Genomic DNA, 71,510 nt, shown 5'->3' with positions numbered 1-71,510 from the left:
AATATTAGTACGAAAAGTATTATTAATAAAATATTGGGTGAGTATTATTTTTACAAAGTAATGTTTATAATAAACTGAAGACATATCTGCTCGTGCTCTGTGGCATTTTATAGTCGCTAAGTATACTTAGATATATATAGATAGATAAAATCCTTGTTCGCATAAACTAAAACATTTTATAATACAAGCAAAAGGTATTTATTGTACCTGTATCCACCACTCCACAATTCCTCTCAGTAACTCAAAGGTTGTCTCGAAGAAATCCCTCTTTTGGGATAAGTCCGTATTGTAGGCATTTATTTTTAAGTCAATTGTGTCATTTTATTTATAATATTATTGTACAATAAAGAATTACAAACAAACATAGGTATAAAAATAGTTGTGTGTTCATAAAAGTCTAATAACAAAACAACAATTCGTGGAATACGATATTGTAAATACACAGAGAAGCCTGCGATTGCATAAATGAAAAGAAAATTAAATTATTTTTTGTAACAGACTTTTTTATTCTTTCATTTTAAACACTATCCGAGGAGAGACGACATCTGCAGGTACCTAAATCTCATTTATATCGCTAACAACCTATATCTCAGTACAATTCACACAGCGCCATCTAGTCCCAAGCTAAACAAAGCTTGTGTTATATGTACTAGACAACTGATATATATATATACATACTTTTTAGGGGAAGGGGATTGTAAGTAATGTGGACTCATGACCTATTACTAACAATGTACCATGTCAGGTCGACCTCCACGCGGTTCCCCCTGGAAACCATCGTGACAAATTCCTGGCGAATTTGTCGCGATGGACTAACTGACCTGACCTCATGCTCATCTTATCATCCTCCACTGGTGCCCCGCCAGCGTAAACCGTTAGCGCAGGCGGGTGCACCATACAATTTTCAAAAGTGTGTATGTACTTTTGAAAAATGTATTTTATTTGTACCTATTAATACTAATAATTATTTATTTATTTTAAACAGAAACATGTACATATTTACTGAAAATACGATAACATTCACAGAAGTATAAAACTGTTTCGAATATCGACGCCCTCCTCCGGTTTTGTACATACAGACACCCAGACAGACACAATCTTATTTATAAACTAGATACGTTAAGTAAAAAAATAAATTTATTTTTCTAAAATATAAGTAGCCTAAGTTATTTATTACATCAGCTACCTGCCAAAAAATGTCCCGTCAAAATCGGTCCAACCATTTCAGGGATTAACTGCAACAAACAGACCGACAGACAGACAGACAAAAATAGTAAAAAGTGTTTTTTTGGTGTATGTATTTATATATATGCATGTAGTAAAAAACGACTATTTCAATATTACAAACAGACACTCCAATTTTATTTATATATATGTATATAGATACAAATGTTTGTACCGTGCGAGGAATCGAACCTGCAACCTTCGATAGCAAGGCGGCGTGCTAAACCAATAGACAACGAAAGCCGTTATTTAATATTATCCGCATGCATGTTCATTCTAAGTAATTAAAAAAACCATTCACACCTGTTAATTAAAATGATATCACCGACCCTCAACCTATATACCATTTGCTACAGAATTTATTAAATAGCTCCACACACAGGTGGTCATGTAAGGTCAAAGTAATTAAAACAAGCTCCAACCCTGGCCAGCTGTCTGCCGGAGGGTAAAAACACCGTAATATTAACAAGGGAGTTACAGAATATATTCCGCATTATATGACCGTGCCACTTCAATAATCTTATGGGATATCGCCACCCCTGTATTTCCCACGATTGTCATCCCTTTCTACTAATACATTTGAACGTGTGCTGTCTCGCTCGCGTGCGGTACTTCCGTAGGAAGCGGCTCCGGGTGCAAAAACTTGGTTTTTGTGTAATCGTGTGTGAGCCGTGTGGCGGTCTACGAAATAATAATCTCAGGACTATTCACACAGCGCCATCTAGGACCCAAGTAAAGTAACTAAAGGTTGTTTATGAGCACTAGATAACTAATACAAATACACAGATATATTTTTTTTCGTAAATACCTACATATTATGCATAGAAAACACTCAGACCGATACAAACAATTATGAATACAAATGTTTATGCCGTGCGAGGAATCGAACCCGCGACCATCGGAAGTGAGGCGGTGTGCTAAACCGCTAGACCACCGAGTCAATTGTTGGGAAGTGTGTTGGATCTATTTAACGGGGACGAAATATTGTTACGACGACTTCCGATACCCTTCCGGAACGTGCAGGTATAAAAAAGAAAGAAAATATTTATTCATACCGGTCGATGTAAACTTGTTGATTGTTTGTTCTAAATTTTCACCAGTTTGCTAATTCTTGTTGTCTAAACAGTCTGTTAAACAGCTGTAGCACGTAATCAGCAGTATTGGATCACTGATGACATGATGACGATGATTTGACTGATCAATCATTCAACCATCATCAATGACACCTCGGCTCTTATTGAAGAGTAACGTGGAATGAAAGCTACTGGTGCAAATATTACTAATATAAATCATTAATTGACGGCCTCTGTGATCCAGCGGTTTAGCACACCTCCTTACTTCCTATAGTCGCGGGTCCAATCCTTTGTATGGCAAAAACTTTGTATTCATGAGCATGATTGTTTGTATCGGTTGTTTTCTATGTATAATATGTATGTATTTACGAAAAATATATCTATATATTTGTATCAGTTATCTAGTACCCATAATACAAGCTTTAGCCAGCTTAACTTGGGTCTAGATGGCGCTGTGTGCATTGTCCTGAGATTATTATTATAAACATATTATCTGAAAAGATCCAGACAAGGTGCAGGAGTGATCATAATGCGTATCTTAAAAAATGCGGGTGCACCATTCAATATTCAAAATATCTTTATTCATGTAGGTCTATTACAGACTCTTATGATATGTCAAATCTACCGTCAGTTCGGAAGGATTTTGAGACGAGAAAGACTGACAAGAAACTCAGCTCGTAATCTTTTCAAATATTCCATTATCATCCATTGAAAAAACATTATATACAAAAAAAATATCTATGTATATGTACCAGTTATATAGTACCCATAACACAAGCTCTAGCTAGCTTAACTTTCACATTCACACAGAGCCATCTAGACCCACTAGATGGCTCTGTGTGAATTGTCCTGAGATTATTATTATTATTATTATTATGTATTATCAACAAATGGACATTTTTAAATTCAAAACTAAGAACAAACTAGTAAATGGACGCGCAAAACACAATAAAGTAAACAGAAACATTGTTTTGTCACTGACACGTGCGTAAACGCAAAACAAACAATTCCAATAGCATTTCGGTGACATTGTGCGTTATCTTGCCAAATATAATCCGCAATTTAACAAACCAACGTCTGTTTGTCTGCGCCGCGCCAACTGGGAAACTAGAAATACTCGTTTTCAATTTTAGCTTAATGCTATTGAACTGGGCTTGAATATCGAGAGGGTATCGACAATGCAGATGGGGTTATGAATCATATTCATCCCAACGTTATCAGGGTGACATCCCGAGCAGGAAAATAAAAAAAATATTTTACAGTCTCCAAATATATACTTTTATTTGTATAGATACGATATGGCTCGTTCTTCTTGTGATGAGACAGCTTTCCGATTGAGCGGTAGATTAAAAGAATGATAACTATGACTATTCAAAAGAAGTTAAATTAAGTTTGATATCATTAAAATATTTGAATAAATGAATTTCTATTCTATTCTATTTTTTCCTAATCAGTTCTATTCTGTTCTGTTCTGTTTTGTCCTGTCCTGTCCTATCCTATTCTATTCTATTGTGTAACTGTCTGTTTTTTACCTATTCTCAATTAAACTGTAAAACAAACCTTATTGTTTAAAGTTATTTAGAAGGTATGTAGATTGTATTTCGTAGACGGACACAAACGATGTTTTGATACATCAAAATAATAATAATGTCTAGTAAGACAAATCCAATATTGCGTACTAAGTACTGCCGTGTCTAAACTGTGTCACCCCACCTTACATTTTCCTATTGTCATTTAGTATATAAGATCAATATTTCTATGTACATATTGTCAGTCTATTACATCTGTAATATACATAGTCTCAACCAACAATATAGTGTCATTTTCCTGCAACAAACATTATATTATTTCCTTGCTTTGTATTTAATTAAATAGAAATAATCTTTATTTAAATAAACTTAACGTACTTATTAGATCCGCAAATAAAGAAATTTTTATCCGCGAATATTGCAAATGGGTGGCGACTGCGGATCGGAAGACGCAGCGTGGGAAGGCCTCCAGCAAGGTGGACCGACGATCTGGTCAAGATCGCTGGAAGGCATTGGATGCGAGCAGCGCAGGACCGACCGTCGTGAATATCTTTGGGGGGGGCTTATGTCCAGCAGTGGCAGTCTTCCAGGCTGAGATGATGATGATGATTGCAATTAGGTCGCATTTTTTAATCCGTGAATAGTGAAGGAAGCGCGGATAAAAAGCGTTTAATTTATATAAATTCCTCATTACTAGTCGTGATGAATTTCTGGTGAATTTGCCACGTTGTGCTGAAATTGACCTCACGCTTATCATCCTCCACTGGTTTTATTTTCTCTAAGGCTTTTGGCCGCAGCTGGCCTTTACAGCTTCACCGGACGATAGGGGGCGAGTACAGATGGCACTGACGGGGACCGATGTTACGACGGCCTGAGCCGAGGTTCGAACCCCTAGCGATGCCCTCAGCCTTCAGCCGCTCCATAAGACCTTCCTTTGGTTTGGCAACTCCCGCCGGATACGACTTTAGTCTGAGGGCATCGCTAGGGGTTCGAACCTCGGCTCAGGCCGTCGTCCTGTCTCGGCTCAAGACATCGGTCCCGGTTTGAATTGGACAGGGGATCGATTGGAGGGCCCTCCACTGGTGCCCCAGGCGGGTGCACCAGTCCATGAAAACCATGAAATAATCCGTTCCCTCGTAAAATATCCCAGTTCGTATTTAATTGACGAATTCTATTTGTTTCTATAGAAATAATATATGATTACACAACTCCAAATGTTGGAATTTCAATTACGTACCCTCACGGCTGACTAAATCCAGTGATAGATCAATCGCCTTATTGTATTCGGTTGACCAATAAATTAATTTTGAACTTGACAACCTACTTCAATACAATACAATACAATACAAAACACAATAATAATACGGCCTCGGTGGTCTAGCGGGTAGGCCACCGCTTTATTTGCGATGGTCGCGGATACGATGCCACAGTACACACTTATGTTCATGAGTAATATTGGTCTGTGTATATTGATATTAACTATTCGTCCTGGCTTCGAACGACTGTACATGTATTATACATAAGAACCTTCCTATTGAATCTATCTGTTGCTAAAAACTGCATTAAAATCAGTTGCATAGTTTAAAAGATTTAAGCGTACAAACAGCGGTAGCAAATTCATTTTATACTATACTAGCTACTCGCCCCGGCTTCGCACGGGTGTACATGTATCTATATATATACATATATAACTCAATGGTGCCTGACATAGTGATTTATCAACGCACAGCCCAAACTACTGGACGGGCCGGGCTGAAATTTAGCATGCAGATAGATGTTATGACGTAGGCATCCGCTAAGAAAGGATTTTGATTAATTCTACCCCCACGGGGATAAAATAGGGGATGAAAGTTTATGAAAATTTGGCAATTTTAAACCTGACTGAGACTTTGCGTGCATAAATCTACTAAGACGCAGGCATCCCCTAAGAAAGAATTTTGATAAATTCTTTCTTAGGGGTTGCCTGCCTGGGGACACCCCTAAGGGGATAAATTAACGCGAGCGAAGCCGCGGGCAAAAGCTAGTCATACATATAAACCTTCCTCTTGAATCATCTATTGCTAAAAACTGCATTAAAATCCGTTGCGTAGTTTAAAAGATTTAAGCATACATAAGGACGGACAGACAGCGACAGCGACTTTCTTTTATACTATGTAATGATGAAGATATCCACTCGCAAAAATAAATAGAGGCGTGACCTTTAAATAAGAATATCCGAAAATAAATAGACTGCTACTCTCATACATACATAGTGAAACCTATCAAAGGGAACCTGTTTGGTGTCACATCATTATCGGGAACACAATAGTCTCTTCCTTTGTCCGTCGCCCATTATCCCGAAAAATGTGAACAAAAATACAATAATTCTGAACTGGTACATACCGGTTCCGACCAGATATTGTAAAGAAGCGTCTAGATTGTACGTGAATTGCAAACAAACTGGATCGTCTGAAAGAAAGTGTTAACAGACGCAATTTTTTTCTGGATTACTTGTCACGTTGTAAAGTCAGTCAGTTGTTAAATATACCTATATGTTTTTTTCTGATATGTTAAACGTGCATGACACTGTTTATGCACGGGTGATAGGGGGCTGTATTTATATGCAGGTTTTTTTTGTATAAAAGTAGTAAATTCAGGTAAAAGTAAGTTGCAGTTATATATAGAGTTATGTAGAAGAGTATAATATAATTAGCAATCAGATGTACAACAGTTTATAAGAATATCTGCAGAAGAGCCCTTTTATAGTTAGTTTTCCCGCGCAAAAGGCAATGCGCCACAGATTCACAATATTGCATGGCGCGCAGCCGCAGTAGGATGACGAGCGCGTCATGCATGGCAGTATGTGCGATGTGTATTGCGGGCAATGAGGCAGTGGATGTTGCTGCCAGGGAGGCGAGTCGGCTGCATAAAGCACCTGAGTACGCCAAATTTCCTTTGACCTACGGTAAGTCTTTATATAAAAAGGACACTCGCATTTCGTGGCAGATATATATCCGCTGAACAGGGAGCTCATACTCGCAAGCTCCTTCCTCGCCTTGAAGGCATTCGAGATTGTTAGATTGAGCAGTCGTTCCATCTTACACAATGTTAACAGGACACGGATACAATAAGATATACCTTAAGCGTTTCCAAATCGTAGACCGCATTGTCTAGTGGTAATTCACCAGGAATTTATCACGATGATTACCAGAAGGAACCACGTGGAGGTCAGCCTGATATGGTATATTGCTAGCAATGGGGTTTTTAGTCCACATTACTAACAATATGCTACCCCCAAATACATCTTATTGAGTTTTTACGCGATTTCGATTGATAGATATTGTAAAAAAAATCGCGTAATAGCCATCTTTGCACGTTCTTTCACGCGCTATTAAGAGCCTGTCCTGAGGAAGACTCTGTCAAGAGTGAACGACTGAAGAAGAAAGATTTGTAATATATACATTAAGCGTTTCCAAATCGTAGACAATGCGTTAATTTATCCCCTTGACGGAATTCATCAAAACATTTGAGAGGATGCCTACGAAATATTAGCTTTATGCATGCAAAGTCTCAGCGCGATCGGTTTCACCTTCCCAAAGTTTCATACAAACTTTCATCCCCTATTTTATCCCCTGTAGTGTGTAATTAATCAAAATCCTTTCTTAGCGGATGCCTACGTCATTTTAATTGTTTTCATTGTCTTGGATCTGATCATTATGGACAAAAATTAAAAAACTAATCCAAAGGATAAACAATTACATGCAGACAAATAACACAAAAGAATTAATATAAACGTTTTAAAAATAAAATTGAACACAAAATACTATTCATAGTTTCTCCTTTTGACAGACATTCAGTGAACATATTTTTTTAATTTAATTGAACATGAAGGCTAAACAAAAACCTTTTCAACTAGTAAAATCAAAGTTTTGTGACTGGGCTATATGCAAGTCTAGGGCTAATCTTTAGAAAAGAAAAACGAAATATATCCGATCCCTATTTAAACGTAAATCTTATTCGAAAATATTTAAAAAGGTATTGTCATACTTCTCTCTATTTAAAAAAAACAAAAAATAAAAGGGTTGTACGAGTTTTTCAAAGTAGTAAAATAGTTTAAATATTAATAACAAATTGGAATACAAGAGGTTACCGATTCTTTTATCCTATTCCATTAATTGACACTGGCAATACATCTTATTTGTTTATTAACAACCAGACAGTTAGGTTCCTATTTAACTTATCCGTACATAATATTATGAAAATACAAAATAAATAAAAAAACTATAATAGAAATAAATAGATAATGTACCTCTTCTTTTATTTCTGTTTGTTTTCCTAACATAATGAAAATTAGACATACCGTAAACGGCTGAATATATCTTATTCTTATTGAAAATTTTTGAAAAAATAATCTAGCTTGTCAGTTATTTCTTTAAATAATTTAATCCACAATAGTCAATCCCAAAGGTCTTCAACTACAGACGCAGGTGTACATGTATTATACATATAAACCGATTCTTTTTGAATCTAAGGCTTTTGATTGCTATCTATAAAAAAAAAAACTGCTTCAAAATCCGTTGCGTAGTTTTAAAGATTTATGAATACATAGGGACAGACAGCGACAGCGGCTTTGTTTTATACTACGTAATGATAATGGAATGGTACACTCGCCTGCGGTAACGAAAAAAGATGATAAAATTGTGACGATGTAAACAGTGCAGTTAGGTCATCGCACTGGTAATTCACTTATGATTAAACGCTAAAAAAACAAAATGTGTTAATTTCTCTCTGGAAAAGTTTTAATACTAATTGCAATATTAAATTAAATGACGAATATTGCTATAGAATGGGGTTTTTATTCACATTAATAAAACAATATGCTTCAAAGCCTTGCAAATACATCTTATTGAGTTTTTACGCGATTTCGATTGATAGATATTGTAAAAAAAAAAGCGGCGATATTAAAAATATATTCATATTACAAAAACGTGCACGTTCTTTCAAGAGTCGCTCATTAAGAGAGAAATTCAAAGAGGAAATACTCTGTCAATTTATATATTCAAATATCGATAAAAATCTGAAGAAAAAGAATATTCATAATATATACAAGATTTAAAGACAAACTTGCTGTCCCGGCTATCGTTTAGAAAAAGTTAATAGGTCTTTTATGGGAATAGGTATAAAAAATTACAATAAGATACCAAAGGATATGTTGGAAACCTTTAAATAAATTCAAAACATTTGTTAAATCATATTTACTGAGCAAAGACTATTACTCACTAAACGATTACTTGAATGACGAGCGTGCATGGCAATAGTCTCATGCACGAATTTTCATTTAAAACATGACACCTATATAAATATACATTGTAAATAACATGGTTTTAAAAAAAAGTAATTCAATTGAGTTTCCCAGTTCTTCTCAATTTTATATACCGAACTTGACGGTAGGGAAAAAAATAAAATTATAATCAAAAATCCTTTTCTTAGCGGATGCCTACGAATAAATGATTTTTGAATTTGAATTTGAATTTGAATAACATTTACCTGCATGCCAAATTTCAGCCCAGTGGTTTGGACTGTGCATTGATAGATCACTATATCAGTTTGAGTTATTTATATTTATTAATTTACTAAGATCCGCTCAGTTGTTTAGGTTATAAAATGTAATAAATAGACAGAGAAAAACATATTTTCGCATTTGTAATACCACAGACTACTACATATCAATACCACAATAACAGCGGGCAGGTGAAGCGATGTGGCGGGGCACGAGGTCGATCGCCATTTCGCCAACGATCAGACTGCAAGTGAAACCGGAAAATTCATCCCCACACGCTAGAACCTAGTGGTATGGACAGTGCGGTTTCAGAGGAGCTTCCTCCCGCGTGTATTTAGACTATGGAATTATTATGGAATTTATTCTCTAGAGAGCATGGGGTTTTTCAAGAAGGGTATATTAAGGTTTCTTGAAGGTCGGCAACGCGCATCTTACACCCTTGGTGTCTCACATGTCCACAGGCTATGGTAACAATTTTTTTTATACTACTATGGTGGCAAACAAGCATACGGCCCATCTGATGATAAATGGTTACCGTAGCCTATGGACGCCTGAAACACCAGGGGTGTCACGTGCGCGTTGCCGACCCTTAAGAAACCTTAATATACCCTTCTTGAAAACCCCATGCTGTAGTCTCATGAGAAAACCTCGGCAGGTGATTTACCAACAGATGTGCCGTATGCTTGTCAGCCAACATCGTATTATAAAAAAAACCGCGGGGCACGTCTAGTTGTTTTGTAAATATAAAATTCAGCAAAATTCTAGATACCAAGTGAATTTCCCAGGGGATGTATTCTTATATGTATTCTCGGCGCGGCTGTATTCTCTCTTCTAGAATTATTAAACGATCTCTAAATCTGTTTTATTGAGGTGTGAGCGTTCACGTATTTTTTTTATACGCGCAGTCTGCGAGTGTGTAATATTTTCTGCGCGTTATTTGTACAACACTAGTGATGCGCCTTGACTTTTCTCGGTTTTAAGTATTTTAAATAATCCCTAATTGAGATATTATGACCATGTTACATCCAGATAATTTAAATGAGTTTCAAATGAGTTTCTATTTCACTGAGTAGGTAGGAACCTTTTTATAAAATCATTAATATAATATTAAAATCTATTTTGCAGTGCAAAATAAAAGTCATAGTATAGTATATATATAGTAGTATAATAATTAGACTAGATTTTAATATTTTTAATCTTCCTATTAAACGCGAATGTTTGTCTGTATGAGTGGTTAGATGGATGAGTGGGTGTTTGTTACTCTTTCACGCAAAAACTACTGAACAGATTTTGATGAAACTTTACAGTAAAATAACTTATACATCAGAATACCTAAGCTATAAATTTCATGAGAATTTGTTAGGTAGCTGTTAGCTTGATCTCATTTCAATTACATAAAAACATCAGTTTAATTAAAATGAAACATGTATAATGTACATGAACATAGAAATAAAAAAACCAGGTCACTGGGGCGTGTAAATTGTATAGTATGTATACTAAAATGTATGGTTCTATATCCACTGAAATTATACCCTAATAACTTACAAATAGGAATCAATTTTAAACACTAGAGCCTAGTAGTTTAATATTTAGACCTATAAACAATTCCTGATCCAACAAAGTTCGAATCTTATTTATTTAAACTTTAGTGCAAATCTAAATATATATAACTCAAAGGTGACTGACATAGTGATCTATCAACGTATAGCCCAAACCACTGGACGGTTCGGGCTGAAATTTGGCATGCAGGTAGATTTTATAAAGTAGGCATCCGCTAAGAAAGGATTTTGATTAATTCAACCCCCAAAGGGATAAAATAGGGGATGAAAATTTGTATGAAACTTTGTCAATTTTTAAACCGATCGGGCTGAGACTTTGCATGCATAAAGCTAATATTACGTAGGCATCCCCTAAGAAAGGATTTTGATAAATTCCATCCCTAAGGGGATAAATTAACGCGAGCGAAGCCGCGGGCAAAAGCTAGTATACTATAAATGTGCATTTGACGGCCGCGGTGGTCTAGCGTGTTAGCATACCGTATTACTTTGCAATGGTCTTGGGTTCGATTCCTCGCATATTACTTACAAAATTTTCATAAATATGATTGTTTGTATTGATCTGGGTATTACCTATGTATATTATACCTATATGTATTTAAAAAACATTGTATTTATGTATTTATATTAATTGTCCAGTATCCATAACACAAACTCTGCTTAGCTCGGAACTAGATGGCGCTGTGTGAATGTCCAGTTTTGCTAATGTTATTAACTTTACATCAAAGTTCTCTACAGTCAGTAAGGCCAACTGAGTAATTACTAAGCGATGCATTATATTTAAAATAATAATGTGTGACAATTTTGTATTTGGCCAATAAAAATATTTGTTGAAAACAGAGTATGTAATATCGTTTTATTAATTTCTCTCGCCGTCAATACATATGTATATATGTATATATATATAATTGAAAGACCGCACAATTTCAATCATCATCATCATCATCATCAAAAAAAACTTATATCATATTTTTTTGTAAAAAAATATTTTTATACGTTTTATTCCAAAATACTCGGCTATATTTGGGCATGTCAAATCTTAGGATTAAGGACTAAGGTGTTCGCAACAGTATTTTGAAAATTAACTGCCATTTCTCACCTTTTGAACAGGAATCACAACTTACGAAGTGAGCTTCTTAGTGGCTGAAATAGGAATTCAATATATCATTTATTCATGTAGGACATTTTAGGCGCTTATCGTCAATGTTATACATTATAATTTTAATTTTTTCCCTACCGTCCAGTTCATTATATAGATCCAATTGAGAAGAACTGGCAAGAAACACAATTGAATTACTTTTTTTTTAAAAGCATTATAATTTTATGTGTTTTTATATATAAAACATTAAAAACACACCTATTACCAACAAAAACTACCGTAATATTCAAGTTCATTATTTTTCATATGGCTATAATTATTATTTTTTTTACACAATTATATTCCTGAGTATTCATATATATCAAATTAAATTGAACTACTTTCCAAGTTCTTTTATTACTTATTTATTTCACATTATTTCGTTTAGTTCATTTTATTAAAAAAATATACAATTTATTCAACCTCGAACATAGCTGAAAATCAGTGTTTTTTTTGAATTCTCCACACTGAGCTATGTTTATTTACTGTTATATTGTATATTATGTTGTAATTAAGCCTGTATGTGTGTAATAAGATACAAATAAAAACTATTATCTATCTTATCTATCTATATTTATATAGGTGTCCATGTCTTACATACATTAAATGAAAATCCAGTGCATGAACAACTATTGCTATGCACGTTCGTCATTCAAGTAATCGTTTAAATATGATTTAACAGATGTTTTAAATTTATTTAAAAGTCATTCCAACATATCCTTTGGTATCTTATTGTGAATTATTTATACCTATTCCCATAAAAGACCATTATTGACTATATTGACCATATATTTATACCTATTCCCATAAAAGGCCTATTGACTATTTCTAAACGATACTTGGGGATAGCAAGTTTGTCTTTAAATCTAGTATTAATATTATGAATATTGCTGTTCTTTGGAAATTAGTCAAGATTTTTATGAACATATGGGATATGTAATAATATTAGGAAAGAAAACATTTTCTTTTCCATGGATTGACCGTGCAGGTGCCGGGTCCATAATATGGCACTCCGGAATATGGAAATTCCGAGCAGTTCCCGATACTTGTGACCCGGGTGTAGGTTTACGGGGCGTCTTACTTTCAGTGCTGGTGTTTCTCCCCTGCCTAGCCAGATCTAGTAGGAGCCTGCTAGCGTAGTTTTAGATACACATTCTAGTATAGTTTTAGACAAGGTAAGATCTCTTAGAACAGGGGCGGATTGTGCATTTATGGGACCCTGTACTAAATCTACTTAAGGGCCTACCACCATACCTAATTATATATTATTACTCAATTAAAAAAATACACCGACCAAAATCGAGCGACCAGAAATTCCCCGTTCCTTTCGATAGACGCGCATTTACATGTGTTGATTGATCTCAGGGTGGCCAACCTTATGATAGGATTTTTAACATTCTATATTTTTTATATTCTAAATATCGTTAAGTGGGAACTGGGGCCCTTTGTATCCTCGGAGCTCTGGGCTGCAGCCCAAAAAGACCTTAGGTAGATCCGCCCCTGTCTTAGAAGGTTGTAGAGTGCAGGTTTTCGCTGGTATACCTTTCATTTCCACTTCGACCCCATATGAAGTAACCACATAAGTAATTTTAGTTATTTCGTTTATTAAATAATATAGTTAACAAAATGTAATAATACAACATGATAAATTTGATAATATTATATTTAAATTCATTAACTTAGCTATCTAATACATATTATAACAATAGAATTATAAATAAAATGAAACGTTGCTACACAATGTAGAATGTATAATATTTTCAGTTAAATTCGAGCATTTTTCAATACATAATTATAATGAATATTATTTACAAATAGGTTATTTGTTTATTGGCAACATCCAAATAAAACTAGTAATGGTTTATTTGAATTATGATTGAAAGTGTTCAAGTAATAAAACACAGTTAAATTCTTTGTTCTTTTTACATAAAACTGGCTGCTACCCGCAACTACGTCTGCACGCAACTTCATCCCTTATTTCTCTCCCTTTGGGTTATTTTTTAAGGTAAAATATAACGTATATCCGTATGATATAGTCTATATTCGTGTCTTGAATTAAGATTAGTTTCCGCACAGATTACAGGCAAACAGGCAGACAGACTATCGTATATATAATTTTAGTATGGATTAGTTTTTGAACTATCATAATCTGGTGGTCACACTATTCTCCCAAGTTTGAATTTAAAAATTAATCAGTATTATTGTAAACATGTATAATATTAATTTGAAAAGAATACGAGCTGAGTTTCTTTTCAGTTCTTCTCATCTCGAAATCATTCCGAACTGACGGTAGATTTGACATATCATAAGAGTCTGTAATAGACCTACATGAATAAAGAGATTTTAAATATGAATTATTTATTTGGTATTATAGCATCTGTATTTTTATAGGCACAAATGTTGTATATATAACTGTATTCATGAAAATTATAGATGCATCTAATATGTAGTTATTTTTCTTTATAATTAATATTATAAAAATAATAATTTAAAACATAAAAATGTGTGTGTTTGTTGTCTATTAGAGCATCAAGCGATTGTCATGAAATTTTACATTTTAGAATTGGAGCAGAAAATAATAATATGCTTTTTACCGGTTAATCAAACGAGCGAAACTGCGGGTAAAAACTAGTTGTTCATAGAGGAAAGAAAAAGTAGAAATATTTTATACATAACTAGCTTTTGCCCGCGGCTTCGCTCGCGTTAATTTATCCCCTTAGGGGTGGAATTTCTTAGCGGATGCGTACGTCATAATATCTACCTGCATGCCAAATTTCAGCCCGATCCGTCCAGTGGACTTGATATTCAAGACTTTATATAAATTCATTGCCAACACTGTGAAGAAATTATTATTGTTTTTAAGTTACGTTCCTTTTTTTTCCATATTCGTCCATCTCCTTTTCAGTGATGGAACAGGCAAAGATCCTTAGACCGTACAGCCTAGTCTACGTTTCAACTTCTTCATATTTGAACAAGTGATGAGGCCAGTTACGTTCCTTTTTAATAAGTTCGTTAGAACAGAGAGACAACATTTGACATTTATTATTATTTGACATTGGACATTGACTTCAATTTTTGTAATTTATATTGTAAAACTTTAAGTTGGGCTGAAAAGGACTTGTATCCAGAGCCGTAGAACATATAATATTAATAAAAAAAAAATATACTTGATTATCGAAATTAAACCTTCCGGACAGTGTCCATTAGGATTTAATTACTCTAACACCATATACTAGTAAATATAAACATAATATTGAAGAAATTCAATGTAAGAAACGTGGAGAGAATGGTTGATACAACAGCCTACCGAAATCCTTAATGCTAATAAAATTTACATATTTGAGATCAACATCAACAGACGTAGACACATTTAAATATAAATACGCTTATAATATCACATTTACTTTGGTACACAATCCATTTGTAAGTGCCGTTAAATGTTTCTTTTCAATGGCTGGAAGCTAACGCCTGAAAAAATTGGCAATTATTTCACTTACTCTGTATATTACAGAAATATATATATATATATATATATCTATGAATATAAAATTTCTATAACGCCATAAAAAGGTAATATAGCATTACGCTTTGATCTGGACACTTTCCTTTAAATAGTTTTGCATTTTTAATAAGAAATATAACTCACAATTGTACGGTATGTGGAAAAATTGAAGATTTTTTTCTTATTGCTATGGAATCTGCACGGAACGAGGCCAAAAGACGCGAATTGGTACCTTCTATTCCAAATGGCATCGGGCTCTGCATTAGTACTCTCAATAACCCATCGACTGAAGAGGCCATCAAAATTATTAATATACTCAAAGTTGGTATTAAAGAAACAAATGTACCATGATTTAGATATAACTACTCGCCCCGATTTCGCCCGGGTATGTATGGCATGTATTATATATATAAACCTTCCTCTTGAATCACTCTATCTATAAAAGAAACCGCTTCAAAATCCGTTGCGTAGTTTAAACGTAGGGACAGATAGCGACAGCCGCGCAAAGCCGGGGCGAGTAGTTTTACCATAAGATATTCTGCCGCTGTTATCCGTATTAGTCCCCATATAAATATACTCTGTTATGAAATCTTATGATACATAGTGCGTGTTGCATCTGAATGATGCGCAATACACCTCATATACCACTGAATATCTACTTCAACATTTTAGTTTCCTGTTTATAAGCTTTCACATATCATCAACATTAAAACGTAGTATTATTAGTGTTATCTATAACAAGTTCGCAGGTGATAGCGGCTGAAAATACATCAGCTGGTATTACCTATGTGTTTATTGATAGCGATCAATGAAACCTACAGGACATTGTATCAACAAATGACAAACTTAATCATAATAGGTTTATCGACTCTTGTCCAACTTGCGACCTTGTCCAAGTAAAAATATTAAAAATTTCCTATGTTTATAAAGGCCAGAGATATTCTAGATTCTATGACATGGTACATTAAATCACCAAATTTGTTCCAATTCGTAAGACCGTATGTTGAATAGAAATTACAAACGTATCTTAAGTCTTATTCAGAGGAATATTTCCACGCAAAAAATTGCCATGTAGATATTATGCAGCACTCGTTCTATCTCTATTTAGAGACCTTGCGTCTCCCCTCACCTAAACGCAATAGCAATGTTTTCCGAAATTTTGCCGTAAATATTTACGTTCCGTTCTATTATGTTTAGTACTCTATTATGCAATAAATTTAAATGTGTTTTTTAATTTTTATGAAAAGACATTCTACTTCCAAATTAATCTTCCAAAAAATTTAAATAAATTTTAAAAAATCTTGCTCACTTTTTCAAATTTGTTTTAATTCTGTTATGGATAGAGTGGCGAACTATTCTCAAACGGGGCGTACTATAGTGGTTACAATATAACCATCATCAACCCCACTCTGTCCTGGATCTTAATCAATTTGCCACGGTGGAATAACTGACTTGACTTTCTTATCATATCCTTCAGTAATGCTATCTACATCCTCATCACGCATTAAAAAACCTTTAACAGCACTCACAACTATTTCTACATTCCAAATACGCAAGTCTTTAATATTCTATTCATAATGAGCTGACTAATTCAATATTCTCATTTATTATGTTCTGCGTCCTCTCGTCATCACTGTCTCCATCTCTTTCTGTTTCTCCTTCATAGTCTAAGAGAGTGAATTCTGTGCGGATGCTACTGCTATCTTCGCTATCGTTAACATTGAAATATGTAACTGTAGCATAGCAGACTGGTGCTCTAACATGAGCAGCAGGGCTGCTCCTAGCTGAATCGTAGGCAGAATCCGACCTTGTGCCGTCGAAATTAGAGTCATTATAGTTATCTATACTCTCGTTCCTGGAGCCGTAGCTATTGAAGCTGTTGTTGTAAGAAGTGGTCTCGTAGGAGTCGCTGGCGAGTCTGAGAGGTGGTAAGGAGATTCTGCAAGCGCAGAAGCGTTGCAGATCAATTTCAGAGCGAGCGTCAACTGTCCCGCTGTAGGATGGAGAGCGCATGAGAGCTGGTGATATCCGGTTGCGAGGAGTCTTCCTGTTCTTGTTTCTTTTGAACAGTTTAAAGGCCTGCAACAAAACAATAATATTGTTCATATATTTTATTATAAATAGGAGTTTCATTGTATTTGATGGATATTGTATTGAAAATGTAATGCAAGGTTTCGAGTACGATATTTGAATGTTGCAATGAGTGTTAGTGTTATCCTTACTAGTGTTATAAATGCGAAAGTAACTCTGTCTGTCTGTCTGTCTCGTTTCGCGCCAAAACTACTGAACCGATTTACATGAAATTTGGTACACAGATAGTCTAGACCCTGAGAAAGGACATAGGCTACATTTTAATGCGAATAATTGAATTGGTGCTAATCGGTGGTTTGTATTCACACACTTAAACTTAAATTGTAAGTAAGGGTTTCTTGCTTGTTCTTCTTGTGATGAGACAGCATACCGAATGAGCGGTAGATTAAAAAAAAAAAAAATGTTATGACTATTCAAAAGTGTCTAAATAAAGGGTTGTAAGGGGTTAAAAGGGGAAATAAAGGGCTCTATGGAAGTATCGTCATTTTTAAAACTAGAATCTTGGACTTATTTTTAGGTTGTTCGTTAAATATAAATAAAAAAGGATTAAGTTTGTAAAATTGTTACCCTTGAGGGGTTAAAAAATAGGAGATGAAAGTTTGTATAGAAAATCGTCATTTTTGAAACTACAACGAGGAATCTTTTTTCTTTGCCTTTTTTGGGTTAGATTATTAAATATTTTTTCTATATTTGGTCAAAGTCACTATAACACGCGGACGAAGCCGTGGGCACAGCTAGTTTTATATATATTACTTTTTATTAATATTATAAACGAGAAAGTTTGTGAGAATGGATAGATAATAGGATTTTAACGCAAATTTACAATAACATAGCTTATACACCAGAATAACATATAAGCTATAAAACTCACGCGTGTAAAACCGACTGACAACTAGTATTTTTCAAAATACAAATTATTTTCTGTTTGTAAAGAACATCCTGTGGTTAACAGTAATCCATATAAACACTTTTAAATATTTTTTTTTATAACCATTTTTTATTTATTGAATTTATGATTTTTTTATATTTTTAGGAATATCATTATCATTACATAGCATAAAACAAATTCACTGTCACTGTCCGTCCCTATGTATGCTTAACTCTTAAAAACTACGCAACGGATTTTGAAGCAGTTTTTTTTTAATAGATAGAGTTATTCAAGAGGAAGGTTTATGAAGGTGTACATATATTATACCAGTATAATATACCCGTGCGGAGCCGGGCGAATAGCTAGTTCTTCATAAAAGGAAAAACATGTAAGAGGTATTAGTTAAATTAATACATCGATGACCTTGGTGGTATAGCGGTCCAGCACGCCGCTTTATGTCCAATGGTCGCGGGTTCGATTCCTCGCACGGCACAAACATTTGTATTCACGAGTATGATTGTTTGTATCGGTCTGGGTATTTTCTATGTATGATATGTATGTATTTACGAAAAAGAAAATATCTATGTATCTGTATCAGTTATCTAGTACCCATAACACAAGCTTTAGCTAGCTTAACTTGGGACTAGATGGCGCTGTGTGTATTGTCAAAAAAAAATACAGGTATAAATTGTTTAAGTAATACCTGTCTGGAATTTATGTATATATATACCTATATATTTTATATTTTTTAATAAGTAATACTAATAATAATCTCAGGATAATTCACACAACGCCATCTAGACCCAAGTTAAGCTAGCTAAATCTTGTGTTATGGGTACTAGACAACTGATCATTTAGATCATGGATGCATTTTTTTATAAATAAATACATTTTATACATAAAAAAACACCATATTATATAAACTTCATATTTGACAAATAGTAAAGTGAACAATTTTAATACCAATTTCATAATTTGACGTGACATTTCAGAATTATTATTCAGTTAATGGGTCGCATGGGTGATGTATATTATAAAAACAATGGTAGCCATTTCACTCAAGGTTACAATTAAATGGAGTACAGGTGTCCTTGAGGACTTCATGTTTTTGTGTGAAAGTACAACGCAATTGGCTTCGTTATCGCAACTCCTAAACCTTATCAGTAATAATCTGGATGTATAATTTTTATAACAAAATAACAACTTTGTTATGAGCAGCTGTATGTTAACATAATTTATAAGGAATCTTATTAATATTATAAACGCGGACGTTTGTGAGTATGTATGGATAGTTGGATGGATGGATGTTACTCTTTTACGCAAAAACTACTGAACTGATTTTAATGAAACTTTACAATAATATCCTTACTAATATTATATACGTGTAAGTAGGGATGTTTGTTACCCTTTCACGCAAAAACTACTGAACCGGTCATCATGAAATTTTGTACACACTTGTTAATCTGGGGCTAATTCAGAAAGCTGTCTCATCATAAGAAGAACGAGCAAGATACTTGGGTGATGTTTTTTAAACTATTGTTGTAATTTTACATTTTTAAGTTAAATATTGTGAATACAAACTACCATCATCATCTGCTTCTTCCTTATCCCATTTATTTGGGGTCGGCGTAACCCTCCGATCGTTCCCCCGTTTGAATTGGATGGGGCCTGGACGGCCTGAGCCGAGGTTCGAACCCCTAGTGGTGCCCTCAGACTAAAGTCGTATCCGTCAGGCGGGAGTTGGCCTTCAGCCGCTCAATAAGTCCTTCCGCGGGTTTGGAGTGTCATCTGCACTCGCTCCCTATGGTCCGGTGAAGCTGTAAAGGCCAGCTGCGGCCAACAGCATTAGAGTAGTCCGAAAAAAAAAGGGTCGGCGTATGTTATTCTCTTCCATTCATCTCTGTTCGCAGTCATCTCGTTATTTACTTCCTTTGTTACCATATCATCTTTCACACAGTCCATCCATCTCTTTTTCGGCCTTCCTCTGCCCTTATAACCATCCACATTCATATGTAATACCTTTCTTAAAATATTATCCTCATTCCTACGCATTACATGTCCATACCATGATAGACGATTACTCTTCAACCTCTCTGACACCGGTGCCACTTTCATACATCCTCTAATGTATTCATTCCTTATCTTATCCATTCTTGTCACACTACACATGCCTCAACATTCGCATTTCAGTTGCATGCACTCGACGTACAATACAAACTACCAATTAGCAGTAGAGACAAAATATTATTCAGAGACCAATAATAGTCGACGCCTGACATTTATTGCTATTATTCAAATGGCCACTGCTATATAAGTCATTTGTATCTTATAAAGTTATCAGTTTTGATGGCCAATCAACCTACTTCCATAACATAAAATCACATTCCATAAAGTGTGAATTAATTGTCATTGAGAATCGCGCGCCCAATTGTTCATGTCACATAACTCGAGATAACAATATGTCATATAGTACTTACGATTGGGACAACAATTTTATATACATATATATACATTATATTAAAAAAAAATATTAAATATTCTCTGTAGTTGACACACTAACACACTTAGTCAGCGTGGAATTTAACTTTATTTTTCTAAAATAAAAGTAGCCCACGTACTTATTATATTAGCTACCTGCCAATGAAAGTCCCGTCAAAATCGGTCCAGCCATTCCAGAGATTAGCCGGAATAAACAGAGACAGACAAAAATTATAAAAAATTGTATTTTGGTGTATATACCGTATTTATATTCATATGTATGTAGTAAAAAATGGTTATTTCAATATTACAAACAGACAGATTTTATTTATATATATAGACGTATAGATATTTCATAAATTTTATTATCTAATAATTCTAAATATAACTCCTAGCTTTTAGCGAAAAATTCATTTATTGTATAAAAATAATTGAACAAAGTGAACTTTATTACAGTGTAACAACATGATTATTATTGATAATTTAATAATAATAATAATCATCTCAGGACAATTCACACAGCGCCATCTAGACCCAAGTTAAGTTAGCTAAAGCGTAAATACATACATAATACACATAGAAAACACCCGAACCGATACCAACAGTTATATTTATGAATACAAAGATTTGTGCCGTGCGAGGAATCGAACCCGCGACCATCGGACGTAAAGCGGTGTGCTAGGCACTAGACCACCGAGGTCGTCAGTAATTTGGTAAGAAGGTTGCGCGATTAGGGCCAATAAAGTTGGTCCTAATAATTGACAACCAAACTGATAACGGGGTCGTGGCCTTAGCTCAATGTCGTACGCCAATACCGAATTTATTATATATATATATGTACGTATGTACTACATCGAACCACAGAGTAAATATTAATAAATAGAGACTAGACACTCCATCTGCCGAACATAGATCTCAGAACTATTTAGAAAGTTTATTGTATTTACAAAAAAAATGGGTTTAGGAGGTCCTCTCAATTACAAATACCAACCAGCACAAATTTTTTGGGTCAAATATAAATTCACACGTTTCGACTTGTAAAATGTGAACTTATAAGGATTGTTTAAAAGAGCAACACACAAGTTTCTTGCTTATTCTTCTTGTGATGAGACAGCTTTCCGAATAAGCGGTAGATATAAAAAAATGTTGACTATTCAAAAGTGCTTAAATTAAGTTTATTTGAATAAATGATTTTCTATTCTATTCTATATACAATAAGATTAAATCAGTCGTAGTGATAAGAGCAGACCAGTCCCTACAAACAGCACTCGTTCACGAGTATGACGGATGAGCCAGTTTGAAGTGCACATATATACATAAATAACATTAAATCATCTGTAAATCAGAGTACTTCCTCGATACGTAATGTTTATTACATTATGAGTACTTTTCACATCAAACGACCTCCGCACGAAATAATATTTGGATGTGTGTATAATCATATATTGCTTCTACGAAATTTGTAACGAGAAATTTGCAATGCCCACTCATATTCGCGGATTAAACACAAAAATTATTAACTAGTTTACTATTTATTACAGCATACAGTATAGAGCACCAAGAGCGTGTTGCATTATTACAGTTTTGCACTCAAAAAGAAACTGGAAATAATTTTAGGTCACTGTAAGACCACTTCTTAAAATAATTTAAATTAAATATTAGTTGACGATAAATTCTTATCTTGCCATAATCGAAGCTGTTAATTATATAATATATAAAGTTCTCGTGTAAAAACACTGTGGTTTTAACAAAACTCCCTCGAAATAGTAAGAAAGATTCTTATGAAGTTTTGTGTATAATCAGTAGGTCTGAGAATAAGACGTAAATTATTTTTCGTATCTGTAAGTGATAAGGTTAGTCCACCCATATATTTAATTTTTAGATAATTTTTTCTATTTTTCTATAAATTTTTATTTTTTACGATTAGTCATTCTACCATCATCCCCTATTTTTGAATAACCATAAATACTCTAATAATTTTTTACTCTTACTTAATTACTTAATATTGGTAGCTCACTGTTTTATGGAAAACAATATATATATATAAATATTACGAACTATATAACAAATAAATTAACGAAAAATCGGACTACTCTATTGCTGTTGGTCGTAACTGGCCTTTACAGCTTCACCGGACGATATGAATGCAGATGGCACTCCAAACTAAAGGAAGGACTGGAGCAGCAGAAGGCCAACTCCTGACGGATACGTCTTTAGTCTGAGGGCACCGCTAGGATTCGAACCTCGGCTCGGATAGTCGTAATTTTGATCCCCGTTTGAATTAGGGGCTCGATGGGAAAGGTAAAACAGCTTGTCTCAGTGGTTCGTACGCCAACTTATCACATAGAAAAATGAATTTGTGGTTAATATATATGCAGTCGAAATGAGAGCGAGAGGCATTGAAAACTCAATATTCTAAAGAACTTGGCCTACCTAGAACTGCTGTAAGTTCTACACTAGAACGTGTATCTAAAGCTACACTAACAGGTTCCTACCAGATTTGACTGCACAGACAAAGAAATCCAAGCACTGAAGGTAAGTGTTTTAAGACGCACGTTGGCAAAGGGGGCCCTTAAACCTACATTCGAATCTTAGCCTATCTAGAGCTGCTGTAAGTTCTATATGTATATATAAAGCTGCAGTAGCGCGCCCAGCTCACAAGTTCCAGGTGCTCGGAGATTCCCTCTCTGCTACACTATGGACCAGGCACCAGCAGACGAATTCTTCGAAGCATTACACGCTAAGGAATTCGTTGATTGTCGCATGCCTAATCCTCGTTAACGTAAATCTACTTAAAACAACATTTATTTAAAAGAGCAACACACAAGTTTCTTGCTCATTCTTCTCGTGATGAGTCTGCGTTCCGAATGAGTGGTAGAATCAAAAATATGACTATTCAAATGTGTTTATATTAAGTTTAATTGCATAATGATTATTTCAATTTCATTTAGATAGATAGATAAATGCTTTATTCAACAATTACAAACACTTAGCATACATGAGATATATTTTATAAATAGAAATAAAGTTTGCAAATTAAATATGCAGAAATATAATGTTACAAAATAAAAAAATGGAGGTGGCTTCATGTGTCGCAATGATGAAGAGGCAACCAACTCAGCATGAAGCTACAGATAAGTCTGCAGCGCTGATATTCTGTTGGCTCCTATAATTAAATACATACTAACATACATATATACGTGAATGTTTATATATTACACTTCAAGCTCTTAAACAATTACAAAACACTATATAAATAAAAATCTTTTCGTGTTAAAATAGTAATATAGTGATTTGCTATTCGATTCTCTTAAAAATAAGTAAACAGGACGCTGTAACAAAACATCATAATACAATAGTACGTGTTTTTTATTTATTACACTGTCACTTATCGTTCATCGTGTGATATGCTACGTGATATACTCTTAACTATAATTGAATAGTCTGTGGTAGCCACAATTGCTTTACAAAGGGACTAACATCGCTGCTCTACCTGCATAATCGCGAATACAAACTCGCAGGTCACGTGTAGATACTTCTATGATTATGATCTACCTGCATAATCGCAAATAAAAACTAGCAGGTAACGTGTAGGTACTTCTATGATGATGACGGCTTCAGCAGATTACAGGGTGGTAGAAAAGATACGTTTTGTTTCTATACATATAAATAAAATTGGAGTGTATGTTTTTAATATTGAAATAACCGTTTTTACTACATGCATATGAATATAAATACAGTACATACAACACAATATCATTTTTTACAATTTTTGTCTGTCTCTCTGTTTGTTCTGGCTAATCTCTGAAATGACTGGACAGATTTTGACGGGACTTTTTTTGGCAGGTAGCTAATGTAATAAGGAGTAACTTAGGGTACTTTTATTTTAGAAAAATTCCACGCGGACGAAGTCGCGGGTACAGCTAGTTTCTAATATAAATATTAACTTACTGATACAGTATTATAGGGTTTTTTTTTAATATGATTAAGGGTACAAAGACCCATTGTGGTCACGGTGTAATGCATAGCTGTATGTGTTATACAAATGGTGTGCAAATGTCAGATGACAGGTGTGCGGTCCGCTCCCCCACGGTTTCCCACGGCGTCACAGTCTACACTGTCTAATTCATTATTTTAGAAGTCACGTAGGTTTGAGTCCTTGATCGAGTATAAATGGACTTACTTAATGCGTGTTTATTATTTTATTTAATAGGATTCCCATTAGCACCCAAAAGAGCTAAAGAAAAAAGTGACATCGTACTAACTTCATAAATGACGATTTCCCATAGATATTTTCATCCCCTATTTTTTTTAGAGATTTAAGCACACATAAGAACGGACAGACAGCGACAGCGACTTTGTTTTATACTATGTAATGATTATACACAGGAAAGTTTTTAAAAGGTTTTAGAAAGGCAACGGAACTTTCTATAAAACATAACATTTTATAAGTCATGCTTTTAATTTTCACCCCTGAGGCCTTAAATAAACAGTTCCTACTGTGAGGGTTAGAAAAAAACTTTAATTCGTTTTTAATTGGAGTAATTTTTAAAATATTTTCACCTTCACTTAGTTTGAAATCAACAATCTACGCATTAAACTTTCGCTCAAAATACATACCTATATCAATTTTTTTTTATTTGTCAAAAAAAACAAACTATACTCGATTTTTTTTACAACCAGCCAGTATGTCCTCTAGATCAAAAACATTTACACACCTACTTGGTAAGAAATAATGTAATAATTGATTAATAATTTGATATACCTACTGTGTTGCTTAGACTTTTTTTGTTGAATGTATTTGGATGCAACGCGGCAGATATTTGTTTTGTAAATACATACATAATATACATAGAAAACACCCAGACTGTATTCATATTTACACAGGATGCACCATCGTGGACCACCAAGGCGTGATTTCAGAGCATTCACTAAAGTGTGTGTAACCATGAATATAATATGTCAAAAAATAATAACATTAGTGTGAAAACATTGAACGATCATGGAAACAAATAGTAGAAAAAACAAACCGTGTGTGTACGAATGTATAGAAAATAATTGCGGCTTGTCTATCAAACAGAAACCATGTCAACCTATACAATCAGGGACGGATCTACCTAAGGGCTTTTTGGGCTGCAGCCCAGGGCCCCGAAGATACAAAGTGCCCCAGTCCCCTGAAATGATATTTGGAATATAAAAAAATATCTAGAATGTTAAAAAACCTATCATAAGGTTGGCAACCCTGAGATCAATCAACACATGCAAGTACGCGTCTATTGAAAGGAACGGGACATTTCTGGACGCTTGTCTCTGGTCGGTGTATTTTTTTATATGAGTAATTGTAGTAGGTATATATAGTCGTTGCTATAATCACAGATAATATAATATTACACTATAATTAATGTTCTTAACCTACTCTGTGCATTTGACAGCGTCTGTATTGTAAAATGGCGGTAACGGCCAAAGAAAATGTGAAACTCAAATTAAGTTTTTATTTAAATTAATATTTAAATACAGTACAGTAATGTAATTAGGTAGGCCCCTAAGTAGGTTTAACCCAGGGCCCCACAAATTCACGATCCGGCCCTGTATACAATGACAGATATTGAATTCAGACATTGATGTATATATAATACGTACGTAATAGTTTTATATGTCGATTCATATTTTGATCCAGGTGTAGGTAATCTGTGGATTATTATACCATGACAAACCAATATACTTAATGACTATACAATAAAAATAAATAAATATTTCGAACTACTAAACGAATTAACGAAAAATATTTAATTTATATCGAAGTGGGAGCGAGAGGTGTACCAGCGAAATCTATACATCTATACATATAAATAAAATTGGAGTGTCTGTTTGTAATATTGAAATAACCGTTTTTTACTATAAGCATATGAATATAAATACGATACATACACCAAAATAACATTTTTACAATTTTTGTCTGTCTGTCTGTCGGTCTGTTTGAAATGGCTGGACCGATTGTGACAGGACTTTTTTTGGTAGATAGCTAATGTAATAAGGAGTAACTTAGGCTACTTTTATTTAAAAAAAATGTTTTATTTTAGAAAAATAAAGTTAAATTCCACGCGGACGGAGTCGCGGGAACAGCTAGTACAATATATAATTGTAAATATATTCTGGGCACTTCGATGTCATTGAGAGTCGCTCAAGTTCAGACTGAAATTGTTAAGTGGCCAATTTGTATAAATTCCAATAAATTCACGTAGAAATATATAATGACTATATAATTAGCGAATACACAAGTTTATATATTTTTATATTTATACATTAATAGAACACTCTTATCTCTTATTGCACTTGTAAATATATAGTACTAGCCATTTGCCCCGGGTTCGCCTGGATGTACATGTATTATACATATAAACCTTTCTCTAGAATCATTATCTATTAAAATAAATCACTTCATATTTCGTTGCGTACGTAGCTGGTGTAATACGGAGTAATCTCGGCCACTTTTATTTTAGAAAAATAAAGTTATGTACCACGCGGACGTAGTATCGGGAACAACTAGTTAATACATATAACTTGAGGTTCATAAACCGCTAAAATGTCCTACATGAATAAATGATTTTGATCTGATTTGTTTCAAGTGTGTTGTATGACAGTCCTGTCAGTTAGAAATTGGGTTATCTCGAAGGTTATTCCCAGTTTTTCTGCCACATCTTTGAAGGCTACGGTAAAGCGACGCCGATCGGTTTAATTTTGTCTGTTTGTTGTATTGATGTCTCCGTAACAAAAGTTATTTAGAAACATTTTACTGGCAAACTTTTTTTGGCCTGATTCAAACGATTCGAGGTTTATAAGTCACGTTAGTAAACCATACCCTTCGACACTCTCCTATACATACTATAGAATAGAAAATCATTTATTCAAATAAACTTAATTTAAGCACTTTTGAATAGTCAAAACAATTTGTTCTATCTACCGCTCGTTACGAAACCTGTCTCATGACAAGAAGAACGAGCAAGAAACTTTTGTGTTTTGCTCTTTTAAATAATCCTTGTAAGTTTACATTATTATATTTACTACATACTATATACTACATTATTATATCGGTTCAGACATTTTAGAGATTAGCCGGGACAATTAATAGACAGATAGACAAAATTTGTAAAAAATGTCTTTTTGATGTATGTACCGTATTTATATTCATATGCAATTAGTACAAAAAACAGTTATTTCAATATTACAAACAGACACTCCAATTTTAATTATATATATAGAATACAAGTCATTTCAGTTTAATATTGAAGCAATTTTTTTTTCGGACTACTCTAATTCTGTTGGCCGTAGCTGGCCTTTACAGCTTCACCGGACGTTAGGGGGCGAGTGCAGATGGCACTCCAAACCCGCGGAAGGACTTATGGAGCGGCTGAAGGCCAACTCCCGCCTGACGGATACGACTTTAGTCAGAGGGCACCACTAGGGGTTCGAGCCCCGGCTCAGGCTCGTAATATCGATCCCCGTTTGAATTGGACGGGGGATCGATCGGATAAGACGAAGCAATCAACATTGCGGTTCTTATAATGGTCCGAACTTGGGACATATAGAAAATCGTTCTTTCAGCAATATATAGGTCTTACTCGCCGGCGTCCGTTGCCGTTTTTTAACGGACCGCAATATTTTCTCAGCGATATTGAATAAATTGAGTTAGTTATGTTTACACACCGATGGGCATTTTTATAAAATGTTAATAGAACAAAATCCTTTGAGGGCGACCATCTATTATTTTCGACGCCTTCCGAATATAATTACGTTTTTAATAACATATTTTTAGCGAGCAAAATGCGAAAATAATTTATACATTTAAATAAAATTGGAGTGTCTGTCTGTAACATTGAAATAACCGTTTTTACTACATGCATATGAATATAAATACGGTACACACACAGAAATATCATTTTTTACAATTTTTATCTGTCCGTCTGTTTGTTTCGGATAATGTCTGAAATGGCTGGACCGATTTTGACGGAACTTTTATTGGCAGGTAGCTGATGTAATTAGGAGTAACTTAGGCTACGTTTATTTTAGAAAAAATATTTTATGGACCGATTTTGACGGAACTTTTATTGGCAGGTAGCTGATGTAATTAGGAGTAACTTTGGCTACGTTTATTTTAGAAAAAATATTTTATGGACCGATTTTGACGGTACTTTTATTGGCAGGTATCTAATGTAATTAGGAGTAACTTAGACTACGTTTATTTTAGAAAAAATATTTTATGGACCGATTTTGACGGAACTTTTATTGGCAGGTAGCTGATGTAACTTAGGCTACTTTTATTTTCGAAAAAAGAAATATTTTAGAAATAAAAGTTAAATTCCACGCGGACGAAGTCGCGTATTCAGCTAGTTCTATATACATATAAACAAGTTTAGTAAAAAAAACAAACGTATAAAATAGTGTAGAAATAGAAATAATTTGTCTTTTATTGAGGTTAACTTAATTTTAAGCACTTCAAATAGTCTTTTTACTATACACCCACAATCACAAAGTAGATTTTTACAGAAAAAAACTTGTTCAGGTTTTCTTCTGTTAAATCTACTTACGTTGTGATTGCGGGTGAATGAAAAAGACTATTCCAGATCGCTTAAAATATCACTAAAAACTCACTCGTTGGCTTGTTATATTGTTACAAAAAGTATATTTTACAAGACCTCATACTATCTATAGGTATATATAATACTAGCTGTTCCCGCAACTTCGTCGATTTGGCTAATTTTAGTCTTGAAATATTCGTGGAGGTCCAGGGAAAGTTTAAACGGTGATAAAATATGAAGAAATTGCATGTGAGATAGTAAAAACAACAATTATATTTTCCCGTTTATTATATAAACTATTCGTACCTGTCATACAGGATTCGTTCAGAAATTTATTCCTTTATTAAATTCCTATATTATTAAACTTAATAAAACCTTTGATATTTAATTCTGGAAAGGAGTTGGCGAGGTTAGCTAGTATTATACCGAGTACTAGATATTAGACTGATAGATATAGAAATAGAAATAGAAATAATCTTTATTCAAATAAACTCGTAACAAGCGCTTATGAACAGTCATATTTTGATTCTACCACTCATGTTGAATGCAGATTCATTACAAGAAGAACGAGCAAGAAACTTGTGTGTTGCACTTTTGAATTGATGTTTTTTTGTATAAATAATTACAGTATAACAAGTAAGAGGCTTGTGATAATCACTATAGAAATCGCTACACACTCATTATTAGTGTAATCAGATAATATTGTCAGCGCTATGGATTTTAAGGTTTATATATTGCTGAAGACACTCCTCCATGGCTATTACGTACCTTGTTATTGCCTATGTATTTTATTACACAGAAAAAAAATACGATAACAAGATGATAATCTCATTTACATGCCCACACATCCATATAAATATTGAGCGTGACGTCACCACCTGCTGACTTTGACCTAAATATTTGATTAAAAAATTTTACACCTCTATTGGACTTGAACCTGTATCCCTTCGATCTCGAGACTGTGTGTGTTTCTAATCACACCATATAGAAGTACTGGCAGTTAGCATTGTTTTCCTTTTGCCATTTAAAAAAAAGTAGTTGTAAATAGTAATTTCATATTAATTTAATCCATACTAATTTTTTTAATGTTAACTCAAGATTAATTGAGGTATAAATAATCCTACATCCTTCTCCATTCCAAATGCTACATATCAGACAAATTTCATGACAATTGGTTCAGCCCAGTTCAGTTCATAATATTAATTACTAGAGGCCCATTCCGGCTTCGAACAGATACAAAGCTTTGAACTTCTCGGCTTGTCCTATACTATGACCCGCATGTATTATACATATAAATATCCCTCTTGAATCACTCTATCTATTGCTAATAACTGCATTAAAATCTGTTACATAATTTAAAAGATATAAGCGAACAGACGGCTCGGCGACTTTCTTTTATACTATGTAAAAAAAATTAAACATAGAAAGTACATTTTTAAACCCACTGAGATATGTAGGTGAATATTTCTAAATGCAGAGTTAGATATTTAATTATTTATCTTTAACTCTGAAGCATTTTTAATTAAACGGGTCTGCAGCATCCACAGATGCGAGATTCAGAAATAGAAAAAACGTAATCAGAGCATCCTTTATAAAGATATCAATTAAAAAATTGCAAAGCAAAACAGATCTATTTACTCAGAGAAAATACGCTGCTTTCTCTTGAACAATTTATTTCATAAGTCTTTGCGATTTTAATATTACGATTTGAATTTTTACGATTTTGATAACTCCGTTGGTTTTATACCTATATGTAATTAGTTTCCTTGCATTATTCATCTCTTAACATATCTATACAAGTAAATAAAATTGAAGTATTTGTCTGTAATTTAAAAATTAACAGTTGATAATTAAATGTATGGTATACTATATGTATGGTAGGTAGGTACTACTTATATAAAAAAACAATTTTTTTTTCTGTATGTCTGTTTGTACATGCTAATCTCTGAAACGGCTGCACCGATTTTAAAGAGACTTTTTCTCGCAGATTTATTTTATACTATGACGGTGGCAAATATGCATACGGCCTATCTGATGGTAAACGCTTACCGTAACCTATGAACACCTGCAACACTAGGTCGCGTGCTTCCGACCCCTAAGAAACCTTAATATACCCTTCTTGAAACCTATATTCTTCCTCTATATAAGCTATTACGCTCTGGTTTTGCACGGATATACATGTATTATACATACAAACCTTCCTCTTGAATCACTCTATCAATTGCTATAAACTACATTAAAATCCGTTGCGTAGTTTAAAAGATCTAAACGTACAAACAGCGGAAACGACTTAATTTTATACTATCTATGTAATGATAAGTGTACGAAATTTCATACTCCTCTAATTCCTTCTAATTTTCGTAAAAAGGAATACAAAGTTTTTGTTTCACGTATTAATATATAGTATAGTTAGTTCGCAACGCTTTGTCTGCAATGTGCAATACTGTAATAGGTAGTCATTGTTTGTCTGAACCAATAAATAACAATATTCGATAAGGACATACTAACCAATAAGTTTTTAAAGTAATTAATTACGACCACAGTATCGCACTTCCTGCGGCCAGTTGTTCGCTATCAAACACTATAAATCAATCAGTTGCATTCATACAGATATTTATTACTTTGTATTTACTGCAATAATAATAATAAGTGAGTATTGCCTTCTTTTAAATCAGATAAAAGAAGAGAAAAGAAAAGAAACATAAAAAGAATAATCTCCCATACGCTAAGGCCCGTGTCGGTGAATATTACCTTCTTTAATACCAAATGAAAGAAGAGAAGAAAACAGAAGATAATTATATTGGAAACAGTTAACTTAAGATATTTAGAATTACTTGCTGAATGTAATCCGAAACTCTAAATTAAGTAACCGAATTATTTAGAGAATAAAAAAGTAAAGAAATAATATTAACAGTACCCTGAATAATATGTATATATAGGGGTGTCCCCTTGGGACTAAATGGCGTCTTAATTAGTCATTAATCAGGTGACAATTATTTAACATTTTATCTTAAATGCTAAAAGCTACTATCTACTACACCCCAGGACCCCAGTCCTACTCAAAATCACGTGTAGTTTTTAGTACATACATATTATCTTAAAGTTTTTTTTAATTTTATCCTTAAATACAGGTATAAAATATTCTAGAAAAGTCAGGAACACTACACGCCGCTCTATGATAAAATTTGCGCTTTGGACAAAAAACAAATACATGTCATATCTTACTACCCTCCCCTCCCCAATTGTGATATTTCGTGATTTTTGTGGACTTTTCATCCATTATATAAAAAAAATCTAGACAAACGATTATGTTTACTTTGTCAATAACTTTTATTAACTTAAAGTAACAGTATAAATAGAAGCGAAACAATAACAATTACAATACATCAGTATGTCAAATGTTTGTACAGTTATTTATAATTCTGTGAAATGGATAGCGCATCAGAGCTGTCAATAATCATAATCCTTATCAGTCCATATTACACATGTGACAGTAAGGATCTTTGTTACGCTTTCAAGAAAAAACTACTAAACCGATCTTCATGAAATTCTGTACACATGTTCTTGGAGGTATATAAATGAACATAGGATACTTTTTATTAAAAAAACTAATATTTTTTAATAAAACGAGCGAAGCTACGGGTAAAAGTTAGTAATATTATAAACGCGAAAGTTTGTAAGTATGGATGTTTGTTACTCTTTCACGCAGAAACTAATGAACGGATTCTGTTAAAACTTAATTGTGATATAGATTATACATCAGAATAACATATAGGCTGTAAACTTCACGCGGGCGATGCCCTCGGGCACAGCTAGTATAAAATTAAGTAATTATTTGTTAATTTAGTAGTAATTGACGCTATTGGGATATTAGTATGTAAATAAATCAAACGTTGCTGTCCTTCCGTCTGTTTTATCTATATTTACCTGTCTTAATGTGTGTACATATACAGATAAATTTGACATAATGAACACTTTACCAGCCAGTGTTATCAGTGTAAATAATTTAGTGAATCTGTTGTTTTGGGATGTCGCTTATGGCTTGGGTATGGCACTCAAACATCGAAGGCAATGAAAATGCCGACCATCTGGCAAAGTTAGGGGCAAAAACCGACCAACTGGGCCCCGAACCCTTCTGTGGTCATATGCATGTAGCATATGAATATAAATACGGTACATACACCAAAATAACAATTTTTACAATTTTTGTCTGTTCCGGCTAATCTCTGAAATGGCTGCACCGATTTTGACGGGACTTTTATTGGCAGGTACCTGATGTAGTAAGCAGTAACTTAGGCTATTTTTATTTTAGAAAAATGAAATAAAATTCCACGCGGACGAAATCGCGGGTACAGCTAGTGTTGAATAAATGTGTTTATTATTAGTATTAGAAAACGGTTTTTAATTTTCAGAAAAAATTGCATCAGTTTTTTTTTTCCTAACCGATATAAAACCCACTAGAATGGAAACAAAGAAAGATTTGCAATAAGGTCCTCTCAATATTTTAGCCCAATCTGAACCGATCTTTAACCCGATCTTGACCCAATATCTGGAACACTAAAATAAATAATATAGTTTAATAGCCATGCAATAAGACGATGTTTCTTTAAAACGTACAAAATGTCTCTCTATTTCAAACACCGGACGTTTAAACTTTCAATACAATGTGATTGCTTATATCAATTTAATGGATGCAAAATAGGTGGCCGGGTTTCCTACTGAAAAATGGTTCATGAACGGAGTATATGTATGTAACATGTAAACACAACCCAGAAGCGTTTTATAGGTTCGGTTTGTGCCAGTTACACTTACGGTGGTGCCCTCGATTTTATATACTGTACACACGTAGGACAGATGGCCGTTGGGGCAGTAAAGTCCTCGAGTGGCGACCACGGACCGGAAAACGCAGCGTGGGAAGGCCTCCAGCAAAGTGGACCGACGATCTGGTCAAGATCGCTGGAAGGCATTGGTTGCGAGCAGCGCAGGACCGATCGTCGTGGAGATCTTTGGGGGAGGCCTATGTCCAGCAGTGGACGTGTTCCGAGCTGCGATGATGATGATGACACACGTAGAAAATTAGAACTCACTACTAAATAAATATTTGTTTTTTTGTAATTGAAATGGTAAACAGCGGATGACCTAAATATCTATTGATATGCAAGTGGTATCAGCCTATATACGCCTATGACGGTGTCGGTGCTCTACTTTACTTCCAATGGTAGCAGGTTCGATTTCTCGCACGGTACAAACATTTATTCATGAGTATGATTGTTTGTATCGGTCTGGGTGTTTTCTAAAAAAAAACATGTAATTAAAAAAGGAGATCATAGCCTAGTGGTTTCCTTGCGGGGTGCTTTGCACCCAAAGGTCGTGAGTTCAACTCTGATCGACACCAATAAAAACTTTGTGTGAATACAAAAGATTGATTTATGTATACAATAGAATCCATTTTGTATTCCGTAGGTATGAGGTTATTGATCCCCGAAAGTAATTAACTAGTCCATCCATGGCAGAATATTAATATCAACATCTTATAAAAATATCTTCTTGGTTATTTCATTCCTATTACTCGACTTAGAAAAAAATATTTAATACTTACTAACTGTATCCGTGAATTCGTCCGCATGGAATTTAAATTTATTTTTCTAAAATAAAAGTAGCCTAAGTTACTCCTTATTACATCAGCTACCTGCCAATAAAAGTCTCGTCAAAATCGATCCCGCCATTTCAGAGATTACCCGGTGCAGATGTAGTAGTAATCTATACATATAAGTCAAATTGGAGTGTCTGTTTGTAATATTGAAATAACCGTTTTTTACTATATGAATATAAATACGGTACATACAACAAAATATCATTTTTTACAATTTGTCGTTTCTATCGGTCTGTTTGTTCCGGCTAATCTCTGAAATCGATGTACCGATTTTGACGGGACTTTTATTGGCAGGTAGCTGATGTAATAAGGAGTAACTTTGACAGCTTTTATTTAATGAAAATAATTCACAATAAATGACGGCCGCGCTGGTCTAGCGGTTAACACACCACTTTACTTCAGATGATCGCGGGTTCGATTACATAGTATAAACATTTGTATTACTTAGCGCGATTGCTTGTATCGTATGTATATTATTTATGTATTTACAAAGTACAATATCTAAATATTTATATCAGTTGTCTAGTATACATGACACAAGTTAACTGAGCTTGGGAATAGATGACGCTGTGTAAATGTAAAAAAAATTGTTAAAACTATATACTAAAATGTATTTATAATACAAGCTCAGGTTAGCTTGGAACTAGTTAACACTGTGTGAATAGTCATATATTAAAACTATATATTAAACATCTTATAAATTGCGTAAACTATTATATAAAATTTTTAAATAACCTTTAAATAAATAAAAACACTTACCTTCAGCCACCTCCTCCTGGTTTCCGTCAAGAAATCAGTCAAAACCATCTTCACTATCACTAGAATCGAATTCACGTACGTAAGTTACAAGCCGCTGCGACGCGTACAACCCCACCGGTCGACAGAATACAAATGCGTCGGCTCGCTTCCAATACGTTTGTTTTAACATCCGCGCCGCCCCCTGCCTCCCACGCGCCGCTGTATTCACCCCATTTCAACCCTCAACTCCTCAGGGACCATCAGCCATGGGAACATTGGGTACTACAGTAATCAAATTAAAATGCGAGAAAAAATCGAATCTAATCCATTGTGCATAAAGTAGTTTTGCCGTTGAATTGAATACATTACTGTTATACAATGTTTTGAATGGAACTTCTTATATATAAAAATCTCGTGTCACAATGTTAGTTACCATACTCCTCTGAAACGGTTTGACCGATTTTTATGAAATTTTATATATGTATGTCTATATATATTTATGTATATTTGCATGTATTATTTATACCCATCTTAGTTGTGTTGTCATTTGTACCACCTACTCTTTTTCTTATATTTTCACTGACTACCTAAAGGTTGCCTGTAAGAGATTGCTTAGCGACGAGGCCGCCTTTTGTACTCGTCATTGTTATACATATTTTTTATAGTAATTAATATTTTCTGTAACTGGTGCAAAAAAGTGTAAAAATAAAAATAATAAATATATTCGTATTCAGTAGGTCAGAGAATTGGCTACTATTTATTTTCATACCCCTAAGTGATAAGGGTTGTCGACCCCTAATATTATTTTTTTATTTTTTGGGCAAAAATTTTATTAATATTTTTTTATTATGTGTCATTAAAAAATACATACAACCCTAAATTAACCCTTTTATCACTAACCCCTATTTTTTATAGCGTTATTAATTTATATGGCTAAACAACGTTTACCGGAACAGCTAGTTTTTAAATAAAATTGACAAGTTGATTTGTTGTTTATAAAATGTCTTTTAATGTATGTTCAGATATAACGGCGGATAGAGATCAGTGGAATAGGATGACATACTCGACCACATATAAGGATGTTACGGAAGGACTGTATTTTAGGGTGGTTTAAAATGAGACACGTTCCTAGGTGAGGTAATATGTGTAATCAGCACACTAGCAAAAACGTAAAAGACAAAAAATATGGCATTAGAAAACAAACGGTATATGAAACAGAATGTCAAAACATACAATACAAAAATATATAAAAAACTTTCAAAAAGGTTTTTGTTATTTAGAGGATGATAATGTAATGGTGCACCCGCCTGCGCTAATGGTTTACGCTGGCGGGGCACCAGTGGAGGATGATAAGATGAACGTGAGGTCAGATTAGTTGGTATTATTTCATTCATAATTGAATTAAACAACTTTAAAGATTTAATATTAATTTGTTAAAACAACATTTAAAAACTACTAAGTACATTCGGTTTTTTTTTATTTGTTATCTTAATTCTTGTTATTTGAAACTAATTTTGTTATTGTTATAAAAATATAATGACACAGATAATTCACACACACACACATGCACATGTCATTTACAGTAGAAACAAATTCTTAATATAATAATAAATGACTCTAGAATAGCGTGATCTCCTATCACAAGTATTTAATTATGCTTACAAGGAGATCCCAGATCCCGGCTTAAGGAAATATATAAATATAAGGAAATATATAAATAAGATAATTCATACGGCGCCATCTAGCCCGAAGTCAAGTAGAGCTTGTGTTGTGTACTAGATAACTGATACAAATTCTTAAATACATTTTTTTATATGTATTGAACTGGACGGTAGGGAAAAATGTAATAATATAAAAAAATTACGTTCATAAGCGGCTAAAATGTCCAACATCAATAAATAATTTTTAAATTTTTTAGAAACCTATTTTACACAAATAAACTTAATATAAGCCGTTCAGGATAGTAATTTTTTTTTCTACCACTATATCATTCGGGATGTAGATTAATTGTGATTAATCTGCATGATGAAGATGTAGAATGAAGAACTTGCGAGCTGTTCTTTTTAAACATAACTTAAAAAATGAATTTATTAAATTTAGATATCTAAGTGCAGCAGTGCACTATACCATTATTATCCATTTAAAAATGTATAAGATCTATAGCTAATTCAAATACGTCTGTCCGTCGTTTTCAGCGTCATTTAGTAACAAACATACAAATATTTAAACATCTTACTTACACACTTTCACATTTATAATATCAGTAGGGCACTAGTTACGAACATGTATATTAGTATGTTAGATTAGAGAGGAAGTACTAACTGTCCCACTGACTCATCAAACTCGTTATCACTGCACGTTACAACACAGAAGATATATATACATATATGAAGGAATTCGTAAAATATTTATACTTTCTGTGACAAGTGATGAGTAATGTTAAATGATTGGATTTACGTATATATTTAAATATAAAAACGGATAAAGAATATTAGGAAGGAAAAAAAGAATTATCTCAATATTATTTGAATCAATTTGTTGATTTTAATAATGTAATTATAACTCTTTGATGTAATTCCGTTGCCTTTAGTCCATATTAAAAAAGTAAAAAAGTAACTATGGCGCCAAAATGCTGACATAAAATTAAAATAAATAACATTGTATGTATATAAATTAGAGAGAATTTCAGAGCAAATATATGTTATATTTATTATTTTAATATATTTTATTACTGTTGAATTGCACATAATTGTTTGAAGCACGGATTTATAGATACATAACAAAGAGTTTGTATGTTTATAGTAATTACACATATCATTGATTCAAAATGAAGTTACCCTATTAAACAATATTTATAGATATTAAATAGATACTTTATCGATGACGTCAGAAGACAATTATATTTTCTTTTGAGGGATCTTAATGTAAATAATAGTTTATTGGGGGGGGGGGGGGCATTGTTAGTATCATTTGTCTAATGGGATCATGGATCCATGAGGACAATCCCCTTCCTTAATTTAAATAATAAAGTGGAGCATGACTTATATTGATGGCTTACGATGATGATGACTGATGATGATGGCTCATCTTGAGCATGAAATCGGGTCAGGCCCATCTTGGTAAATAACAATTTACCACTATGGTTTCCATGGGGACCGGCGTGGAGGTCAACCTGAGATGGTACATTGAAATAAACTAGTGCCATTGCACTTCATCATATTGTATGTAGTTTGATGCCACAGATAAAGAACAATACAGATGACATACGACTATACATACATATATATACATATATATACATAGCCGCGGTCATCTGAATAGCAAATAAAGCTACCGGGTATACCACGGTATATGTCAACTTGAGAACATATTACTAAATCAAATGAAACTGAAATGTTGAACCAGAATTGAATTGAATATAATATAATAATTAATAGATTTTGTCTAATCTTTTTTTGGAATGACAACTTTGTTTTTATTTCGTGTGTTATAATTATCTATATCTAGGTTTTCTTGTTTTTATGTATGTCTAACAATGAATGTCACCACCTCATAATTTTATTTTTCACAAAATATTTTCTAACTCTATATGTATTTATATTATAATACGAGTCCCAGTTGGCCCCAGGAAATGTAGAGCAGGCCACCGTCCTGACCCAACAAATATGTATTTATATTATAATACGAGTCCCAGTTGGCCTCAGGAAATGCCATGCACGCCACCGTCCTGACCCAACAAATATGTATTTATATTATAATACGAGTCCCAGTTGGCCCCAGGAAATGTAGAGCACGCCACCGTCCTGACCTAACAAATATGTATTTATATTATAATACGAGTCCCAGTTGGCCCCAGGAAATGTAGAGCACGCCACCGTCCTGACCTAACAAATATGTATTTATATTATAATACGAGTCCCAGTTGGCCCCAGGAAATGTAGAGCACGCCACCGTCCTGACCCCACAAATATATATTTATATTATAATACGAGTCCCAGTTGGCCCCAGGAAATGTAGAGCACGCCACCGTCCTGACCCAAAAAATATGTATTTATATTATAATACGAGTCCCAGTTGGCCTCAGGAAATGCCATGCACGCCACCGTCCTGACCCAACAAATATGTATTTATATTATAATACGAGTCCCAGTTGGCCCCACGAAATGCCATGCACGCCACCGCCTGACCCAACAAATATGTATTTATATTATAATACGAGTCGAAGTTGGCCCCAGGAAATGTAGAGCACGCCACTGTCCTGACCCAACAATCTGCCCTGAAATATTGAACCAGATAGACAAAAATAAATGTTGTCAATATGCTATTGTTTTGATTCTCTCACTCAATATTTGCGGATCTGGGCTGTGATAAGAATATTTTTGTCAACATTATGTCTGGAGCGTTTGACGTTTAATAGACAAAATCGTTTGCCAGTTCTGGATGCGATTTATTCTGATAATAAAGATATAAATAACATATTTTGATTTATTTATTTTATTATATTTTCTTCAATTTTTATTGAGGAATATTTTATTTAAATTTTGTTAACAATAAGATTGTTAAGTGAATATGTCGCTGCACGCGATCGCACCACCGCTGAGCTGCTACTGATAATCAGTGTTTTGCTCGTTGAGCAAATTTATCATTGAGTACCTCAACTCTTTCGTAGGGATACGAAAGGGTTGAGGTACTCAGTGAAAATAGCATACCGTAAGTTAAAGTATAAAACCAACAGCGAAATATATATACAAATATATATATATATATTAGGTTTTCTCACAATTACAATATTACTACTAAAGTATTAACATATTATTGTTCTGTTTATCCACAAGTCTAATTTATACAATATAATGATACCATCTAATTTATGCAAATTTTACTGAATGTGTAGCATAGATTTAATACCTTTTTTATGCTGAATATATCGATTTCACTAAAAACATCGTTATACAGCTTCGGTAGTCGTATTCGTGGCGCGTTCCTTGCGTAGTTGGTGTATGCTCTTTGTATGTGTAGTAATGGTGGAGTGTTGCGTCGTGAACGTTTAATTGGTACATTGTATGATATACTCGATACTAAATCTGGACAATCGAGACGTCCGTTTACTATATCATGTAATAAACAGATATCCGTGTCTATCATCAAGTGTCAATATATTGTATTGTTTACAGTTATCCTTATAAACAGCTAATTTGGCTTACGAAATCGGTAATTTAGATTTTTTATAAATATCTTCTGTAAACGTTCTAAGCGATCTTTGTGAATATTATACTGTGGGAACCAAACCGTACTAGCATACTCGATAGTACTTTTAAGCGTAATACAAAATTTTTATGGTGTTAATATCATTAAAAGATTTACTACTTCTCATTATAAATCCAAGATTTCTATACGCTTTATTGGTAATTTTATCAATATGTTCTGTAAATAACATTTTATTATCTAAATAGACTCCTAGATCCCTTACTACCTTAGATCTCTTTATAGGGACATCATTAAAATTATATAGAAATGTAATAGGGCTAGGTTTTCTGGTAAAACTGATGCACTCACATTTGCTGATATTTACTGTTATTTTATTATCAGAGTAATAACGAAATAGAGCTCTTAGATCAGATTGTATTTTTATGCAGTCTTCTAATTTGTCAATTTTAAGAAATATTTTTTTGTATTTATATTATAATAATATCAAATATGTAAGTCCCAGTTGGCCCCAGGAAATGTATAACCCCCAATCACAACAGCCTGAGAGCGCCACCGTCCCCATGAATTCCCAACAAATATGATATTTATATTATAATACCACCTTTATCCATATTAGTTAGGATATAATTAGAAAAGCATGTCAGTTGGTGACCCCATGTTGAGAATCTGTAGATATTTATGCATATATGAAATCAAGAACCAGCCGATCTCACTGATTTAATATTGATATACCCTATAATTTTCTACAAATATATATTTATATTATAATACGAGACTCAGTTTCGCCAAAATAGTTGGCCATCACATCCAGCTCCTTTTGATACATTCAGATGTAATAAAGCTTTCTCAACTGCAAACAGCTTGAAATATTGTCTTTACCGTCAATTGTATCGGTTGAGGGTGTACCAAATACACAAATATATATTTATATTATAATACGATAGATTTAATATAAGACCAGAATGCTTTTGAACTATATTTAATTGCTTGTTCGGTTCGCTTAGTAAAACTTGAAATGCCATCTGTACGCGATGTTGCCACAAATTCATCATAATCCATTTCAACAAATTTTTTATGTAATTTATATTATAATATTTGTGAGTCCCAGTTGGCCGGTATATATTGAAATGCAATTCCATGCACATGCTTTTTCTGTTGAGTTACCTTTAAATAGCGAGTCCCAGTTAATTGACCTGTATTAATCTCTTCAACAATCTGAAATTATATTTAGGTATTTATAATGGTGTCACAGATAGATCTAAGACATCTATTGAGAGTGCTGTGCGCCATCCCCTACAATTTATTATATCAAGAGGAGATTACAGAAAACTAAATCTAGGGTGTTACCGGCAATTTTTTGTTGTATTAAATTGTTTGAAGCCATGTCAGTATCTTGCCCGCCCTCGAACATCAATATTACCTGTAGTTATATGCGTAGGGCCATCGATGTCCCATGTAATACAGGGTAGATTAAAATCACCAATCACTAAATAATTTTGAAAGTTTTGTGTAAATAGTTGTTTTTACATTTCTCAATAAGATGTCTATATCTACAGGGATACGTTCAGAATTAGGTGGAATATATGCCGCAGTAATATATAAGTTAGCGGTAGCCACAAGCGCTCGCGCTGGTATCATTATCGTTACCATCTCTGACGGTGGTTTATGCTCTGTAAAATCGCAGAGGGCGGCACATAACTCGTTACGAACTAATATCATTACGCCACCTCCTTTTTTTCTATGATACCGGGTCACGGTCACATCGGAAAACGTCATATCGCTCATCACAAAATTCTCTGTCGTAAATTCCCTCATGTAGCCATGTATGATAATAATGTCCATTACATAAGATTTGTTGTCGTAGTTGTAGGCATTTAGTACGAATCCCGCGAGTATTCTGGTAGAATATCTCAAATTTTTTTGGTTTTTTGCTTTTTGAACTCAACACTGTGATAGACTAATACTCCAATAATATTTATTTAAAAGTAAAAAAAAAAAAAAGTGACACACACATTTAAAAAGTAATCTATACAGAGTTATATTATCGAATATACGATTGAACACATCATCTACTGTTGTTTGGAATGAATAATCCATTTTTATTACTAGTTTATCTATCTCATGACGGACACATAATTTATAGATTTTTATACTTGAATTTATAATGTAGAAACTTAAATATAATACTGTGATCAAAACCCGCCATAAACTGAAAATATCAATAATTAACACTATTTGTATATAATTATACACAAAAATAAAATGAAAGATTGATAGTATGCACAAACATACAAACAGCGCTGTTTAATATTGCTATTAAAGTTTTGTTAACTTGCATCAGGCATAAAAACAACTCGTTCAACCAAACTATATCGAAAATAGAATAGTAATGATTATGATTTTGTCGTATTATTAAGTATCCATCGCAAAATTGTAACACATGCAACATTTTCTCATCTGTGATATATAATGATAATATAATGAATAAGTGTTTTACCTAGCCTTGGTTGGTTGCCATTCCATTATACACTCTGTAACTGTTTATCATAGTCGTTCCTGACGTTTAATTTTATTAGTACAAAAATATATTTTAAATAATATTGTTAATCTTTTAAACGTTTATACACGCACAATAATTTATGTTTGTTCGAATCTCGAGGGTATTGCAATAAGAAATTATAGTTTGACTTCTCCTCTTAGAATATACTATAACGGTGCACAACCGTATAAATAACATATTTTGATTTATTTATTTTAATTACTTTTGCAGTGTAAATGTATATATATGTTTATGTATTACACAGAGATATATTTTTATTTTATTAACTAAAAAATAAGATGGATAAAGTCATTAAGATATGAAAATATATATCGCCAATATACTTTTACAAAGACACCACTCAAATGTAATTTGTCTGCATACTATTGTGTACTTGTGTATAACAGTCATAGACCAAGCCAGCATACACAGACTGTATTAGCTGAACAAATATTTTTAATAAAAACATTATTGAATTTACTGTAATCATCGATATTACTTGTGTATTGTGTTTTACTTTAATCGAATAACGAATAATAATGTTACGTAATAATGTATTGAAATAACGGTGTTGTAAATATAGACAAAAATAACTCTGAATCACTAATAAATAGGAAGTATTATAACTGTTTATTGTTATGCACTGATCTTTTTTAAATCTTCTTCGGTAAAAATTTGAATTGCATGTGCAGTATCGTCCTTTCGTATGAAAATGCTGCCATTTTTTATCCACACAAATGTATTTTTTAACTTTGTCTTTATTTTTTTAATAACTGTTTGTTGTACGGAGTTATTAATAAAAATATGTTTCTGTTAAATCGATATCTTTTGTAGTCATTATTGATTTATTTGGATTGAGCTTAGCTTATCTGGATCGACCTTGGATTTTCTTACCAAAACGTTTGCTTGAATATCCATACCGAATTTTTATGACACTGTCTTTTATATTTTCATTGGTAAATTCAGGCACACCTACAATTTCAATATTTAGTTTGTTCGTTTGTGTTTATTGTTGAGATTAACTGCCGATTTTGTAATTTTAGATTATTGATCTCTTCCTCGAAGCAGTCGAAATTGTATTTTTTTTCATTTTTTTGTACATTCATCTTGTTGCTCTAAATTGTAGTGCTTTCTAATTGTGGCAATTTCTTTATGTGTTTCATTTTGACGCCTGTCCAACTTCAATAGCTGGTCTTTATGTCACTGTAATCCTTACGAATGTTGTTGACTGAGTTCTAAGGTCTGTTCTTTTAGGTTATTTAGATCTTTTATGATAACATTATTTATCATTGATTTGTAATAGATTGCTTGAATTCCCCTTTCAAGTCTTCCATTTTTTTAGTACGTTTTCAGTAAATAATCTGAAAGACTCGTTGATATCATGATCATTTTTACGTTTCCTTGATGTGAGGATTGATAAATCAGGATCTGATTCATAACGCTTATTTTGTGGTGACCGTTGCATACTGAATGTTAATAATGGCAGGTATTAGATAAATTGTCGGTCTGATATATTAATCACAAAACTATTATAACACTTTTTTGTAACGATTAATCACACAGTACGATAATATACACTTTCCGTAGATTTAGTATACTTTAGTGTTGTTATTTGTTGTCACTAGTTATTTTACATTTATTTATTAAGATAAGAAGTAAGTGATGTCCGCTCGCTGCGCTTGCGCACGCTTCCTGTTGTTTTTTTTAAATTATTTATTATTCTTATGCGTTATTTTCTTACCACTTGTTAATTGAATTTAGATTGTACTTTCTTTGTTTGTGTTATCTGAATACGAATAAAGATTTTTATCTATCTATCTCTCTATTTGGGTAACCAAAAACTTTACAATTACTGAAGGGTTTGACTAGATAATATCGTTTGCCATTTCTCGACGCGACTTACTTTGATAGTAATAGCAAAAATATTATATTTAGATCGTGGCAAATTAACTAGGAATTCATCACGATGGTGTCCAGGGGGACCGCGTGGAGGGCAATCTGACATGGTACATTTTTTTTCACACACAATTCAGCGCCAAATTAATCTAGCTAAAGCTTGTGTTATAGATAACTGATACAAACACAAAGATATACATTTCTTTTTCGTAAATACATATTATACATCGAAAACATCCAGACTGATACAAACAATCATACTCATGAATATAAACGTTTGTGCCGTGCGAGGAATCGAACCTGCGATGTGCTAAACCACTAGACCACCGAGGCCGTCAGCATTGCTAGCGCTGCGATCATCAGTCCACATTACTAACAATCCTCCCATTGAACATGATTGATGGAATACTGATCTTTTGTCATGCAAAATATTTAGTCGTTAACTTTACTGATCTCCACAGTATATGTGGACACTCCGGATTTACCCGTTCATATATGAGAGGAAACGAGAATGCAAATCTTCTGTGAGACATTCATTCCTTCAGTCCAGACCTTGGGCACAACACTGATGATGTTCCATAGCGTTCATACAAACATACGCGTATATATAACATGTATATTAATATTAATATAGTAATCTTAGAACAATTCACACAGCGCCATCTAGACCCAAGTTAAGCTAGCTAAACCTTGTGTTATGGGTACTATATAACTGATACATGTATATTAATAACTCGTTTCAGATTTAAGCTACTTATTTAATCTTATCAAATCAAATTAAAATCATTTCTCAATATTAATCATTATCATCATTACATTAGAAACGTCATTTACTAAAAGTACAACAATTGTAATATTAATTGGGAATAGTCTAGGAATACACAAAAAACACATCATTAATTCTTTTGAAATACTTTTAAGTCTTTCTGTAAAAAATTTAATATTTTGTGCACTCCCTTATTCTGTTATCTTAGTACAGAGCAAAATAATTACATTCATAAATTGAACAATTTAATATACAGTATGACATATTATAATAATGATGTTATTCGTTTTTTTGATATTAATAAATTTATAAAACACATTAATTTAACTAAGAATACATGTTATATGCGTCGTAAATGTACTAAAGTATTAATAAATTTATTGACTTTCACAATTAACTAATTCTATTTGATAGCAAAATATATCATTTACATTTTATTACATATTATTGACATTCAAAAGTTATAATTATTTATCATTGTTATTAATTATCTATTAATTGGACATACTGCCACAATTTTATTTATTTTGTATAATGTTTTTCTTGTCATGTAAGAGTCTGTAGTCTTAAAAATTGTTACTGCATGTATTAGCTGTCATGTTAGAGTATCCAATAAGTAGTGTACATAACTTACACTAAGTATTATACTGTAGATTAATTTGACTTGTCATAAGTGTCTGTGATGGACCTACATGAATAAAGCTATATTTGATTTGATTTGATTTAATATAAAACAAAGTCGCTGCCGCTGTCTGTCCGTCTATGTATGCTTAAATCTTTAAAACTACGCAACGGATTTTCAGGCTGTTTTTTTTAACAGATAGATTGATTCAAGAGGAAGGTTTATATATAATACATGTACACCTGGTCGAAGCTGGGGCGAGTAGCTAGTTAATATTAGATGGATGTTTGTTACTCTTTCACGCAAAAACTACTGAACGGATTTTGATGAAACTTAACAGTAATATACCTTATACATCAGAATAACACATAGGCTATAAATTTCACGCAGATGAAACCGCGGGCACAGCTAATATTATATTAATTAAAATTATTAATATTTTTCCCTGTCGTCTAATTCAGTATACAGATTCAATTGAGACGAACTGACAAGAAATTCAACTCTGACAGAGAGGCAATTCAAACAAATGTTATGTAAAAAAGCCTATTATAGGATAGATGAATTTATAGATGATAGCAATATATAGCAAGAATAAGTTTATTTGCGGACAACGTTATAATTTGTTTTTCATACTGCTTTCTTGATATATGATAGCGTAGCGGCTTTTGTATTGATTGCCGCATGCATCCTCATGTAAAGTGCGAATACTGTAACTACTATATAGTGATTTTTGTAGCTGTGACGTGGTCGAGTTGATTGTGTCCAGACATGTGGCAGCGTGGTGGGCCGGGTCATTGGGCTCCCTAAAATATGGTCGAGCGCAGTGATGGCTGGCTCATCCGTCATACTCGTGAACGAGTGCTGCTTGTAGGGACTGGTCTGCTCTTATCACTACGACTGATTTTTATATTTATTGTGTTTTTATATTTGAGCCTAAATAAATTAGTGCTGGTTGGTAGTTTGTATTCACACGTTTCGACTTGTAAAATGTGAACTTCCAAGGATTGTTTAAAAGAGCAACACACAAGTTTCTTGCTTATTCTTCTTGTGATGAGACAGCTTTCCGAATAAGCGATAGATTTAAAAAAATGTTGACTATTCAAAAGTGCTTAAATTAAGTTTATTTGAATAAATGATTTTCTACTCTATTCTATTCTATTCAACTGAATTTTTTTCAACTGAAACTGAAAATCGTAAAAAATGTTATTTTGATGCATGTGCCGTATATATATTCATATGCATGTAGTAAAAAACGATTATTTCAATATTACAAACAGATACTCCATTTTTATATGTTTTAGACTAGCTAAATAGTACAAATCCGTGGTTTCTGTCTAGTATATGATAAACTAGCTGTTCCCGCGACTTCGTCCGCGTGGAATTTTACTTTATTTTTCTAAAATAAAAGTAGCCTAAGTTACTCCCTATTACATCAGCTACCTGCCAATAAAAGTCCCATCTAAATCGGTCCAACCATTTCAGAGATTAACCGGACAAAGAGGCAGACAGACAAAAATCGTAAGAAATGTTTTTTTGGTGTATGTACCATATATATATTCATATGCATGTAGTAAAAAACGGTTATTTCAATATTACAAACAGACACTCCAATTTTATATGTACCTATAGACTAGCTAAATAGTACAAATCCGTGGTTTCTGACTAGTATACCACAAATTACGAGACACGTTGCATAGAGCTTGCAGTATTTAAATAGATCTCGTTATTCTAAAAGAGCATGCTCAGTAAATACGTTCAAAACATAATCCGATTGTCATGTTATCCTATCCGTAAATAGACAACCTGTAAATGAAATGGCCAGTGAATAAACTAGCTTTATTTAGAAAGAAGAAGAAAGAAACAATTATCTTATCTTATATATAAAATTCTCGTGTCACAGTTTTCGTTCCCATACTCCTCCGAAACGACTTGACCGATTCTCATGAAATTTTGTGAGCGTATTGAGTAGGTCTGAGAATCGGCCAACATCTATTTTTCATCCCCCTAAATGTTAGGGGATGTAATTAACTAATTTTTTATTTTATTTTAAGGCAAAACAACATTGTGCTAACAGTATACGCTGGCGGGGCACCAGTGGAGGATGATAAGATGAGCATGAGGTCAGGTCAGTTAGCACATCGTGACAAATTCACTAGGAATATATCATGGCAGTTTCCAACATGAACCGCGTGGAGGTCGACCTAACATGGTACATTGCTAGCAATGGAGTCCTAGTCCTCATTAATAATTCCCTTCCTCATATTATAGTACTAGCTGTCCCGGCAAACTATGTTTTGCCTTAAAAAAAAAATAGGGGTGGACTACCCCTAACATTTAGGGGGATGAAAACTAGATGTTGGCACAAAATTTCATGAGAATCGGTCAAGCCGTTTCGGAAGAATATGGGAACGAAAACTGTGACACGAGAATTTTATATATAAGATGTTAAAACAGCAAGATTAAATAGAAATATAACTTAGTGTAAATCAAACGAATTTCCACAATGAAAACAAACTAGTATAACAATGGTTTAATAAAAATACAGTGATACTGTATACAGTCGTAAGCAATCGCCTCTGGGCAGCAAGGTTGTCCCGGCCACGTGTCCCGCAACCATTGCAAAGGAACAGACAATAAAGACGCTTACACACTGGTTATAGTAACTGCGTGGGTTACATCAGATTTTTTATTTTTAATTTAATTATTGACTACTCAGAATGATATAAATATATTAATATATAAAAATTTGCTCGCCTGTATGCAGGTTGAATACACTGGACATTATATTTAATACTATCTGTTCCAGCGACTTCGTCCGCGTGGAATTTAACTTTATTTTTCTAAAATAAAAGTAGCCTAAGTTACTCCTCATTTCATCTGCTACCTGCCAAAAAAAGTCCCATCAAAAACCAGCCATTTCAGAGATTAACCGAAACAAACAGACAGACAGATAAAAATTGTAAAATATGTTATTTTAGTGTATGTACCGTATTTATATTCACATTTTTTTTTCGGATTACTTCAATGCTGTTGGCCGCAGCTGGCCTTTACAGCTTCACTGGACATTAGGGGGCGAGTGCAGATGACACTCCAAACCCGCGGAAGGACTTATGGAGCGGCTGAAGGCAAACTCCTGCCTTACGGATACGACTTTAGTCTGAGGGCACCACTAGGGGTTCGAACCTCGGCTCAGGCCGTCCAGGCCCCATCCAATTCAAACGGGGGAACCATCGGAGGATTACGCCGACCCCAAATAATTGGGATAAGGAAGAAGCAGATGATGATGGTAGTTTGTATTCACAATATTTAACTTAAAAATGTAAAATTACAACAATACTTTAAAAAACATCACCCAAGTATCTTGCTCGTTCTTCTTATGATGAGACAGCTTTCTGAATTACCAGATTAAAAAAACCAGAGGTTCGAACCTCGGCTCAGGCCGTCGTAATTTCGATCCCCGTTTGAATTGGACGGGGGATCGATTGGAGGGGTAGATTCACATGCATGTAGTAAAAACGGTTATTTCAATATTACAAACAGACACTTCAATATTATTTATATGTATAGATTATTTATAAGATACAGCTTCACAAGTATGCATTACAAAACAAATTTTAATATTTGATATGTAATGCATACGTGTGAAGCCATAAGTGAGTATTTTATCATCGTACAATTTTAAATAAAATGAAATGAAATGAAATGTATTTATTTGCATGAAATATGGTATAAATATTAAAAGAATGTCAGTATTAATAAAATTGTCCACATATTTCGCCATTGTTTTGGCATGCAAAAATTTTAGTAATATACAAATTATACAATAGAATTAATGAATTTACGTTTAGAAATTGTATTATATGTCAAATATAGATAGATACGTGACATTTATTTTAGTTAGGTGTCAATCAATATTATTAAGTAGTATAAATAGTTTTAAAATATAAACGTGTTGGCAATTAGCTGTAAGTTTATATTGTGTTAAGTAAATAAATAAATAAAATAAACTAAATAAAAAATTTGACGTTTTGTTAACCTTTTTACAACTAAACATCTGAGCCTTCAAATCATAATGAAATTTGCAGGAGAATAGCATCGCCAGGACGCATAGACAGACTAACATTCCAAAAAAAGGAAACTACGTTACGGGTTTGCTATGTATGTAAGTACCGTTCAGGAGATCTGTGGAAGAAAATAGGTACATAAACAATACTCAACTCGGGTAATGTATAAACATCTTATTATAAGGGGCCCCGAGCCACGCTGTCCGCCTTGTGACACAGCATTTCAGTGGACAGGCACACAGATAAACAAACGCTTCTAGATGAGACTAGACTATCTCTGTGCATTTTCTACCGCATATATCACGGGGAGTGTTCTGAGAAATTGTTCGGATTAATACCAGCTGCTGAGCTTCACCATCGAACCACCCGCCAGAAACTAAAATACCATCCTGATCATCTGTATGAATGGCGGTCCTCCACAGTGCGGTTTTCTAGAAACTTTTTGCCACACACAACCATGTGGAATCACCTCCCAGCAATGGTATTTCCGAACCGATACTATATTGAAACACACAAGTTTCTTGCTCGTTCTTCTTGTGATGGGATAGCTTTCCGAACGAGTGGTAGATAAAAAACAAATTGTTATGACTATTCAAAAGTGCTTAAATTAAGTTTATTTGAATAAATGATTTTCTATTCTATTCTATTCTATTCTATTCCTTAAAAAAAGAGCTTACCTTTTTTGTAATATACATAGTAATTTATAAATTCAAATATATACATCCATACATATAAATAAAATTGGAGTGTCTGTTTGTAATATTAAAATAATCGTTTTTTACTACATGCATGTGAATATAATGATGGTAGTGGGATATGACACACTCGAAGTAAGACGAAAGATTGCATTAATGGAATATGTAGTCAAAGTCATGAGAGGTGAAAAATGTAACCAAGCAGTCGGTGTCCATAAGAGCGCCCAATAACTACGTACAAGCAAGAAGACGAAACTTGTTTGATGTTGCATGGAGAAGAACGGAGCTGGCCAAACAGGCTCCTATTTCTCTGGCATCGAGTCTACTCAACGATGTAGTTAGTCGTTTTCCAGATCTAGACATATTTACTTGTAATTTGCTGGAGTTTAGTAGGATGGCAGTAGATTATTTAAGTAGTATGGATAATTAAGATTATTATTATTATTTTTATTTTATTTTTTCCTTGTGTAATTAGTGTATGTATTAGTAACTAGTGTTTTTATAAGTGTGTGTGTATATATATACAGTCTTCCTAATTGATATAACGCATATTGGGAAACTGTAATCATCGCTCACTTAGTGTGACGTAAATATATAAATAAATAAATACGGTACATACACCAAATTAAAATATTTTTACAATTTTTGTTTTTGTGCAGCAAGTTATAAATAAAAATAACGTAATAATAATGTTAATAATAATAATAATCTTTAATTGTGAATATATAATTGTTATATATAAATGTATTTATATATGTAATTGTTAGGTTTATTAATAAAATATATATACTGAAAAAAGCATATTACAGCGCAGCCCACTAATGTCACTGTTGGGCGATAGAATGAATGGACTGTATGCGTGATGTAAATCAAACGATGGATAGAAAATGGTAAAACTTATAATGAAGATACGTGTACAAACGGTTGTAAGACAAAAAGTGTCAATAAAAATATATGACAACTAGCTTTTGCCCGCGCCTTCGTTCGCATTAATTTATCCCCTTATATATATAATCCTATTATAATGCCTACGTCATAGTAGCTTTATGCATGCAAAGTCTCAGCCCGATCGGTTTAAAATTGACAAAATTTCATATAAACTTTCATCCCCTATTTCATCCCTTTGGGGGTAGAATTAATCAAAATCCTTTCTTAGCGGATGCCTACGTCATAACATCTACCTGCATGCCAAACTTCAGCCCGATCCGTCCAGTGGTTTTGGCTGTGCGTTGATAGATCACTACGTCAGTCACCTTTGAGTTATATATATATTTAGATTCTAAAAGAAAATACATTCAAAATCGATAGAAAAATAAACATATAAAAATGCGCAGAGTTTGCAACAGTTACTATGGTCTGTAATGCGAATGAATGACTTACTTACTTACTATTATAAACTGGGAATTATGGAATTTTATTCACAATACTTCGATTAACACCAAAATAAATTTAATTGAGAAAATATTAAAAATAAATGAAAAAATAGTAATGTAAAAAAAAAATCTTGGCATTTCTAGACAACAATAGTTATATAAGTGAAACAGTGGCAAACCTTTATGAATAGAATAGAATAGAATAGAAAATCATTTATTCAAATAAACTTAATTTAAGCACTTTTGAATAGTCATAACAATTTATTTTTTATCTACCACTCGTTCGGAAATCTGTCTCATCACAAGAAGAACGAGCAAGAAACTTGTGTGTTGCTCTTTTAAATAATCCTTGTATGTTTACATTTACAAGTCGAAATATGGATACTTTATACCGCTATATGGTATAATATTGTACAGTGCTTTCATTTTATGCCCTGAAAGAAATTTATTTAATAACTACCAGACACGACCACGCGTAGCTGTGGCTAACAGTTTCTTTATATATAAAAACTAGCTGTACTCGCGACTTCATTTGCGTGGAATTTAACTTTTTTTTCTAAAATAAAAGTAGACTAAGTTACTCATTATTACATCAGCTACTTGCCAATAAAAGTCCCGTCAAAATCGGTCCAGCCATTTCAGAGATTAGCCCGAAAAAACAGACAGACAGACAAAAATTGTAAGAAATGTTATTTTGGTGTATGCACCGTATTTATATTCATATGCATGTAGTAAAAAACAGTTATTTCAATATTACAAACAGATACTCCAATTTTATTAATATGTATAGATTTATTGTTAAAATAACGTAATTTTAAATTTATTTAATAACAATTTTAATACCCTAGTAAAGTTTGTTAGAGACACTCTACTTTATACAGTTTAAATTAAGCTCTATGAGCCGAGGTGAACTAAGCGGAAAGAGCTTTATTTAGAACTCCATAAAGTGCTTCCTGTAATCAAACTTTGTTAATATCACAGTAACATCAATTGTTTCAAGAACAGAGTAGATATGCTGCGATTTGTATTGGCTATGACCTAATTAGTATAACCACAGATAAGATAATTTTATTTTTATTTTTTTCAATTAATTTAATTCAGGCTACATGGCCCATATTATAAATACCTTATAGACATAAGAGATAATTATAAAATAAAATTGTATCTATAGTTACGGCACTGACGACGACAATCTGCCACTATTGTAATACATATATACATACATACAGTCTTTGGTATAATCTATGTCTAAGATATAATTATATACTATTCAATTCAAAAATCATTTATTATTATAGGACATTTTAGCCGCTTATGAACGTTTTTTGAAAAATTTTTACATTATAATTTTATGTTTTTTCCTACCGTCCAGTTCAGTATATAGATCCAATTGAGAACTGGCAAGAAACTCAATTGAATTACACAATGTTCGTGGGGTTCGTTCATAGGGTGTTTTATATGTATATTATGTATGTATTTTCGAAACAAATCTATGTATTTATATCAGTTATCTAGTACCCATAATACAAGCTTTAGCTTCCTTAACTTGGGTCTAGATGGCGCTGTGTGAATAATCCTGAGATTGTTATTATTATTGTGGTTACACATACCAACAGATGGGCCGTATGCTTGCCATTCCAGCATATGTGACAGTCAAACGTAAACTCAGTTTGTTTGCTATTCCAATCGTATAAAAATATCAACGTATATGTTCAAAATCTACCCTGTATCATCGTAAGCACAGATATTATATTATATTAGAGTCCGTTAGTTTTCTGTTCCCGCGCGTTCCCTTCCCCTCCCTAACTAGTAACAAACGGACTGTACGGCGGCCTTGACGCGCGCGCGCATTGTGTTGTGAATTAAAATAAATTAGAACTGTGTTAAACCTACTGTGAAACTGGAAAGCTAGCGAAGATACCTTCGAGACCCTGAAGCCCAAGAAATCCGCAGAACCATAAAGGTAAATGACTGACGCTTCCCTAACATTTTGGTAGCAGAGTAGTTTCCCAAACAGTATATTTTCTAAATTTGTCACCACGTGATCGATTGCTTATTTTGTATGAAGAGCATTTGCAAACAGCACACGATTGACAAACAAACGATCAAACACTATTAGTTGATTGAACCCTGCACGATACGCGTCAGGAATGACAGCTGCTGGATTATCAACCTTACCACATTACAATACAGCTCTATATAACTCAATTTACCATATTTCATTCCATCATTTGTGACTACACAAGAGACATTCGTCGAAATCATTTGGAATAGAAAGGGTTGATGTTAAGTACAATACAATATGCATATTAATGTTTACACAATTAAATAATTAATGATTTCCTCTATTAGTTGGTTTATTAACATTATTATTATGTAAATTCTTTCGTACATTTTTTACACAGTTATTAATTCTTCTTCAGAATTCATAAAATCAAATTAAATATCATAGCCGCTTATTAATGTAAAAAATATATTATAATTTTTTCCCTACCGTCCGGTTCAGAATATAAATCTGTTTGTATTGAGAATAACTGGCAATAAATGGGCTAAAAAGGACTTGTATCCAGAGCCGTAAAATATTAAATAAAAAAAATTACATATAGTCTATGATGTATGTAACGTACTCTGTGCAGTTGAGAGAGTCTGTATCGTGAAATGGCGGGAACGGCCATATTAAATGTGAAGCGCAAATTAGCTTTTTATTTAAATTAATATTTAAATACAGTACAATTATATAGTATAACTGATATAGTAATAATAGATAGTGGTCACCCAGTGGTCGAAATTCGACCATAACTCAATTCAATTCAATACAAAATATCTTTATTCATGTAGGTCTATTACAGACTCTTATGTATGTCAAAACTACCGTCAGTTCCGAATTATATCGAGATGAGAAGAATTGACAAGTAACTCGTTTCGTTTCGTTGGTGTTAAGTTCCAGCCATTTCAGAGAATATCCGGAACAAACAGACAGACAGATAAAAATTGTAAAAGATGTTATTTTGGTGTATGTACCGCATTTATATCCATATTTATTTGCATGTAATAAAAAACGGTTACTTCAATATTACAAACAGACACTCCAATTTTATTTATATGTATAGATGTATAGACAATGAATCTTTTAAGATAATATTTGCAAAATGTTTAATATTATCAAAATCCTGTATCTGAACACCAAACACCACACACTGTCTTGTCTTCTCTCTCTGACCATGTCTTCTCATCTCAAAATCATTCCGAACTGACGCTAGATTTGACATATCATAAGAGTCTGTAATAGATCTACATAAATAAAAATATTTTGAATTTTGAATTATTTTAATTTTGAAAACACATCCGCGCTATATTCAGACATCCCAATAAACCTCGAAATGAGACACCACATACGAGAGAAGATTATAATTATATGAGAAAATAGTGTTACAAAATATTCAATAATAAGATTTTACAATTGTGTATATCAATCGATGAAAATGAAACAATATGGAGTTTTAGCAATCTAACAGCGCCATCTAGTATTCATTTCGGACCTAAATTACGTAAACATTTGCATTCTACGGACAATCATTGTGAAATATAACCTACTAGCTGCGCCCGTGACTTCGTCCGAGTAAAATGACGATACTTCCATATAACCTTTCATCTCCACTTTCAACCCCTTGCAACCCTTTTTCGCTAAAATAAAGATGGGTGACACTGCATGTTGTCACTCACAGGCCGGCCAGCGGTGGTTCTGGGCCAGACGGATAAGGTCTGCCTCGGTGTCACTGTTAGGCAAATTGTAACATCTCGGCTGTAGTTGCACAAAAGTGTAAATTAAATAAATATTATAATATTAAAGTAAATTAAAAAAGGCACTGACGAATATATCTGTGGAAAAATGTATTTAAATATATAAAAAAAAAAACCCTTTTTCGCATTAAAAAGTAGCCTATGTCCTTTGTCAGGGTCTAGACTATCTGTGTACCAAATTTCATTTAAATCGGTTCAGTGGTTTCGGCGTGAAAGCGAGACATACAGACAGACAGAGTTACTTTCACATTTATAATATTTGTAAGGATTTGCTACATTATTTTTATACTGAAAGTACTATTTAATTATACAGATACTATATTTATATAATAATACATAAGTACTAGATATAGTGGCGCCCTCAACAAATCGTATCTAACGTAACAGCCATTCCACAATAAATATTTAAATAATATCAAGCAATTTAATAGAGTTGAAATTATTATAAGTTTCACAGTTCTTAATTTAGAATTTCACCTAGAGGCTTAAAACAATTCGATAACAATTAGGGAAGTCTCGAGGACGCTTCAGGAAAACTTTATTATACGATTACTTACGTTCATATTATTTCGTGCACTTACCTCAAGTTCGGGAATATTGAATTTATACAAAACAGTTTGTAGAACTCTGTAAATTGTCGTCACGAATCTTTGAAATTAATATAATTTTCTATTTAATATAGTACCTAATTATTATTATCGTAATAAATAATGGAAAAAACAGAAATACAGTTGAGTTTCTGGTCAGGTCTTCAATCTTTGAAATTAATGTAATTTTCTATTTAAAATAGTACCTAATTATTATTATTATAATAAGTAATTAAAACAAAAGAAATTCAGTTGAGTTTCTTGCCAGTTCTTCCTCAATTAGATCTGTTTGATGACGGGATTTGGCACGGTGGTACCATACAAAGATTTATTAAAAGCAGTCCAATAGTTTCTGAGAGCCCGTACAAACAGATCAGAGAGAGAGAGATAAACGAAAAATAAAGAACATCTAGTTGGTTGCCATGTTTTTTTATTTTTTGCTTTTTTGTAAGTTGAATAAGCATATGGCTTACCTAGACCTATGCACGACAAAAATCTGTAGATTCTGCCAAACTGAAGAGGAAACGCCACTACACATCCTATGTGGTTGTAGCCCACTCATGCATAAACGAAATATCTCCCTTGGAAAGTTTACACTCTTTCCCGAAGAGATGAAAGCATCGCTCCTAAATAAAAATCCTTCAATTCTTGTCCCTGACGGGTCTAGGCAGCGAACTTTTAAAAAGGGCGAGCATTATGGATCTATGTAGGTCGCAGTGCTACAGGTTCAGGTATCTGACAAAAGCCAAAACAACCCAATAAAAAAATTAAAAAAAAATTGTGATAAACCGCCTATTATAAAACATTTATTTTCATTGTTTTGTACTTACTGTCCTATGTTTATGTATGCGCAATAAGGAGTTATTATTATTATTATTATATTTGTATTCATGAGTATGATTGTTTGTATCAGTCTGGGTGTTTTTATTGTATATTTTGTACACTTATGTATTATGTATTTACACAACGTATATAAGTATTGTGTCAGTTGTTTAGTACCTATAACACAAGCTTTGCTTAACTTGATACTAGATGGTGATGTGTGGATTATATTTGGAATTCCGGGTAACTAGATCCATGCAGCATTTTTTTTTTATGGATGATAATGGAATGGTGCACCTGCCTGCGCTAACGGTTTACGCTGGCGGGGCACCAGTGGAGGATGTTAAGATGACCATGAGGTCAGGTCAGTTAGCCCATCGCGACAAATTCACCAGGAATTTATCACGATGGTTTGCAGGGGGAACCGCGTGGAGGTCAACCTGGCTTGGTAAATTGCTGGTAATGGGGTCATAAGTCCACATTAATAACAATCCCCTTTCCCTCTTCCATGCAGCATTATATAGCGCATCAGACTGGGGAATACCTAGACTGTTATATAGCTATACCCGCGATTACGTCCGCGTGCAATAGTGACCTAGGCCAAATAATTGCGTGCAATATTAAATAAGGTAAGTTCTAATCAAAAAAGCCTAAAAAATAAGTTTCAAACTTCTAGCTTTAAAAACGACGATAGTTACAGACAATCTCTTATCTCTCCTTTCATCCCCTTACAACCCTATTATCGCGTTAAAAAGTAGCCTATATCGTTTCCCCCGGTCTAGACGATCTGTATATCAAATTTCTTTAAATTCGTTCAGTAGTATTAGTGTGAAAGCGAGACAGATGTTGCGGGTAAAAGATACGATGTTGTTGGTCGAGACGATGTATATTACAGATGATAATAAACTGACAATATGTACATAGAAATATTGATCTTATATACTAAATAACAATAGGAAAATGTAAGGTGGGGTGACACAGTTTAGACACAGCAGTGCTTAGTAGACAATATTGAATTTGTCTTACTAGACATTATTAAATGCAATTATTATTTTGATGTATACTTAGTATACTTAGTTACTTTCACATTTATTGTACTTGTAAGTATTGGAGTTCACTAGTCTAATTAATTTGATTTCATTAATGTTTTTGGTAGTGTAATAAGTCGGATATTTTGACTTGAAACCAATTATTTTAAGACAAACACACATAAGAAAAGAAATGCGTAACTTAACTGCAGTTTCTAAGAAATCAGTTAATTGTACAATTAGAACATATCGCCTAACTATTGTAGTTATGTAAACATAACGGAACGTAAACAATCGTTTGTAGATAACTTCACGCGCTGTGAGACGCCGCACGTATCCTTACGCTACTATCTTGCAGGCTGCACCAATTTTGATAGGGCTGCCGTCAGTTCATTCAACAGAGATAAGCTCCTTTTATACGTACGCTCTTTCACGCGCAAATACGCTTTCATGCAGGAAAGAATGTGCATGTAATTCACGTACGATTTCTCCTCCGATCGATTCCCCGTCCAATTCAAACGGGAATCGAAATTACGACGGCCTGAATTGAGGTTCAAACCTCTAGCGGTACTCTCAGACTAAAGGCGCATCCGTCAGGCGGGAGTTGGCCTTCAATCGGTCCAATAAGTCCTTCCGCGGATTTGGAGTGCAATCTGCACTTGCCCTCTATCGTCCGGTGAAGTTGTAAAGGCCAGCTGTGGCCAACAGAGTTAAAGTAGTTCGAAAAAAAAACGTGCTATTAGACTTTCACGAAGGAAAGAATGTGCATGTAAATGTAGACAAAGAGAACGAGAAAGATCGCGCGCGCAGTGAGCGCGTCATTTAGCGCCATTTTGTAATAATTAATTATCATTCCAAGATAGAGAACATCTGACTATGGATTAAAAATATAGTTATAGCGTTATTGATCATTTATAAATCTTAAACGTGTCTTTGGATATAAAATTATATTAATTTTATAAAAGTGGTACCCCCGAAACCTTACAAAGGTCATCGGGGGTAACCTCTGGATCTACAATTCCTATATTAAAAACTCATTAATTTGAAAGCCACATTATTTGTGAATGTCATAAGATGTAAAACATCACGCTACGACTAATAGGAGCAGAACTGCAACTAAAAATGTAGCATAAACGGGGGAAATATAAAAAATAGATACTTTTATATAAAAATTTAGTTTGTCAACCCTGTGTCAATGACATAATACTACGTGATACGTAACATGTTCACCCCAATCAGCACCCACCCACAGCAATCATTATCTGAACCTGCTTTATCAAGAGGGAGGGGATTTACTAGTAACGACGCAGATGGAGAGAGGAATGAAGACGGAATGATTTTCCCTCCTGCACTAACGGTAGCAGGGTACTAATGATGAATTTGAGAAGGAATAGGAAATCACTTCAAAATCTTCATATTTATTTATTTAAAACTTTATTGAATTTCTGTACAATAGGCGGGCTTGATTAAACATTGTACCATCCAAATAAATGCAGATGTCGAAGAATGAACAACGTCCAAAACATTGTGATGATAATAATAAAAACAAACAAAATATGTAACAATTATCTTTTGTTAGATATTTTGTTTTTAAATTGTTACATTGTATTTATTAAAATATGCACAAATACACAAATATAGATATATGGCAGACTTAACAAAGTCTGCCATATATCTATATATATAAATACTAAACTACTAGCTTGGCCATTTTTTGGGATTCATGGTCGAAGGTCGTAAAGGTAAAACAAACTCAAGCGTCTACCCGTAAGCCAAATTTCAATGACCCAATATGATATATTAGAAAGACAAATAGTTAGTTAATATTATTTTATCTGTAGTAAAGTCTGATGATTGCTATCAATATAACATATCAGGATGACTTCCTCGCGGAATTTGTCAAAGTAAACGATTACGATAAACTCCCGGTGCATCCTCCACTGATGCCCTGCCACCAACCGATAGAGCATGCATGTGTGCCTATATAAGTTTCTATCTAAGCGGTCAGTACTAACAATACCCTTCAATAAGAAAAAAATAATTGACCAACATGTTTGTCCGACAAGCAGTCAAGTCAACACATTTGAAGGCATCATGCATGACCTGAAACTGACTAATCGGTTCAATCGATCGACTAACAAATTGTGTCGTACTTACATTTTGCCCCACTGTGAGAATAACATAAAGCGACGCTCTCACGCTCGCCCCGCCATATCGCGGTGGCACGTGCCTGCGAATTAATCTCCGTTCACCCCCACTTACCCCATTCGCGGAAACATTCGATAATATGTTTTAATTCGGAATAATAAAGACCTTTTTTAATAAAAAAAATCTATATACCATTTGATTCAAGTAAACGAATTCATTCTAAATTCGAATTTTTACCATTTACTCCATTCGCGGAAACATTGGATAATATGTTTTAATTCAGAACAATAAAGACTTTTTTCTAAATAAAATATGTTTTTATACCATTTCATTCAAGTAAACGCATTCTAAATTTGAATTTTTACTACTTACCCCTTTCGAGGAAACATTGGATAATATGTTTTAATTCAGAATAATAAAGACTTTTTTCTAATAAAGTATTTTTTTATACGATTATGATTCAAGTAAACGCATTCTAAATTCGAATTTTTTGGAATTTCGTTTGAATATAATCAATTTTAATTGTTTTTTAAATTAAAATTTGAACAAAACACAATAGATATTAACATTTTTTTTTTAATTTAGCAATAATGCTAATGTTTATGTATGTAAGAGAAGTTATGTTTTACCTCTTAATTATATATTCTGTAAAATAATGTTTTCATATTTTCCAGTAATGAGCTTACGAGCTTCGTGCATTGTTGCAGTTTATATATGTACCTCTGCATATTACAACAGTTTATTTTATTTTATGTATGTTTATTTAAAAGAGTTACTATTGCAATTCAGTATAGTAACAACTAGTATACAATGTATTTATTTCATTTACTTAAATTTAAGTTATTGTACGTACGTTTTTGTAGTTGATTTTGCATATTAAATAAATATCAATATAATTTATAATGGAATCACCTAATCTTTTTTAATGTATGAAAAATCTTCACCAAAATCATTCATCCACGTAGAAAAGCAGGAGGGATGTGGCTGAGATATGAATCTGCACCCATATTGCGTGCTATGTCGTAGCCTGGTCGCTGAGCAGTCAACACCAGGCTTTCGAGCTCTATTCATTGCCTGACGATGATGAGTTCAGAGGCGGAACACGTGTAGTAATATGAGTGTAGATGCGATAACGGTCGGAATTTGATCACCAATAGAGAAGATCGTAACGCTTCCAGTAGCGGTGGTCAGTTTTCCGCACTGCGGTATGTGGTAGCGGAATGAAATAAAATAATATAAAAAGGTACATTAAGTAAATAAAAAAATATATTTCTAATCTATACATATAAATAAAATTGGAGTGTCTGTTTGCAATATTGAAATAATCGTTTTTTACCACATGTTAATAAATTTTTTACACTTTTTGTCTATCTGTCTGTTTGTTCCGGCTAATCTCTGAAATGGCTGGACCGATTTTGACGGGACTTTTTGGCAGGTAGCTGATGTAATAAGGAGTAACTTGGGCTACTTTTATTTTAGAAAAATAAAGTTAAATTCCACGCGGACGAAGTCGCGGGTTCAGCTAGTTCAAAATATATCTATAACTAGCAGTCACGCGTTGCTGTGGCTAAGGTTCTTGAATACAATAATATATATTGCGACTATAAATTGAGATATAAGCTATCCTATCTTTCAAGTTGGATCAAATTGCACACAATGCGCAAATCAAATTTGCAATCCGTTCAGTAGTATAGTAGTCCATCGCGGACAAACAAAATGACACGTAATTATTATATATAAAGATAAAAATTATATAGTATGTAAATATAACTATACATAATACGGCAGCTTCCGTTAATCTTCCTTAACTAACAAGCACTAAAGGAGATTAAAGTGCAAATTGACAGTACAATAGTTTAGGAAAGCAATTAAACATTTTTGCTCATTAAACAAAAAAAAAACGCGCGTTGAGTAGCACGGCGCGTGCCGCTCGCGTGCCACGCACTTGTTGCCAGCTCCTCAATGAATCATACATTCATACATACAAGCTTTATAATGGAGATTATAAGCACTCTGTCAAATTCAAATTCAAATTCAAAAATCATTCATGTAGGACATTTTAGCCGCTTATGAACGTCAAGTTTTTACATTATATTTTTTTTCCAACCGTCCAGTTCGGTATATAGATCCAATTGAGATGAACTGGCAAAAAACTCAATTGAATTACTTTTTTTTTAAATTTATTTTCAATGTATATGTAGGTATTTATATAGGTGTCTATGTCTAACATTAAATGAAAATCCGGTGTATGAACAACTATTGCCATGCACGCTCGTCATTCAAGTAATCGTTTAGTGAGTAATAGCTTTGCTCAGTAAATATGATTTAACAGGTGTTTTGAATTTATTTAAGGGTAATTCCAATATATCCTTTGGTATCTTATTGTAAATTTTTATACCTATTCCCATAAAAGACCTATAGACTTTTTCTAAACAGCAAGTTTCTCTTTAAATCTAGTATTAATATTATGAATATTGCTGTTTTTTGATTGGTTGCGTCAGCGATACTTAGTCAATAATCACTATATAATATAAAAGATTTTAGTGCTTTTCAAAACGAATTCAAAGACATTCCTAATTTCAAAGGTTTAGATTTGTTTTAATAAATCAAGACTATATGCATTTTATTATTTTACAACGATATTTTAAAATTAACTATTTGCATGAAATATATTTAGAATAAACTGATCATAGTGTAGGTATACCCATAGACTAATTAACGTTTTACAAGAGTTGGTACCACCCTTATGAAAATTTAACCAAAATTAAATCTTATATATAAAATTCTCGTGTCACAGTTTTCGTTCCCGAAACGGTTTGACCGATTCTCATGAAATTTTGTGAGCGTATTGAGTGGGTCTGAGAATCGGCCAACATCTATTTTTCATCCCCCTAAATGTTAGGGGTAGTCCATCCCTAAATTTGTTTTTGTTTTTTAAGGCAAAACAACGTTTGCCGGGACAGCTACTCTATTTATAAATTAGTAATTCTCCTAAAATAAAAAAGTTTGCACAGTTTCACAAAAACATTGTTTTAGGTATTTTGATAGAAACGAACTCATACAAATGTCCGGTGCTGAATAAAATTTGTTAAAAAATATTTTAAATAATAGTTTTACCAGTGACGTAAACCTATATTACTGGCACAGATAACATAATATTACATAATTACTGAACATTATGATCAAATACTTGTCTATGAATAATAATGATGGCGTAAACTCGTAACAAAGACTCGGAAATTCAAAATTAGAACTAGGGCAATTCAAATTTAGAACTAGCACTAGTTTAGGTTTTTCTTTTAAACATTTTTAAACTATGCTCACAGAGTAATTAACAGTTATGTAGCGAACTCTTTTATAGGTTTTTATATTATGTTTTAATTTTATAATTTTATTTTTTTGACAGATTCTTTTTGCAGCATTCTATTATATATCGCTGTCGTATTAGTCGCATTTACTTTTATATCCGTATTTTTTCTCATAAAACCCACAATAACTATCACTCATCAGACACATCAGATACCTCCGCTTGAAGTAGGTTATAAGAGTTGGTACAGCTTTTATGAGAATACAATGAAAAATCTATGTATCAAGTTGCGGTATATACTAAAAAAAGAGTTTCACGCTAGAGTTTTTTTATGTTATAGGTTGAGGCAGGACAAGAAAAAAAAATATGCTCTATCAATCCTATTTTAAATCTCGTTGATAAATCTTTACTTTTACTGTATTAATCGAATTATATAGAATATATATTTGTATATGAATCGATTATACAAGTGTTTAAAATAAACAACGACAGAGTCATTTCTCGCAAAACGAAGGTCCCACCGAGATTTGAACTCGGATCGCTGGATTCAGAGTCCAGAGTGCTAACCATTACACCATGGGACCGTCGGCCGGGAATCGCAAAATATTCTTTTAATTCTGAAACGATGTTGATGAAGTACATAAATATATATAAACCAGTCATAAATTACTGATTACAAACGTAAATTGATTAAGTTTTATACCAATTAGAATTAAATTGAAGATTTTCTATTGAATTATATATTACAATTCAATTTATTAATTTAAATTGAATTATACAGAATGGAGTTATTTCTCATTGGCAATAACAGTGTTGAATATGAAATTGAAATTGTAAAAAAGCATTCTTGTACAATATTTATCATGAGGTTACTAGTGCAGTGAGTTCTATTTTTGACCCACTGGACTCAAATAGACCTACATACAGTCTCCAAACAAATTTGAACAAACAAAAAACTTAACGTTAGTATGCGTAACGTCTTATTTAGATAATTTTTTTGATTTGAGATGAAATAGGAGATCAAATGAAACAATTCCTATCAAACTAAAAGCCGGTAGTCAAATTCAGTAGTCATAACTACAAGATTCGAATGAAAATCGATGTAAGTATTATGCTTATGTCATAAATAATAAAAATATAATATTAATATCCAAAACGCAACATTCACTATGGAAATTGACAAATTGTTTTCAATTATTTTGTTAATTTCAACGACACAATAGATTTATAGCCAATAAGATTAAGTTATAAGTAAATTAAAACAAATATAATCGTTTAGCACCCAAATTTAGAATTTTATATGTAAGTTTATAAATAGTTCTTTAACCACTGAAAATTTTAAAAGTAATAATAGAACATAGACAACTTGCCAACGAATGTGTTCGAATCTTTTTAAATTAGTGATTGAATGCGTGTAACTCGATTGTGTTATTAACATCATAATCGAAACTGTAGCGATTGGTTAGCATCGATCATTAAATTTGACAGGCGATCGTCGCTCGTGCAGGAAGTCAACATGTGCGCTGATTGAAAGTGAAAAATTATTAAATTAACAATTATATATAGTAAAGAGAAAATTGATTATTTATTAAAATAAAATAATGAAGTTATTGTTGTAAAAACTTTTTTTTATAACAATAAATACGAAACAAATGGTCTGAGTTTACAAATAGGAACAAATAAATAATATATGTCGAAATTTATTTAATGCAATATTTTGGCTTATTTATTTTTGTTTTATTGATTTATGTGGTAAGTTTAATGTAGTCCTAGTGTTGGACTGTAGTTTGAGCCAATTTAAGAACCGACAAGAATCTCCACTATTTCCTACTCCTTTCAAACGAAATTGTAGTGATTACAAAAATACGTTTTTTTTATCGTTATACACCAATGTGCGCTAAATTTACATATATTTTTTTATTGTATATCTATCTAAAGTCTGTTATAGAAATTTTACATAGGTACAAGTAGTATTTGGGTCATAAACTACTTTTTATCCAGGTTAATTTGTCCCGGTCACGCAGTCGACGTTGCGAATTGCGAATAAAAGATTGTAGATAAAAAATATATAGTCTACCTATGCTACTATGGTTATGAGTATATATATACTAGTTGAGCCCGTATACGTTGTTTTGACATATACATTAAAATCGCTATTAAAAAATATGGACTGATTGTAGAAGGGTGAAAATTTGGGGTTTTATGTATTTTTAATGCCACTTTATAAAAGAAAACTTGTTCAAATTTAAAAAAATTAAAAGTTATAGGTGCACAACTCTTATCACTTAGGGGTATGAAAAATAGATAGTAGCCAATTCTCAGACCTACTAAATATGCATTTAAAATTTCATAATAATCAAGCCATTTCGGAGGAGTATAGTAATTAACGTTGTGACACGAGTATTTTATAAGTATATATTCGATTAATTTGTTAATAATAAATAACCAAAAAGCAAGCTCGATTGCTTCCAATTGAATTATTTCTGCAAACATTTGGTATACGATATCTGTTATTAATAGGGGTCTGTTATGTTATTGTCACAGAGAACAGACCAACAACGTTACTGTTATTTTGTATAATTGATTTATTAATATATATAAATAATTAAAATTATATATAGGTAATACAATTTTTGCACAATTTATACACGTATTTTTCTTTCACGAAAACATAATTAAATCTTGATAAAAAAAGATTTCAATTAAGATAAAGTAAACTGCATATATTGATTATAAACTTTTAATTTAGCTGCATAATGTAATGATATTAAAAACATAAGTTTATCCTGTCATTTTTCTTCTTTCTCGAAGATGGGTAACAGCCTGACAGACTGAACTTAGTCCCGTAGAAATTGGGAAATTGTTTGTGGATATATTGGCACCAAATTGAGTATTACAATTGTACACTTCCTCTCGCCGTGGTTAATAGATATTTTAAACAATGTATTATTAATAGTTCCTAATATTGAAATGGGTTTAAAACATGATCTATACTAATATTATAAAAAGAAGATTGAATTTTTAAATTCATCACCTCCTATATTACACAAATACATTATACGAGAATAACCTACTTAACACAGATTGCTATTCAGCGGGCAACGTCACGCGATATAGCTATAGTATTTATAAGAATAAATAATAAGCAAAACAACCTCCCTTCGCATTCACCGCCATTATCATTAAATAAAATAGATGGCATCAAAGTTATCGAATGACCATACCGCTTTATTGCTTAACAATTAGTTGTATACCGACCATGGTAGGTAATGCCCTTTATTTCTTGCACAATGCAAAAAGTTACAATTAATAGTTCTATATCCAGTCAATAAGGTTCAAATTACTACATAAGTATTAATGCGGTGAGGGTGAACACAAAAGCGAGCTGACCATTGCAGTGACCAAGCAAGTGATCACTTAATTTATAACAAGTGGTCAAAGATATAAAATAACACTCATGTCTAATATCAATTTTAGTTGTGATAATATTTGCGCAAATGTCCACGACGGTCAGTAATAAATAAACATTGTTTATACCATTATATATCTACGAAATATAATTATAATACTCAATTTATTTAAATATATCGAAATTTAAATAATAATAAATTATCTGATAATAGAGATGTAAACTAGTCGAATTAAAAAATAAACAATAATAACTACTTTATTCAAATCTCTTCATTACTTTTTAATTTACAAAAGAACGTTATCGAAGCAATGGCATTGTATAATATCGATTAATTTCAATATTTATTCGATTAGTATTTCATTAGTTTTACATTCCGTATTAAATTTTAATTACAAAATACTTTATTAGGTAGCAATAACCAAATTTGTCAATTGCCTATTATTTGCACCAACACTGAATTTTCCAATTAAAAAATCTTAAATATTGTGTTATTACTTTAGTCAAAATGTTGATGTTCATGTAATTTAATTATTAAAACTCATGTTTATTTATAAATTTAACTACTTATAGTTATAAGTTACATACACAAGTACATACAAATAATAATCACACTTGATTGAAATTTTTACATAGATAATAGAATTTTAATCCCATAAAAGTATTTCAATACTCATCAAAATTGAATACTCATAAAACTGTTGTCATAAATATACCAGTTGTAACCAAACCGTAAATCAAGCGATATATAATAAAAATATGCAATGAACAAATCAACTAAATTTATAACAGTCAACATCTCGTAAATCTATAATTGAATTAATCGGGTCCAACTCGAGTTAATCGAATTTAGTAGTTGCCCAATGAATGTACGACTAATGATAACGTGTGCCTCGACTGTTACAAAGCGCCCCATCCCTATTCAATTTCACTGATTGTATTTTTGAAATTTAAAATTAGAATGTTCATTTCTAGAAATAAATAATTGAAATTTTTCATCGTTGTTTATGAAAATTATTTGATTTGGAGTAAAGAATAATGGTTGGAGTTTGTTTCTTCGTTTTTTTTTCTGTCGTGGAATTTAGCAATTTAGTTTTTTAGTTCAATCGTAGCGATTGTGCCGAGTACCCAGATACCTACGTAACCGTCATTCTATACCGATCATTCATAAAAAAAAAGGGAATGTAGTTTCAAGAAACTATATTTTTCTCCTCCAGATTGTGTTAATTTTTTTAAATTATTTTTTTATTAAGTAATTATAAATTTCATATCTCACTGTTAGAAAAAGATATGTAAATTAATAATCTCTGAGTATCTCCTTTTTTTACGTTTAAATATAGCTCTACAATCAATTTTATTTTTTCGATTGCCATTTTTAAATTGAAATGAAAATACTATTTACGTATTCAAAAGTTAAATATATAAACAACGAAGGCATAAAATAATTTGAATGGCAACGAAATGAATTAAAGAAATGCATTTCTGGCTGTACATTTGTTGACAGGCGGGACTGATAGCCGCAAAACAGTTTTTAATTGTGCGGACATTTTGATTATTAATATTCATACATCTGCTTCGCGTCGCGTCGCGGATGTGACGAATAGGCTGACCAAATTTAGTCATTATATTTTTGGGATTTATTGGATATGCTTTGAGTCGCGTCGCGGATTTGACGATTGGCTGTCCAACTTTAGTTTTTATTTTTTTGGGATTTTGATGACGAACTTTTCCGGCGTTTTTGTTTCGTACGATAAATCAATAGACACTATTAATATATATTTTTAACACTATTGAGTTCGTGTTCTGTATTTCTAAGCTACTCAAATTAGGTTCTTCTAGTATATAGTTAAACGGATTGTAACATGAAAAATTTTATGGTAAATAAAGGTATTTACCCCTCGAGATGTTTCGAGACTGACTCGGTCAGTCAGCTCGTAACCACGGCTAATGCAACCTAGTCAAAAAGTTGAGAGAGGTAAATATCTTTAATGACATTATATTTGTGTTAAAAACCGTTTAACTAAAATTTGTACTAAACACGAAAGTTCAGAAATAGGTTCTTCTACTCAATACATTCTGTCCATATAATTCGCATCGTGATTTGTAAACACAGGACAACAAATATGTTTTTTATAACTAAAAAAAATGTACATATACTATGGTAAAAATCGGGACATTTTTAACCCCGATCTTGCCGTCGAGACACGGAATAGAAAGGTCTGAAATCGGGACCGTATAAGTTGGTCACCATAGTGACGAATGTCAGCCGTAACTAATTTACCACTTTTCATACAATGAGTCTGTATTAGAAATAGAAATAATTTTTATTGAATTAAATTTAATTTAGAATGGTATAATTAATTTGAGATTTAACTAAGAATGTACAAGAAACTCGATTCATAGACTGAGAAAAATTTATCTTATTTTTGTTAACTTTTTTTTTTTTTACTGTCGGCTTGGGTATCTCAGTCTCACCTATTTTAAACAGTGGCCAGGCAGCATGCTTTGTAAGCTATGGTAAGTTGCATTAAACAGTGAAATCGCAACATACGGGGCATGACATCTTCGTCCTCCAAAATGGCAACGCACAAGCGATATTGCGGGCGTCAGATTATAACATAATGTGTATAGGCGACGGTTATCACTTCAGGTGAACCATTCCAATGTTTTCCATTTCCATAAAAAAAAGTATTACATAGAGTACTACTTTTTAGCACAGATAAGGTTTAGTAATAAAATCATAATTCATACTTTGATGATATTTTCATGCGTCAAAATCCGAATCTTAAATCCTTTCAAATGAAATAAGTTTTTTCGGTTTTAAATGACGGAGTTTTGACTAAGAAATTCTAACTAAATTCAATGCAATGGACTAACATAACAGACTTGACATCAAGTTCATCTATCGTCATATACCGATGCGCTATTCTATTTTCAAACAAAATTACTAAAAAAATATAAGCCCTGCTGCCTTATATATTTGACATTTGTCTGGAATATGCCGCCAAAACTAAACCTCAATATTCACATGTACTACCACTGCCCTCTGTGTTCTCTGTGTTTACCAACGTAACACTTCTTTTAATTATGCGAGAACAGATGGCAGCACTATAAAGTAAATATATTCTAATAGAAATGACACTAATTGATGTATAACAAATAATTATTTTATGTAACAATCATATGTATTGATTCACGGTTAATGAAAATATATTTTGAATTTATTTTGTGTATTGTTTCAATGAACGAACAATTTCCAGACATATTGACAATCAGCAAA

The 71,510-nt window shown here is 32.9% G+C and overlaps 1 protein-coding gene and 1 non-coding gene across 2 annotated transcripts; both read right to left on the bottom strand.

The window, feature by feature from the left end:
- Positions 1-16,817: 16,817 nt before the first annotated feature.
- Positions 16,818-42,949, bottom strand: LOC131848924 (uncharacterized). Its single transcript, XM_059198920.1, has 3 exons — positions 42,821-42,949; positions 42,338-42,388; positions 16,818-17,640 (listed from the first exon to the last, which is right to left on the bottom strand). The coding sequence occupies exons 1-3, from the start codon at positions 42,947-42,949 to the stop codon at positions 17,134-17,136; spliced, it is 687 nt and encodes a 228-aa protein (XP_059054903.1). The 3' UTR covers positions 16,818-17,133.
- Positions 42,950-65,333: 22,384 nt separating this feature from the next.
- Positions 65,334-65,405, bottom strand: Trnaq-cug (transfer RNA glutamine (anticodon CUG)). The gene has a single exon. It is a non-coding gene; the product is annotated as a tRNA-Gln (tRNA).
- Between the last annotated feature and the right edge of the window lie 6,105 nt (positions 65,406-71,510).

The sequence above is a fragment of the Achroia grisella genome, unplaced genomic scaffold (assembly GCF_030625045.1).
Source record: "Achroia grisella isolate CSIRO2021 unplaced genomic scaffold, CSIRO_AGI_Agris_v1 utg1056, whole genome shotgun sequence".
Classification (NCBI taxonomy): Eukaryota; Metazoa; Arthropoda; class Insecta; order Lepidoptera; family Pyralidae; genus Achroia; species Achroia grisella.
Note: the sequence above shows the minus strand (reverse complement) of the source record. Positions and strands in the feature narration are given on the sequence as shown.

What these genes read in the sequence shown, in the direction of transcription:
- LOC131848924 (XM_059198920.1), bottom strand. Translation starts at nt 42,949, where the DNA reads ATGACGTTTTCCGATGTGACCGTGACCCGGTATCATAGAAAAAAAGGA. An exon ending in ATAAACCACCGTCAGAGATG is followed by an intron (nt 42,389 to 42,820) that starts GTAACGATAATG and finishes ATATAATTTCAG; the next exon opens with ATTGTTGAAGAGATTAATAC. An exon ending in CTGGGACTCGCTATTTAAAG is followed by an intron (nt 17,641 to 42,337) that starts GTAACTCAACAG and finishes GTTTTGTTGCAG; the next exon opens with GCCTTTAAACTGTTCAAAAG.